The following is a 72,089-nucleotide window of genomic DNA, read 5'->3' as shown; positions in this document are numbered from 1 at the left end:
CGCCACAAAGATAACTTTTTGTTTCTATTTATGATTGCATGCATCAATGAGTAAACCTTCCCCCCTTACCAATCAAAATTCTGGGAGAATCACCTTTTTTATCTAAGTCATCCCACTAAGGATTTTCCTACCATATATATAGTAGTAATATTAAAAAAAATGGAGGGAAGGGGGGGGGGGGGGGGGGGTGGCAGATAAAGATAAAGCCTTACCTACATAAAAAAGAAGTCTTGAAATTGTTCGTTAATTTTAACTATCGGAATGTGCTCGTCATTTTCTTCAGGTGATTTTCCATTAAATTTTACTATCGGTATTATCAGGAGACCAAAAATGATTAGTTCCGGCAAAATATAAAGGATTTAATATGCACAAAATTAAGTATACTTATATCTTATTTGTGGCTTTCCATGTAAGAAGTTTTTCGTCAGATAATGGGTAAAATAAAGCGATCTGTTAAGTCCCGCAACGGGTGGAATGAGGAAATTGGATTTCTTTTGGTTTTGGTCAATCCTCATGACCTCTTAAGCTAAGTTTTTGGGTTGAGTTAGATTCAATGTCCATTTTTTAAACAATTTTATTGGTAATAAACAAATAAAAGTGATTTTACCGAGTCATTTTAGAATTCTAACCCTTTTAAATTACTTTATTCTAATTTAATAACTTGCACATATTAAATGAATTTTTGAAGAAAAATATAGTATTTGGACCAAGGTTATTGAGTTCGGCCGAACCCCATACATTGGTCTTTAGCTCCGCCTCTGGATGACGATCCAAAATATACTCCAAAGACACTAAATAGCAGCTCCGGTAGTTTGTGATTGGTATACTTCTCTCTAATTGATTAGAATTAGAAATTAATTCGATGGTCCAGTGTTTGGAACTTCGATCAGAAATTTAAATTTTAGGGACATGTAAATAACTACTCGACATTTGATGGCCCGAGATACCTCAGAGACATCGAACCAGGTTGTCCACAAGGTCGGAAATAATTAGGTACTTATATATATGTTAGAACTTCATAGGCCATGCCCAGGAAATGCTAATGAATGAGACAAATGTGGTTCAATTTTTTTTGGCTTTGATAGCTAGAGAACCTGTACCTTGAGATAATTAATTCGTGTTGTTGGAACTCAGCATATATCATGATTGTAATTAACTGCTTTCGACAGGAAATTTGGAATTGTGTTATGATCATGAAAAATAATGCTCCGTAGATAAATTTTTGGTATGTTTTCTTTTCCCAGAGGTGCTATTCTGTTCTTCATTATATGTGTACATTAACAACGTTTCATTCCCCTATTTATGTCAAGATTACGTGAAAAGTAGTTCATTGATTTAAGGATTTGCCTTTTGAGAGCTTCCATAATTTAGAAGAGAAAGAATCTCCGAATATTAAGCAGGATTAATGATGAGTTGTATAGCTGTTTCACATGGATTATCATTTATCTCTATGGTCTTCCAAAGAGTTACTAGTAAATTTCTGGAGCTACTGCATGTATACGGTAGAAACCGGATATGAGGCGAACCGGTGGAACGAGGAACCAGAGGAAGGAATGAGAATGTGAGGGATACTATTCGCCCTTGACCGGGGCAATGCTTGGGCCGGTGCTGGGCAAGGGCACCGACAGGTCTGCCTTCGACGTTGTCGTAGTGGCCAAGCCCGGTGACCCGAGCATCCAAGCCCGATGACCCGAGTATTCATGGCCGTTTGTCCGAGTAGCCGTTGGTCCGTGTGGCCGTTGCATGCGGGCCACGCGCCAGTAGCGTCCTGCCGCAGTCAAATACCTACCATGCGTGTTTCAGACGGCGCCGTCAGTCTAATCCCACCAAATCCGTGCAGAGCTGTCCTTGCTATTATTATTTTATTGTTTCCCATTGTATGAGACCCATGGAGGTGACACTATAAATAGGGCATATCTTCCTCCTTTGAGGGGGTTGGTTCCTTTTACTTTCCAAGAACACTTATAATAGAAGAATTCACATATCCAATCTCTCTCTCAATATTTGATTTGGCCAAGGCCGTTTGTTTCCATTATTATTGTGTTTCTTACATCAAGTGTTTCCCATTGCTATCGTAACAAATCGTCATCAGTAGCCGTTTCGTTAAAGAGCTTTCATATACACATTTTCTCTATCTAACATACATCAAGATCCAAGCACATATCCTATACCCGCATACAAATTTAATTGATTATCCGATTCCGGGGTAAACAGTTTGGCGCCCACCGTGGGGCTAGGATAATAGTGGTCTTTGGTCTTGATTTCTATTATATTCATCAAAATAAAAAACGTCCCTGTCCGTCTCTGCGAAAACGGACTAAATGGCTGACATCAAACAATCTGGTCATGTCAATAACACCGAGATTGTGGCGGAAAACGAAGGGAGCGGACTACGGGCATTGCTGAACCCCGCTGACCCGAACCCCGTCGATTCAAGGGAGGGACTCGACCGGCAAAATACTGTGGATCAAGAGAATGTCGCCCTACCGGCCACTGATCCTCTAAATACACACAATTTCGTTACACTGTCCCGGGATCGGGGCCGGAGAGAACCGGACTCGCCAAACGACGGTATTAACTTACGTTTGATTTTTGAAATGTTGCAGGAACAAAGAGCGGCAATCGCCGAGCAAGGAATAGCAATTGCCCGGCTGCAGAACGGAAAGGGTGAAGTAGGGCCGGAAAAGGAAAGGGGTGCTGCCGACAACGGAAGAAACGAGGCACGAATGGTCGAGAGCGACGGCTCTGGAGCTGGCTCCTCTACCGAGGTTCTAAAGATGCTCGAGACTTTGGCGAAACGGGTAGATTCAACCGAAAAGAGGGTCGAGACATACAATTCTCGGGTGGATCAGATACCGGGGGCTCCACCTTTGCTGAAGGGGCCGAATTCGAAAAGGTACATTCAAAGGCCTTTTCCACCGAGTGCGGCCCCGAAACTGATCCCGAAGAGGTTCAAAATGCCCGATATACAGAAGTATGACGGCACAACGGACCCGCACGAGCATGTGACCTCATATACCTGTGCCATAAAGGGTAATGATATGGAGGAAGATGAGATCGAGTCAGTGTTGCTGAAAAAATTTGGGGAAACTCTGTCGAAGGGAGCGTTGACGTGGTATGACCACCTACCCGAGCATTCGATCACTTTTTTCGAAATGCTCGTCGATGCCTTCGTAAAGGCACATGCCGGTGCCATCAAGGTGCAGGCCCGTAAGGCCGATATCTTCCAGATAACCCAAAGGGACGATGAGCTATTGCGGGAGTTCGTCAACCGGTTCCAGAGGGAACGGATGGAACTCCCCCTGGTGCCAGAAGAATGGGCCGCACAAGATTTCACAAAGGGGCTCAACATGCTAAGTTCAGCTGCTTCGGCCAAATTGAAAGAAAATTTGCTGGAATACGAGGCCGTGACATGGGCCGATGTCCACAATCGGTATGAGTCGAAGATTCGGGTGGAGGATGATCAGCTCGAGCTCTCTTCGGCAAAGTTAAAAGTGAATAGAGGTTTCGAGAAACCGAGGAAGGGTTACGAAACGAAGTCCGAATCATCAAAAGAAAGGTTTCAGCCATACTCCCACTCGGAGAGGCCAAATTTCAGGTCGGAAAAGTCAAGGGAAAGCCCGAGTCACTTCTCAGGTCGAGGTAGCAAGCGGATCGAGCGCCCGTCAAACAGCCGGGGGCTCTCGTTCAGGAGTGATGCCGGAAGTTCCGCCAGCAATAAAGGTCCACCGAAGATTTCGGAGTACAACTTCAACGTCAGTACTTCGGATCTTGTCTCGGCCATCGGCCGCGTCCCAGATGTGCGATGGCCGAAACCACTAAGGTCAGATCCGGGACAACGGGATCCGAACATGGTGTGTGAATATCACGGAACCCATGGTCACAAAACTGAGGATTGCCGCCAGTTGAGAGAGGAGGTAGCCCGGTTATTGAAAAACGGCCACCTCCGAGATCTATTGAGCGAGCGAGCCAAAAATCACTACAAGGAAAGGGAAGCTCATCGGAGGGTCGAACCGGTTGAACACCAGCATACAATCAACATGATAGTTGGGGGTATCGACGTCCCTCGGGGGCCGATAATGAAACGGACCAAGGTCTCTATTGTTCGTGAAAAACGCATCCGAGACCATTCAACCGGGGGCTCTATTTCCTTCGATGACGAAGATGCGGAAGACATCATTCAACCGCACAATGATGCACTGGTAATTTATATACTCATCTTTAAAACTAAGGTTAAACGTATTTTGGGTTACCCAGGTAGCTCGGCCAACATCATCCGATGGAGAGTGGTCGAACAGCTAGGGCTGCTAGATCGGATCGTATCGGTGGCTCGGGTACTCAGTGGGTTCAATATGGCCAGCGAGACTACGAAGGGAGAGATCTCGTTGCCCGTGAACGCGGATGGAACCATTCAAAAAACGGTGTTCTATGTGATCGAGGGCGACATGAAGTATAATGCGTTATTAGGCAGACCTTGGATACATAACATGAGGGCAGTTCCTTCAACACTGCATCAGTTGCTGAAGTTCCCCACCCCGGAGGGGGTGAAGACCATCCGAGGTGAGCAGCCCGCGGCAAAGGAAATGTTCGCAGTAGAGGAGGCGGCGCTCCGGCCCAAGGAGCCGGCTCAGGAAAAGAAGGGTGTAACCGGTGGGGAGGTCCCCAAATAGCAACCAAAGTATACCGGGCCAGATCCAGTGCATGAAGAAGATGACTTCGGGATACCCAGATCCTTTGTCATGCCGGATGACTCGGACGCGACCAAATCTACCGTAGAGGAGCTGGAGCAGATCATCCTGTTCGAGTTCTTACCGGACAGAAAGGTATACCTGGGCACGGGTCTTACCCCGGAGCTCAGGCGCAAATTAATTGAGTTTCTTCGAGCTAACGACGATTGCTTTGCATGGTCGCATATAGATATGACAGGTATATCACCAGAAATAGCATCACACAAACTCAGCTTGGACAGGAAGTTTCCCCCAGTGAAGCAAAAAAGAAGGCCCATGGCGGAACCAAAACACGCCTTCGTAAAAGACGAGGTAACAAAGCTTTTAAAAATAAGTTCCATCCGGGAGGTGAAATACCCGGATTGGCTTGCTAACGTGGTGGTGGTGCCCAAAAAAGGTAACAAATTTCGAATGTGTGTCGATTATAAGGATTTAAACAAGGCATGCCCGAAGGATTCATTTCCATTGCCTCACATCGATAGAACGATCGATGCGACGGCCGGACATGAAATGTTAAGTTTTCTCGATGCTTACTCCGGGTACAACCAAATCCGGATGCACCCGGAGGATCAAGAGAAAACGTCCTTCATCACCCGTTATGGGACTTACTGTTATAACGTCATGCCTTTCGGACTAAAAAATGCCGGTGCAACTTACCAACGCCTAGTTAATGGAATGTTCGAAGAACAAATAGGGAAAACAATGGAAGTTTATGTTGACGATATGGTTGTTAAGTCCCTGGAAACAGAGGACTATTTGAAGCATTTGTAGGAAACCTTCGATTTACTCCGCTGATACAACATGAAACTCAACCCGGAGAAATGTACCTTCGGCGTAAGGTCTGGTAAATTTCTGGGGTTCATGGTGTCAAACCGGGGAATTGAAATCAACCCAGACAAGATCAAGGCCATCGAGGACATCGAGGTCGTGAACAACATAAAGGGGGTACAGAAGCTCACCAGGAGGATAGCAGCGCTGAGTCGCTTCATATCGAGGTCCTCGGACAAGAGTCATCGTTTCTTTTCTTTGCTCAGAAAGAAGAACGACTTCATTTGGACACCGGAGTGCCAAGAAGCCCGACGAGAGTTGAAGAGGTACTTGTCTAGCCCTCCGTTGCTGCACACACCAAAGGCCGATGAGCCACTTTTCCTCTACCTAGCTGTCTCCGAAATGGCGGTAAGTGGCGTTTTGGTCCGAGAAGAATCAGGTACGCAATTCCCTATCTATTATGTAAGTAGAACTTTGGGGGATGCAGAGACCCGTTACCCCATTTGGAAAAGTTGGCATTAGCACTGGTAAGCGCTTCCAGAAAGCTCAAACCTTATTTCCAATGCCACCCCATATGTGTAGTGACCACTTACCCTTTAAATAACATCATGCTTAAACCTGAGTTGCCAGGTAGATTAACAAAATGGGCTGTAGAGATTAGCGGTTACGATATCGAGTATAAACCTCGAACGGCCATCAAATCCCAAATCTTGGCCGATTTTGTAGCAGACTTTACCCCAGTTATGGTCCCCGAGGTCGAAAAGGAACTTTTGCTGACTTCGGGAAAGACCACGAGCATTTGGTCTCTACACACAGACGGGGCCTCGAACCTTAGAGGTTCCGGACTAGGGACCATCCTTAGGACCCCGGCCGGGGATGTCATTCGACAATCCGTTAAAACTGCTAAACTGACTAACAATGAAGCCGAGTATGAGGCTATGATTGCAGGTTTGGAATTGGCTCGAAGCATGGGGGCCGAGATAATCGAGGCAAAGTGCGATTCGCTTTTGGTCGCAAACCTGGTGAACGGCGTGTTCGAAGTAAAGGATGAACGGATGCAGAGGTACCTCGAAAAAACCCAAGTGGTGCTTCATCAGTTTAAAGAATGGACCTTGTATCACATACCGAGGGAGCAGAACAGTGAGGCCGACGCATTGGCAAATTTGGGATCCTCGATCGAGGGGGAGGAAATTGACCCCGGGGCAACGGTGCACTTATCAAACACGGCCATAGAAAGCGGACACGGTGAAATATACACAATGGGCTTAACTTGGGATTGGCGCAATAAGTACATCGACTACTTGCGTGACGGAAAGCTCCCGAATGACCCGAAGGAATCACGGTCACTACGGACCAAGGCCGCCCGTTTTTGCTTAGTGGACGACCAATTGTATCGACACTCTTTCCTCGGCCCCCTAGCTAAGTGTTTGGGCCCCGGAGAAACGGAATACGTGATGAGAGAGGTACACGAAGGAACCTATGGCAACCACTCCGGTGCGGAAGCTCTGGTTCGAAAAATCATCAGGGTCGGTTATTACTGGAATCGGATGGACGAAGACGCTAAAAGTTTTGTCTGAAAATGCGACGGATGTCATAAGCATGCTCCGATGATTCACCAGCCCGGGGAGTTGCTGCATTCGGTGATCTCACCTTGGCCTTTCATGAAGTGGGGAATGGACATTGTGGGTCCGTTACCTCAGGCACCAGGTAAGGCCCGTTTCATTTTGTTTATGACTGACTATTTTTCTAAATGGGTTGAAACACAGGCCTTCGAAAAGATAAGAGAGAAGGAAGTAATCGACTTCATATGGGATCACATCATCTGCCGTTTCGGCATCCCCTCCGAGATAACGTGTGATAATGGTCCTCAGTTCGTGGGTGGCAAGGTCAACAATTTCCTCGAGGGATTGAAGATCAAGAAAATCGTGTCAACCCCATATCACCCATGCGCGAACGGACAGGCAGAATCCACGAACAAAACGATAATCCAAAATCTGAGGAAAAGACTTGAAGCATCGAAGCACCATTGGAGGGAGATATTGCCAGAGGTGTTGTGGGCTTACAGAACCACATCCAGATCGAGCACGGGGGAAACCCCGTTCTCATTGGTTTACGGAGCCGAAACCCTTATCCCCGTGGAAGTCGGTGAACCGACCCTCCGCTTCAGGTATACCACCGGAGAGTCAAACGGGGAGGCCATGGCCGTGAAGCTTGACCTCGCAGATGAACTACGCGAAAGCGCGTCGGTCCGCATAGCGGCCCAAAAACAGAGGATGGAAAGATACTACAACCGAAGAGCCAACTTTCTACATTTCCAAGTTGGGGATTTAGTGCTTCGGAAAGTTACCTTGCACACCAAGAACCCCAACGAGGGAAAGCTGGGTCCGAACTGGGAAGGTCCGTACAAGGTAACCGGTATAACGGGCAAAGGATCGTATTAATTGGAGTCCATGGGCGGGCAGCATCTGCGTAATAACTGGAACGTGGCCCATCTAAAGAGATACTACTGCTAAGGTATGGTCTCCCCGTATCCTCTTATTAACTTTTCTCTTTTGCAGGAAGTCAAAAGCGGGACAAAATTAGAACCTAGATCTGAAAACACGTGTTGCACTCTTTTCCTTAGTACGGTTTTGTCCCAAAATGGGTTTTCCGACAAGGTTTTTAATGAGGCAACGAGTACAACGTGTTACTTAACAAATATGAAGGGCGAGTACCCGGATACCCGGTGTCGCATCCTCCGATTGGGGACATAATAGCACTCACCTGACCTCAGAGATCGAATAAGTGCTAGGGGAGTACAATGCCACACCGAAGATGACCCCGATTAAAGCAGACGGAGAAGCTCAACATTTGCTACGGCAAAACTAAGGGCCGGCCACCGGCCATATCCTCCGATGTAAGGACCAAATGATCATAATGAATCGTGTCCCATTTAGCATTTTGCTACGGCAAAACTAAGGCCCGACCACCGGCCATCGCCTCCGATGTAAGGACCAAACGATCATAACGAATCGTGTCCCATTTTACATTTGCTACGGCTACGGAAGAAAAGGATAAAATTCTCATATGTACAAACATTTTGCAAACACAAAGTTATCAAAAATTGGGATGACAACTTTCTGTTAAATACACTTTGCCCAGTTGATAACCACAATATTTCGATACTGTCTCATTCGCATACCGTACACCGGGTACCATGGTCGAAATTTGGCAAAGGCAACGAGATCACAATGATCCAAGCCAAAATTTGATAAGCCACCGGCCCTAAAATATCGGATAAGACCTACGGGCACGATGGATTAATGACTACCAGTCGAATTGTCCTAAAACGGACCAACGATCATGGCAAAAATAATAGCAAACATCCAAAAATGAAGAAACAAGGAAAAGACATTCTTTATATATATATACAAGAGATGCTCTTTACATCAAAAACCAAAATCCTACAAAGGCAAAAAACAAAAACAAAGGATGAAGCACAGGCCCTATGCTATCCGGCATGGCTAGAGGAGGATGAGTGTTCGGACTCGGTCCGCTCGGATTCGTCTAACTCGGACCCAAGGGCCCGGTTAGCCTCCTCCTCCATCTTTTTTGCTTCAAGTATCAGGGCCGGAAGATCCGAAAGGCCGTGCTCAACTTGCTCGAGGGTGATTCGCCGAGACTTCCACTTCTCATACTCGGCGAAAATAGCAGTATGAGCCTCGGCCGCCTCAACACTTCTCCAGGTTTCTTCCAAGTCGGCCTCAGCCTTGGCCAGTTTTGCTTCCAGATCAGCCCGGTTCTCCTCAAGGACACTTATCCTACCATTGGCTGCCTCTAGCTCGGCCTTAAGGTCGTCATTGGCAATAACCGCCCCCTCGAGCTCAGCTCTTAAACCTTCACATATCCGAGACCGCTCCTCGACTTTTTCCTCGGACACCCTCTTGCGCTCGTTGAGCAAAGCAACCTCGGACTCTAGCTGCCGGTTCCTCTCGGCCAAGCCCGTAGCATCAGCCTTCACTGAGTCCAGTTCCCCCCGGAGTTGGGAAACCGTGGTCTCGAGCTCATCCAGCCTCAAGGAAAACTGGGTTTTATCCTGGCTAAGGCCGATTTTGTCAGCCTCAAGGCTCTGGTTATAATCGGTCATAGCAGCCAGTTCACTCTTCAAACAACGGTTTTCGCCCTTAGCCGCATCAAGCTCAGGCCGAAGGTTGGCCAGCACGGCCGCCCGGTTCAACTCTCCCTCTTTCTCCCGAAGAAGATGTTGGTATTTCTCCATTTCTCGGCCCTGGGCGTCCAGTTGCCCTCGAAGATCGTCTATCTCGTGTTGGGCACGGATGAAAGCTTCATTGACCAGAACCATACTCTGCAGGTGAAACAAGTCAGAAGGCTTAGGCGAAGTAAGGATAAAATCCACATATAAACTATACAAGGATGACATAAGAGCTTACCCAGTTACTTGCATGCATACCCTCGTTAATGAGGCACTGCCATGTGACCCCGGTCATTTTGCGCCTGTCCGAGTCAGAAATAAGGGGTCGCAAATAGCTCGCTACGCCCACCGGACGCGATAGAAAGCTGCAGTCCTCGGGGACGGTGACTACGGCCGATCTGGTTTTCCTTGGTTCCACGCTCGGGATCGGGAAGATATTTACCAAGTTGTCCCTGGCGCCCGATTCGGAGATCCGGTTGGCCGGCCTCGTGGCTCGAGGAATAGGGAGATGACCAAAGCCTGTTGCTTCGCCGGTAGCGGGGGGGGGGGGGGGGGGGGGGGTGCTCGAGAACATATAGTCAAAATCATCCACCCGCAGAACCGGAGTAGATGAACTTGGAGCAGCCTCAATATTTTTGGTAAAGGCCGGGGGCTCCGCAGTTGCGGCATGCTCATGCTCGGGAGACGGCTTCACTCTCCGGTACTGGACCAGTCCTTTTGTCGGCTTCAGTAGCAGCCGCTTCCCCGGATCTTCTCCTGTGCAGGGGAGCGTCTTCCGAAGAAGTTTCACCTAAAATGTCAACAAAGTCAATCGACTGAAGAGGAGCCGGTGAAAGTATTTCTTCCGCACCCGAACGTGGAGCTGGAACCAAGAGACCTTCGCCGACAGAAGGAAGAGGTGAAGCAGAGACTGTCTCCTCCGGTATGGGAGCCACGGAGGGAACTGAGGCCACTCTCCGAACAATAATGTCGGGCTCCGTCTCTTCCTTTGAAGACCGAGCAATGCTTCTTGCCTTCTTCCTTTTTGGCGTCTGCCCCTTTTCGGAAGGCCGTTTCCTTTTTGCAGCATCGGCAAGAACCCGCCGTGTCAAAATCGGACACCGGTGCAGAGGGAGCGGTCCCCGATTCCGGTCTAGGGGCCACCGAACCCTTGGGCAAACCTGAAAAGCAAAGACAATAGCAAGGGTTGAGAGGGAAAAAAGCCATGAACAGTGGGAAATACAATGAGCATGAAGGGAAACAAAATGTTACCATGATTTTGGGCGATCCACCGGCCGCGTGACAGGTGGGCCCATGTCCGATCGTCGTAAGGATACAGGTCGAGAAGTACAGTGACCCAGTCATTCAAATTTTGAATGACCAGAGGAACGTACCCATTGGCTGACAAAAATAAGGAAGAAACAGTGAGAAAGCGGGATCGAAATTTAACGAAACAACGCTAAGTCAACTATTCGAGACTTCAAACTTACGCTTGTTATTCCACTTCTCCGGGAAAGGCATATGATCGGCTGGGATAATGTCCTCGGTTTTCACCCTGACGTATCGCTCCAACCATCCCCGGTCTCTGTCTTCATCCATTTTTGAGAAGAATGGATTTCGGTTGCGCTTAGCCAGTTTCATTACGCCACCCCGGAATAGCCTCGGGGAGTATAGGTGTATCAGGTGGGCTAGTGTGAACTCCTTCTCGGCATTTTTGGCTAACAAACGGAGACACGCTACGACCCTCCAAACATTTGGGCCGATCTGAGCCAATGTAACACCGTAAGTCCGGCACATGTCGAGGATGACCGGATCCACCGGAGGGTCGAGTTTGAGCGTCAAGGGGTATGTGTAAACGTATAGAAACCCTTCACGGTGGTCAGTAACAGATTCATCTGGTCCAGGGGCGAAAACCCGAACTGGACGGGTGTCCCACCCGCAATCGGCCCGGACTGTATCGAACTTCTCCTCGGTAATAGATGAGGGATATCGCCTCACGTCGAATCCTCTGTCCGAAACGGAGGAAGGCTTTTCGACCTCAAGGTCTTTATTGAAGTTGAATTTAGCCGGTATGACATCCGAAGCCGTGGGCTCGAATTTAGCGGGAGACGCAGTCTCGGCCCCCGGGGACGACACCGGTGGAGCATCGTGGGAAGTGGATTCAGACATCTTGGAAATAGGAAAGAAAGAAGGTCCGAGAGAGGAATTTAAGAAAAACGAAGGAACTGGTGGTTCGAGGAGGAGTGAAGTATAAAACAACAACACTCGAGCAGAGAATATTCGGCAGCAGTGGTGACCAAGTCGGTTCTTTTGCACGCACTATGAAATAATGAATCAATAAGCAGATCAAGTTTGAAGTTAATTGAGTATGGTACAAATGGGAAAAACGCAGAAATGAAGTGAAGTTGGAGACGATGCAGAGCGTGAAAATGGTAAAATGAAGGGGTGAAGGGCTTTATATAGGCATGGGAGAGGAACGGTTACCGAGGACGACCAATCAGACGGCGCCACGTATCCCCATCATTAATACGAAGCGACTCGAAACGACGTGAAAAAGGCGGTTGACAGAAGTGGACCACCAGGGGCGAGACACGTGGCCGATAAAAAGGGATGCGTTACGCAACCGTTCCCGCCAAAATACGAAGATAATGCCGGGATGACAGAACCACCGGTTTGGGAGTTTAACCACTCCCCGTTACTCCGAAAGATCGGAGATCCGGGAAGTGTGGGGGCTATCTGTATACGGTAGAAACCGGATATGAGGAGAACCGGTGGAACGAGGAACTAGAGGAAGGAATGAGAATGTGAGGGATACTATTCGCCCTTGACCGGGGCAATGCTTGGGCTGGTGCTGGGCAAGGGCACCGACAGGTCTGCCTTCGACATTGTCGTAGTGGCCAAGCCCGGTGACCCGAGCATCCAAGCCCGATGACCCGAGCATTCATGACCGGTTGTCCGAGTAGCCGTTGGTCCGTGTGGCCGTTGCATGCGGGCCACGCGCCAGTAGCGTCCTGCCGCAGTCAAATACCTACCATGCGTGTGTCAGATGGCGCCGTCAGTCTAATCCCACCAAATCCGTGCAGAGCTGTCCTCGCTATTATTATTTTATTGTTTCCCATTGTATGAGACCCATGGAGATGACACTATAAATCGGGCATATCTTCCTCCTTTGAGGGGGTTGGTTCCTTTTACTTTCCAAGAACACTTATAATAGAAGAATTCACATATCCAATCTCTCTCTCAATATTTGATTCGGCCAAGGCCGTTTGTTTCTATTATTATTGTGTTTCTTACATCAAGTGTTTCCCATTGCTATCGTAACAAATCGTCATCAATAGCCGTTTCGTTAAAGAGCTTTCACATACACATTTTCTCTATCTAACATACATCAAGATCCAAGCACATATCCTATACCCGCATACAAATTTAATTGATTATCCGATTCCGGGGTAAACACTGCAGTTGGCTCATTTATCGGTCATTCAGTCTCTAGTTTGTTCTCTCTCGTTAAAAAATTCCTTTCTCTCTGATAGAAAACAGTGAAGAGTTTTAGGATAATTAAATTGTTGAATAGTTCTAATTTTCCCTTCCAAAAAAATCATACAAAATTAAGACTGGTTAAAAGAGTTAATTAACCACTAATCCAACTTTTAAGAGTTTCTTTATATTTTCATTTGGTGTCCGCCTGTCCGGTATTTGTTTTAGTGCTTGATTAATTTGAATTCACAATGCGTGAGATTCATCTAAGGGAAGAAACATTCTCTATCAAGATTTTTTTAATTGCTTATAATCCGAAAAAACAGTACTAATAAAGAAATTTTATCCATACCACCGAAACCCTGTATGAGTTGCTCCAAAGCAGGGGCGGAGCTATAGCCCACCAAGGGTGTTCAGACGAACACCCTTCGCCGGAAAATTATACTGTAACTATAGGTGAAACACTGTATTATATCATGATATATAGTGTTCTGAACACCCTTGAATCAACTAGAGAAGTTGGTTCAGTGGTAAAGGCTGTTCAAAAGCTCTTGGAGGGCCTAAGTTACATCTCTGTTTGAATTTTCTTTTTTACTTTTTAATTAATCTTATTTCAAGTAAACAAATCTTAAAAGTCATTTTTGAACTAAATATAGTATAGTTTGATTTAAAAAATCTGGTGCACCCATTTATTCTTTTTAAAGAAAATTTACTTGGCTAAGTTTGAACACCCTTAACAAAATTTCTGGCTCCGCCACTGCTCCAAAGTCATTAACGTAATAGAGGAACAGCCCGTGTTTCAAGATTGTTAGAAGGGCCCACCACTTCGTATCATTGGACATACATTCCAACCAAGATGGGACCACCCGTCTAAACACATGATTCGAACATATTATGACCAAAATACAATGGGCAATTCGCCATTTTTTTGGGGTGGTATTTAAATTTTGCCCTTCATATTTGTGGTCTTTAAATTTTGTCCTTCGGCTAAAACCCATAGGTTTAGGGTTCGAACCCCCGCTCAGTCAAAAATTTTTAAAAAAATTGTAAAGCAGAGTTTAAATTTCGCTATGCCCCCTCCGGCAGACTTTGCCTTGAAGCATATATACGTATTTTTTTTTTAACTTTTCAAGGTAAACTTTTAGTAATGCCTTAACTAAAAGTGTGCCCCATAAAACATAACTAAAAGTATGCCCCATAAGGCGTAAGTTTTCCTTAAGGCATAACTAAAAGTTTATCTTATAAGGCAAAGTTTAAATTTTGCTATGCCCCCTCCGGCAGACTTTTAGTTGTGTTTAACTAGAAGTCTGCCGGAGGGGGCAGACTTTTAGTTGTGTTTAACTAAAAGTCTGCCCCCTCCGGCAGACTTTGCCTTGAAGCATATATATATATTTACTTTTCAAGGTAAACTTTTAGTTATGCCTTAACTAAAAAGTGTACCCAAAGACATAACTAAAAGTATGTCCATAAGGCGGAACTTTTCCATAAGGCATAATTTAAACTTTGCCTTATAAGGCAAAGTCTATGCCTTAAGAAAAGTTCTTTCTTTATGGGGCATAATTTTGTTATGCCTTAACTAAAATTCTGCCCCATAAGGCATAACTAAATTATGTCTTAGGAAAAATTCTGCCTTATGGGGCAGACTTTTAGTTATGCCGGATCCGGTATAACTTTAGCTTTTCCTTAAAGATTGTATGCTGGATCCGACATACACTCCCCAGTCCTGCCTGGCGAAATTATTTTTTTATTTTATGCCTGAGCGGGGATTCGAACCCAGAACTTCATGTATTCGCCCACCTTTCCAAGCAAAGGGCAAAATTTAAAGACCACCCCAAAAGAAGGGCAATCCGCGCAAAAAAATGAAATACAATCAGATGAATGCAGTCTGGAAAGCAACGGGTCGACACTTAATTATTAATTATCTTAAAAAGAAAGGACTACTATTTGCGCCATTTATGTGGACCTTTGGACGAGTGTATTATTATTATTATTATTATTATTATTATTTTAGCGTATTAGGTTGGCTGGCATAATATAAAAACAAGCTTTTAAATTTAGTCTCAGTTGGCAAGTATGCTCTCAATTTTGAGTGTGCACAAGTAGACACCTCAACTTGTCTCCACTTTATCAGTTGAACACTCTAACTTATAAAATGATCATTTAGACACTTTCAAAATTTATGTATCACGTCAGTGCCACGTCAGCAGTTGTCTTTATATGTTCAACTTCATACAAGTTGAGGTGTCTACTTGTGCACATTCAAAATTGAAGGACTTACTTATAAGTTGAGGTCAAGTTTAAGGGCTTGTTTATGTATTATGCCTATTAAGTTATGTATACACTCCATATTCCTGTTTTAACTCAAAAAATTTGAGTTCTTCCTTCCAATGTCTAGCTTATCAATGGGTTGGAATTCTTTGCTCATGTCTTCAATTCAGCAGCTTTTCTTTACACCATTTGAGACTTGCTCTTTTTATTATTTCTTTTAATACTTTAATTTATTTACACTAACAGTGGAAGATAAAAGTTTATGCTCCTTGAAGGAAAATTTAAGAATGCAATTTTTGCAAGGTTTTTCATATTTATTTCACTAGTTGTACATGTAATAACATGTCATAAATGCAAGTTATATTGTACAAATTCATAATCTATATCGGACTTAAGTTACAAAAAGAATACTCCACTGACTAATGTAGCAAAGCCCTTTCACTTTTCTTGGCGTCTTCTACAGAACTTCATCTAGAGAATAGTTCTTTTTCTTTTTTGATATTGGAGAGAAGGAATCAGTTTTGACATGGACTTGGGTTGATCCACGTTAGAGATTGCATGAAAATCACAAACTCACTTGTTTTCTTGTCTTTTGATGGATCTTTCTTTTTCCAGTAAGCAATTTGATTAAGGTAATGGAACATTTATTGTCTTCTCTTTTGTTCTTATGCTTCAATTCGTTCAATGCTTTAGACGGGCTAGAAATTAATGACAATATATGAGCTGATTCACTTTCATATGAAAGGCCGTCTCCAAGTGATTGATTCTGAGGATTTGTACTTAGATTATACAAAAACACAGACAAATGACAAGGAGAAAAGAAGAGCAAAACAAAATAAAAAAGAGTGGTAAAAATAAGCTAATTTTGCATTAAGATTTACAGAAAAATGGCAATGTAATGGTAAACACATTTTCCAGGAGAAATAGAAACGTCAATTTCTTTCATCTACCTGACATAGGACTCACACTACAACGAGATGAGCTTAAGTACATGAGAAATCATACTAAAATAAATACATCTCAAATACGAAATACTGAATTGTGACAACATATCTTAAACTTGAAAGTAGGTGCCTATGGACAACTAACTATTTACATGGATGCCAATAACTCTCAATCCCTTCGTCTGATGAATTGTTGAAAAGCATAAGTCTCATCATTGAGCGACCTGTAAATACATAGAATGGCAATTAGAACCCCCAATTAATAGACTAATGTTTCTGCCCAATTGTGAAGTGAAAAATAAATCTCCATCTCTCCATTCTGTACGGATGAAGTGCTAACGAGTAAGTAGTAACAAGTTATCTAGAGTATCAAACTGATGTATACTTCCCAAAATGTCTCCTCAGCAGCTCAAAAGGCCAAAGCATGTATTCAAATCCAGCAAACCACATTAACAGACATGATACAGAAATTGCCATCTTTATATCACTAAGTACAGGAACTTTTAGCTACAAGTATTTACACGCTTTCCCCAGATTATATGAGTTGCTTTTTGTATTGAATGTTCTAAGATGTTTAGCATTATCTTCGCTAATATGATATCATTCTAAACATCTATCATAGGTTTCAAAAGTTCAAGTTTCACCTCTTCTCCATCAAACTAACCTTTTAACTATCGCTACTAATTAGTACGTGATCAAGATTCAAGACAACATCTTAAACTCTATGCTATCCAAATGACTTTTCATATATTGGGATTAAGGGAGTTAGTTAAAAACCAGCCATCACATAGACCCTGAATTTTGATTTACTAGATCAAGGCATCATTTGCAATAAAAAATCCCTTTCTCTTTTTTGAAAAGCAGAAGCATAGGCTCATTTTGCAGCAAAAAATCTGGCTGACAGCTGATGCTACCATCTAGCATAAGTGCAACAAAAAACATCTTGAATGTTATGACTGAGATTTTGCTCATTGCACAGAGGGATAGCTTTACCATTGCAGGTTGTTGTTCACTAAAGGAATGGTGGAAAATTGTCAAGTCAGGATCATCCTTGTGCTTGTCCCAAGCGGCTTTGAACTGCGAGCCCTTGGATCTTGACAGTGAGGGGAAAATATATTAAGAAAGTGAAGAACTCAATAAACAGAGAGAAACTACAACAAAAAATATCACATGCATGAGGAGAAAACAAAGGTTGTAATAGCATGGACAGGGTCACTGAGCATGATATTTACTGTTGGATCAAAATTATAGTCTGAAGAACAAGTTTTCTGATTTCTTCACGTGCAATTTTCAGCGCTGCCTCCTTGTATAGACTAACAAGTTCATCCACCAACCTGCATCACACCAACAGATACAATTTAAAGAAGCAAGACAAGAGCGTGTAGGAAGGTGGTAGACGATTTGGCTAATTATCGAGTTAGGTTTTGATGGATGAAACTGGGGCAATTTTGTTGGGTTTTTTGCTGAAGAAATTGAGTATGGAATGAAGGATATGACAGCAGTAGGCCCTCTGTCGACCTTCAATGGTCTTATGCAAGGAAGACCACCGGATGGCGAGGGCTCTTATCTGCGCCATGCAAGCAGCGAACAAAGGTTGGAGAATTAAAGTCAAAAGGAGGAGAGAAGCGGTGGCTATTTGATGGCCCAGTTAAACGACGAATATAACCCTGGTTCTGAATTTCATACCATAAAACTATAACATGTCGAAACCAGCTTTTCTATAATATAGAACTAGGTGGAGCTAGCCCATGCTCAGCACGGGCCCAACAACTATTAGTCATTTTTAACAATTTTATTGCATAAACGTTTAAGTACAGATTACACTACCTCGAGCAGAGATTTATAACTTCTCCCAAGATTGAGTAGCATTAGTTTTATAGGCCCCTTCTACCCTCCTCGACCTTCATACCTTCCTATCTAGGGTCATGTCCTTAGTAAGCTGAAGATGTGTCGTATCCTTTCTAATCCCCTCCCCCCCGCGCCGGTTCTTCTTCGACCCACCTCTACCTATAAGATTTTCTATTTCTTTCAATTTTTAAAGGCGAATGAAAAAATACACTATTTGGATTTACTTACAACTTTTCGCGTACTCCGTTCTTCATATTCAAAGCAGATATATCATATAAGTAAAATTCAGGGTGAATCCTAGATTTCCTTGTCCATACATAAATTACCTTTCAATGTGTGGCGAATTCCTTATCCATGTCAACTTTACAACTGATTTGACCCGTTCAAGAACCTGAAATAAAAATGTAAGTATCAAATGTGCTGCTAGCGGTGATCTTCGAACACAACGTCTTGTATAAAAAAGTTTGAAACGCAAAAGAAGCTTAACTCTTATACTATAATTTAACGAGAAGTCTGTTACGCCACTAAATTATACTTAATCAGACTACAGAAACTGAAACTAGTGGAAAAAGAAATTCAGCAAAATTGTTCAGGACACAAAGAGGTCGCAAGGCTTAAAAGAATTCTATCAGCTCTTACCAGTAGAATAGTTATGTCGTCATCTGCATGCATCCACTGGAAGAAAAGGGGAAAAAGTCGCCTGAAATGAGCTAGCAGTATAAGACCAAGACCGTTGAACAGTGGCTCAATATGCTGTAGCCATGCAATACGTCGCTCCTTGTTTCTTGGTTGCCTTTCCAAGTGACTCAACATCTCATTCAACAATTTTTCATACCTGTGTCACCATATTTCCGATAGGTAAATACATACATACTTGAAGCATGAAACACTAGAAATGCTAACGTTCAAAGGGCACGTGACATGTTAGTGCATAAAGGTACAGATACCTATTTTAAAGCATATGACAGTGTCAAACTTCAAAGGACTATCATAATAAATTGGGGAATTGCTACATCACAAGCCTCTAAACAAAGAAGAAATTTCTATTCAGATATCAGTTGGCTAAAAAGAACAGCAATTATAATAACGAAAAAGCAACTTGAAACTCTGACTTCCAAATTAATTATTAAAACAAAAAAAAAAAAAAAAAAAAAACTTGTAAACCTGACAATAATGGCCTCTTCCCTAGAGTTAACTTCAACAAAAAAAACAGAGGTAATCTTATCAAAAAAAGAAAATAATCAAACTTTCACTTAATCCTTGTTCTAGCCAAAACATTGAGAGTATCCAACTGTTTGTTGGGGGCACAATAATTTTGATAGGACACCTCTTTCTGCATTCCCAGCCAGACATCATCTTTTGAGGATTACTGTTAAGAATTAGGCCACCAAGGTAAATATCAAACCTTATTTAAAAAAAAAAAAAAGGAATTAGGCCATGAAGCACCCAAGGGTGTGGCCTAGTAGTCAATGAAGTGGGTTGAGCATCATGAGGTCTCAGGTTCAATTCCCTCCCATCTGTTCTAATCTTGGTGGACAAAGTTACCTAGTACCTGTTGCTAGTGGGGGGTGGCAGGTATCCCGTGGAATTAGTCGAGGTGCGCGCGCAAGCTGGCCCGGACACCACGGTTATAAAAAAATAAAAATAAAAGAATTAGGCCACAAAGTACAAGTTGAATAACACATATATGAATATGCTTCCGTGTGAATCAACAGTAAAACAAGAATCACGTTTCCGCATTCCCTGATACCATTTCCCAGTAAATTTATGAATAGAATACCATTTTAATCATGCGTACATGTTGGAAAAATCTATCGAAGATTCAATATATACAAATAGAGGACACTGACACTCTACCATATGCTTCGAGGATTACTTTTCTGGGTGAAGGTCACCATAAGTACAGACATTTGAACCACATGCTCCCATATCCCATCATCGGAAGCAATATTTTGGCAGCACGCATCAAGAATTACATCTTCATACCAACCAATCTCAGCAGCATTGACATTTTCCGCCAGATGTATTAAGCTAACCATGCCCTGTCCCTGAAGTAAGAGACGAGATTTTATTAACAACCAAATGAAAGCAAAAATATTAATCTTAGTTATGAGATGCAAACGTGTAGCAGAGAAGTTCCACTTGCTTGTAACAATATGAATACCATTTTAAGCTTGAAGACGGATTACATGATGCTCCAAAATACAACTAAGAAGGTAAGAGAGGTGCTCTATCAACATTATTGCAATGAGAATCTCTAATAGAGTACCTACGAACAAGCTACAGAAAAGAAACTGAATACCTGATTCATTTGATGTTCTTTTTGTTCAGTTGCTATAGAGGTCAAAAATAAGCCAAATCTTAAGAGGCGCATAAAAGTTTAAAAGTACACTAGTTAGCTAATAGAGTCCATCCCCTGTAACAGTTCACAATGAATTTCACCACAACATATATCTCGAGGAAAAGACAATGATATTGAAATGCAAAATCTCCAATTAGAATATCTTATCATCCAATTATTTTACACTATTTAGAGGGTTTAACTATTTAAGTTATATAGGGATATCTGATTAAAACAGCAACAAATTTCTAGCAATCATAGAAAGAAGAAGGCACCTTTACTTCAGAGGACCAGTGATCAAGAGCTGTTAGGGCACATGGAATCACCAAAGGACACACTTTTCCTAGGTGAGGATAATCCACCTACAAATGACAAATATAGAACATGAGTAGAATTCGAACCACAAACTGAAAAAGTAAATAAATAATTATATAAAGAAATCCTCAAGTACCAATTAAGACCTGAGAAATGAGCCATCTAAACTGATAAGCAGCCAGAACGGCGTATGCTAAAGGAACTCTAGCGCTTGCAGCTGATATCTCATGACCATCAATTGATTTATCAATCGTGCTCTCGTTAATTCTGTCTTTTAGCAAAGGCAACACTTGAGGGAATAAGTGTATGGCCAACATTTTCTCATTTGGAAGATCCACATCCGGCTCGCCAATTTCGATCAACTCATGATTCCCACCAACAACCTTGGTAGCATAAGCTTTAGATAGTTCTCTGAAGGCAGAGGCAGCAGTTACAGATAGCGAATTGGGAACCCAAATGAGTTGATTGTAGGTGGATCCCGAGGCAGACGCCAATGCAGCACAACATAAGCTAAAATCCCTTATTTCGATTTCTGAGTCGGAAAGAAGAGACTGTAGCATGGATTTGATAGAGACATTGGAACCCTCTGGAGGCGTATAAGCTGCCTTGGAGAGTGATTCTCTTATTGGCTTTGATAATCTATTAAACAAGTCAATCAAATTATTCACAAAAGGCAGACTCAGTATTACAACAAGACAGAAAGAATGGTCTTACCGAAGCAGGTCCTCATTGAGAGACTTCGACATCCTTCGTGCAGTTTACCTCTTGTCTCTGCTAATTCCTAGGACCAAATAGAAAGAATCAAATATCAATCAATTGCAATTGAACATTATGAATTTCAATAGAAGAAAAATAATTTTGTTTTGCCTCCCTTACACACTAAATATTCCCATAACACAAATACCTTTTGCTATCAGCTAATTCACCCACTGATCAAATACATAAATTTAAATACATATTCACATAAAGTATATTGCAGTAACCACAGACAGGAATGTTTACCCGATCAAAAAAAAAAAAAAAAAAGTAACCACACAGGAAAAGAGCAACAGGAGGAGGAGACAGGAAATGATTCCAACTAACAATGCCATGACATTTGTTTGTACGAACGTGTTGCAGATTGAACAAACTGAGCTTATATAAACACCAATAAATCTACTGCCATTTAGGATGAAAGACATCATAAATATTTCAAGAACTTACAGCTTATGGCCAATGCAAGCAAGGGGGGATCTAGGAGGGTTCTCGGGAAAAAATTATACGATACATATAAGGTAATTTTTTTTATATACATATATAGATTTTGAATACCCTGAACACAAGACTAGAGGTTGGCTCAATGGTTAAGGGAGTTCAAAATTTACCTTCAGGTTCCAAGTTCAACATATACTGTTGTTAGGCTTCATCCGAGAAGAAACCTTTAGGGGTCGTTTGGTATGATGGATAAGGAAAAATAGTCCTGGGATAAAATATTAGTACCACCTTATCCTTGTTTGGTTACTAATCCTGTGATAAGTTATCCCAGAATCAAAAATAGTATCAGGACAAGTTATTCCTCGCGGAGGGTGGAATAATATTCTCAGGATAAAATAATAAAAATGACAAAAATAGCCCTGATATCCCTCAAACCCTTTTTCTACTAAATAAGGTGGAGGGTATTTTTTTAAACAAACAGCTTTTCTTAAAAATTATGCAACGCATATTACTTTAATACAACAAACCAAACAATCAATACAAAATAATATCAGGATAACTAATCCCAACATAACTAATTCCAGTACAACTAATCTCAACATAACTAATCTCAGCATAACTTGTCTTCGAACCAAACGACCCCTTAGTGAACAACGAAGACTTAACAAAAACTACTTGGGCTTCCCCTGCTTCACCATGACCAATATCAGGAAACAAGACAAAAATTTCACAGTAAGGTGCGGTTTTTTTCACTAAACAAAATCACGTATTTGACACATAAGTAGTCGAGCATATCTTGTTGTAGAGTAAAAGGGTAAATGATTATGACATTCAAAATTCAACTACCACTGCTATTATCGTAAAGTATTGGGTGCACTCGTACCTATAAGAAACATCCACCATTTATGCTGAAATTACAAACCTAATAATTACTAATTGAAATAGAAATTAATGCATAATCAGAATGAAATGAGGTGATTTAAAGCAAAAACAAACCTAGGTAAAGAATTTCACTTTATTATACCCACCAGATCAATGCATGAAGGGTTCTTGGAAAATAGAGGGAAAAATTGAACTAATTGCAGCCAAATATCAGGCAATCCTGGTGCAGCAGTTTGGTAAGCTGGGCTTTCGAAATTGGGCTTTATTCTCAAGAATGGCCCCATCTTGGGGTGGTCTTTAATTTTTGGCCCTCAAATCGCTGGTTTTTAATTTTGATCCTTCGACAATTTAAGTAATAAAAAAGTAGCAGAAAATATATCTGAATTGAAAAAAAAAAGAAAAAGGAATAGGCCTACCCTTATTTATGAACTAATTTTGCAAGAGATAAGTTTATAGAAAATTTGTTTTGTCCGGCATAATTTATGTAGGAATTAAATTTTTCGGCATAAGTTGTCTAGTGTCGAGCGAATTAGTTACTATACAATTTATGCCAGGTAATTTTATTCCTACAGAACTTATGTTGGACAAGGGAAGGTTCTCTCATGCCTTGCAAAGGATTTTTTTTTTTTTAAGAAAACAGCGAATTCATCGTCTCTGCTGGGGAGCGAACCCAGAATCTATGGTTTCGTTGACCAGCACATAAGAGTACTTTGACTCACAAATTTTCATTAAATGAGAAGTAAAGGCAAAAATTAAAGACGAGCGATTTGAGATGCAAAAATTAAAGACCAACGATTTGAGGGACAAAAATTACTGCATATGGAGGACACTCCGTACGTACTCTTTCCATTTCATGTTATGGGAGTATAAGATATTGATGGAACATGAGTTCAAAATACGAACTAAAGCCAAATTATGGGTCGTCTTAAAATGAAAAAGAAATTCATATAAATTAAGATTCATGAACGTAAAAAGTTAATGAACCACTTATCCAACTTTTAAGAGCCTTTTTTGTTTTCATTCGGTATCTAGTAGAAGTATATGATTTGTACTCCCATTTATTTAGTTCGCGATACCTGAAATTCATTAAAGGAGAAAACACTTTTTATTAAAAAAAAAAAATTCCTATTGCTCAAACTTAAGAACTCTCATCCACAACAAAGAGATTTTATCTATCCGCAATTATTTTTAAGAGTTGCTCCAATGTCATAGGAACAGCCCATGCTTCATGATTGGTAGAAGGGCCCACCAGCTCGTACCATTGCCAAACAAAGAAGTGGACCACCTGTGCAAACACATGATTCGAACATCAATCTCAGGAATTATGATGGCCAAAATACGAAGAGATGAATGTGGGGTCGAAAGCAACGTGTCGGCACTTAATTAATTGTCTTAGAAGAAAAGATTACAATTTGCCCCATTTATGTGGACTTTTGGAATTTGGCTGAGTATTAAGTTATGTAAGTACTGGATATTCCTGTTTTAACTATTCAGGGAAATATCTTTGTTCGTATGTCTAGCTTATCAATGAGTTGGGATTCTTTGTTATGTCTTAATTCAGCAGCTTTTGCAGCTTTTCTTTACACCATTTGAGACTTGCTCTTTTTATTATTTCTTTTAATACTTCAATATATATACACTAATGCTGGAAAGGTAAATCTTATGCTACTTGAAGGAAAATTATAAGAATGCATTTTTTCCAAGATTTTTTATATTTATCTCACTAGTTGTTCAACGTAACCACATGCCATAAATGTAAATTATATTGTAAAAGTTCACAATCTATATTGTACTTAAGTTACAAGAAGAGTACTCCACTAAATAATATTACAAAGTCGTTATCACTTTTCTTCACTTCTTCTACAGAAGTTCACAAAAGAGAATAAATTTTTCTTTTTCTGACATTGGAGAGAAGGAATTATTGTTTTTCAAGAGAAGTGAGAACTTCCTTTATATTTTTTAACATGGATTTGGGTTGATCCACATTGGAGACCCCATTCCTTTCTTCCATTTAATCACCTAAAACATAACTAAGCATATATTTACTGTAACCATTGCAATTGTTCATAATAAGTGAAATTAGTAACATAAAAGATAAGGTACAGTGAACTTGTTATAACCTTACACTTTGAATGGACAGTGTATATATGATCTTATCCCTATCTTAATTTGTTATATGATAGCTAGAAAGAACTCTAAATTTGGCAGCTGATTATCACATTTAAATTTTTTATCATTTTGACAAAACTTCAAGTTCCTCGAAATTGTCTATTTTTTTTTCCCCAGTATATTGCAAATTGTTCGAAATTGAGGTCAATCCTTGCAACATGAGGGGAAAAGATCTTCGATGTATTGTTTGTCTGAATCGTGAGACTTTTTGGGCCACCGCCTGAATGACGTATACATACATATGAATAGGGTATATTTACAAAATATAATGATATTTTTCAGTTTACAAAACATAACAATAGATTTCTTACAAAACATATAAAAAAAATTTCACTCAAGGCTTGGAAAATTCGTTCAAATATCTGTGTATGAAAACTGTATGAAATGTATATATTTCGCTCAAGGCTTAAAAATTTCGCGCAAAATTTTGTGTATGAAAACTGTATGAACTATATATATGTCGCTCAATACATGACTTTCGCTCACATTTGTCATGTCTGAAAATTGTATAATATTGGTATGAAATGTGTATATCTTTCTCAAGGCTTAGAATTTTGGTCATAATTTTTTGTATAAAAACTGTATAAAATCGGCATGATATATGTATATAATTGTATACATGTCGTATAAAGTTCATGTTAGGTTGTAGGAAATTTAATACAACTATAACAATATTATATACACCTTTCATACAATATTCATACAAATTTAATACAACTGCAACAACATACAAAACTTAAAAAACAAATTTCATACGAACTCAACATACAATTATGATACAACTTTAATACAATTTTGAATCTCACTTCGAAATTTGAAGAGAAACCAAATTTCATCAAATGGACAATCAGATCCGCTAATTTTTCTAATTTTTCTTTGATTTGAATCCGCATAGTGTGATAAATATAAACCATACTATGATACATAACTAATACTCCGAACGGCCACGTTATAGGGATCTGCCATGATTGACTTTGACTTCATAAACCTACCCAACTAGGAAATTAAGAAGAAAAGAGAACCTAATGTTTTGAGTAGTCACAAAATGATGATTTGATTTAATGATTCAGAATAATTGCCACAACATTATTTGAGATAACAGATAGTTTCTGATTCGTGAAATTTCCCCATCTGATAGTTAAATTTTCGAGTAGTTGTGTTGTCCAGCCAGTGAACACCCCTGTTGCTGGCACCACTTTCCACAATAGAACGAGGCTTTTCCCCTATTTCTGTACCACATGTCCATCCCTGTAATCACTGTGAAACACGTCCCCAAAACACCCAAGAACCCCATCAACACAATAGATCTGAAGCAAAGGTTGAGTAGAATGGGGAGAAGGGGAAGGTAAGGGTGGGCGGCTAGGAAAAAAAGAAGGGAAAATGACCTAATAATACTATTTAAAACTACATATTACAAAATATAAAGATACTTTTCTTTATTTACAAAATATAACAATTTAATTACAAAACATATTAGACCTGAAAAAATTAAAAGTCCACCCTTCCCCCTTTTTCCTATCCTCTGTTTTATATTGTTCAGATCCGTCCCACCCTTCCCCTTCTCCCTGTTCTATATTTCCTTTGAAACTCCACAGCCCCACTCTTCCCTTTCCCTCCCCCTTCTCCCTGTTCTATATTTCCTCCCAAACTCCACAGCCAACACCCTTCCCTTCCCTTTTTTTTTTTTTTTTTCCGTTCTCTGTTTCTATTATACAATTAAATATCATCAACCAAATCAAAAGTCTTTAATAAAAATGGAGGGATTGGTGTTTTTTTCAGATCTGCATTTTTTCAAAATTCTGTGTTCTTCAAAGATGCCGCCGGAGCATGGTTTGAACTGGCTAATGTATTAATCTCTAGTTCTCCAATTGGTGCGAAACGGCAAAACAAGGGAAATTTGTATGAAATTTTAAGCCCTACGCGAGATTTGAAGCGTGTTTTTTTTTTTCAAATTTTGAAGCGAGATTCAAATTTGTATTTAAGTTGTATGATAATTGTATACCGAGTTTGTATGAAAATTGTATATTGAGTTTCCTATGTCGGTGTTGTTATTGTTGTTGTATCAAATTTGTACGAAAACTATATTACAATGTTACTGTAGTTGTTTTCAATTTTTAAAAAGCTAACATGAACTTATACAAATTTACATAGTTATATACAAATTTCATATCCTTTTTATACAGTTTCCATATACGAAAAATGTGAGAATTCTGAGCCTTGAACATGATATACATATTTGATACAGTTTTTATACACGAAATTTTGAGGCGAAATTTTTAAGTTTTGAGCGAGATATACGCATTTCATATAGTTTCCATACACAATTTTGAGCAAAAATTTTCGTATATGTTTTGTAAAAAATTTATCGTTATGTTTTGTAAACTGAAAAATATTGTCATATTTCATAAATATACCCTATTCATACGTATATATACGTCAATCTCCCAAAAAAAAAAGGGAAGGGTGAACTTTTAATTTTTTCAGATCTGGTATGATTTGTAATTAAGCTCAATAAGAAAAAATATTCTTATGTTTTGTAATATAGTACCATTTTCCCTTTTGTAAATGATGTGGCCCCAGAAATACGTACATATGAATTATTTGTTTTGAAATACCATTAAGAATTGCTAGTACTTTTAAACGAGATGTTGACGTTTCCAATATTAATTAATATACCAAATTTCAAAGGGACCAGCTATTTTAACCTTCTTTATCTAGTGCCGAATCGATGACCTATTCTAAGCGAGAGGAGTTTTTTGAATTTGGAGCTAAAAGATGGCGTTTCTAATTTTTTTAATCTCAGGTGGCATGCATGCCATCTAAGCATTTATATGAGATGACATGTAATATATATGTAATATTACGGTGAGAGGAAGAGATACTTTTGGCCAGCGTAACTTTTTCAGATAATGAACATAATATTAGTGATTTTATTGTTATAAAAACATATATAAAAGTAACTTTACTAAATTAGTTAATTCGCATAACTTGGATAAATTAAGTAATCAACTCTATTTATATAGCAAACAGAACGTACAAAACTAACATAACATAGCTAACCCTATGTTAATACCATAAGATTCCATTCAAACTAGCTAATAGTTTGCACATAGCCTCCTGAATACTGATCATGTTTTGCAAGAAAGCGTGTTTCTTTATTATTTGATTCTAGACTCTAGAGTTAGATTTATCATATGGTGGCTCATGTGGAAGAGGCCCATATGGGCACATCCAATAAAATATGGATGAGTGATCTCTCTTATATATATTTGGATAATCCTCTCATCATGAGCTAATTTTTAAAGTGTGAGTTAGTCCTAAAATTTATTTTAACAGCTCAACTAATAATTATTATTTTAGAAAATTATAATTTTTTGTTTTCTAACAGAAAAATCACTCAACTAATGATAATTATCTCAGAAAGTGACTTTTGTTTGTTTTGTAACATAAAAGTCACTCAATTATTGTTATTTCACCTACACTCAACCAATTCAGGTGATATTTTCATATTGTTGACATGATCTTTTTAAGTCAAACTTTTAAGAAATAAAAAGCTATCCATTTTAATTAACCATTAATTTGACCTGCTCCACTGGTCCAATCCGCTTAAATCAAATGGGTCGAGTATATGGTAGACAGGAGAGGAATCAATATATATATATATAATAAAATGGATCTCCTGCACTATATATTCGACAATTTAATTTAAGCAGACCCGGCCGATGGAGCGGGGCAATTTAATGGATAATTAAAATAGATAGCTTTTTATTTTTTAAAAGTTTGGCTTAGATCTTTTTTCACTTTAACGATATCTACTAGAAATATCACTGAAGTGATTGAGTTGTGAAATGACAATAGTTGAATGACTTTTCTAAGAAACAAAGAAAAGTGACCTTATGAGATGATTACCATTAGTTGAATGACTTTTTTGTTATCAAAAAAAAAAAGTGTCTTTCTTAGATAATAACTATTAGTTGTGTGATCATTGATATGACTCATTATTTTCTCACTATTTTCATTGTGATATATAACTGTTGTCAAATGATTTTATCTAATTAAGCCGTTAATTCGAGGACCACAAGCATTAATTTGTTAGTAGACGAAAATAAATTAATTTTGAATAGATTTAAATTAAATATTTTAGCATTAGATAATAAGCGGAGTAAATAATCGACATGGACCACAGGCATTAATTACCATTCTTGTGATAAAATCTCCTGGGCCGTACTATTTAATTAGCGACAAGAATATTTACTTATGCTAATTAAACTTCAGTCTGACAACTTTACATGAGATGATGAGAAACACAAAAAGTAAAAAACAAGGCAAGAGTTTACAAATTAAAGCTCGTTTAAGCAAATTGTTTTGAATTCCAAAATGATGTTTAATTACTATAGCTTTTCATATTAACTTGATACGGTCAAGCAGACATTCCCACAATATATTCAAAGTGGCAAGACCAAATTTGTCTTATTAAAGCTGATGAACTTCTTAAAACTTTCTATGTCAAATTAAAGTAAACTGAGTGTAAGTTTCACGTTGCATCAATGTGATAGGGTAGCAATTATTTCCTGTATTTTCTTTTAAACTTTATGACATCCTAAAGTTAATTATTCCATCAATCTCGCTAGTATATGTTAATTAAGTAATGTTTCAAAAAATTTAAAACAATGAATTTTATTAAATGAATCTAGAAAATGAAATTTGATGAGAAATTAATTTTAGATTCATTTTTATTTGTTAAATTCTGTATTGGATTTATTAATTGTAGATTCATTTTTATATGCTAAATTTTTTATTGGATTTATTAATTTTATTCATGATATCCTTATTAAATTCGTTTTTGGTATTAACAAATACATTTTGATAGCTCAATTTCATGAATTTATTCATAAATTTTATTTAATGATATTTTAAGCTTTTCAAGTATACTTAGCCTATCAATGAAGCTGCTTTCTTTGGAAAAAAAAAATCAATTGAAAAAAACATTTGCCAAACACATTAATCAAAAGATAATGTTATTATTATTATTATTTTGTTTCCTCGTGGAATAGGCTCAACTACTATCTTTAAGAATATAATAAGCATATGTAGGTTACCTCTAAACCAAACAAGTTTCGTATTTACTTTCTAAGAATAATACTATTATAATTATCAACAGCCAATTGTTGAATTTAACTTTTCTAAAGGGAAAAAAAGAAAAGAAAAGAGGGATCCAAGAAAGTATGATGCTCACAAGAAACTTTGGGAAATATATTGTTCTTCCAATATACGGTACTTTGCCAGTTACTAACTTACTATATGACGTATTCCTCAAATCCATTCTGGTCTTCAGCTTCAGCAACAGAGCCTCCTTCGTATAAACTGTAAACTAACTTTTGCCATTTATCTAATTTAATTTACCAATTTTACAAGAGCATGCCCAAGCTGCATTCATCATTGCATGATTCCAACTTCCAAGCATTTTTTTTAAATTTTTTATAATCATAATGTTTGGGCTAGTTTACACGCACCTCAAATAATTTTACAGGATATATGCTATCCCCAGTGGCGGACCCATGTACAATTTTTGGGTGCTCCAGCACTCATTAAATTCAGTCACGGAGTGTATAGCTGTATAAAAAATATAAAGGAAACAGATATAAATAGTTAATAGAGCACCCCGAACTCAAAATTTCTGGATCCAGCACCCCCGAACTCAAAATCCTGGATCCGCCACTGGCTATCTCCTACCCGCGCAGATATCATGTAACTCTGCCAGCGAATGGCCACCATGTGGATTAAACCGATTAAAAGAATCACCTAAGCACTAAGTTCAGTTATTTTATTTGTGTTTGTAGTATTTTTGTCTCCACTATATGAACCTTCTTTAGTTCTTATGTTCGATTGATTTTGTTTTATTATGTCTTTGAAATTCTATAATCTATATCTATATCTATACTATATTAAAAGCACGAAGGGTCTTAGAAATGTTGATTGAACTTTTTATCCTTCATTAAAAGACCCTATAATAAATAAAATTGTCACTTGCTGTTTTCCTAATATTTGGAAATTCAAAATAAATAGAAATTTTTGTTATTAAGTCTTTCCTTATTTCAACTAGGTAAGAAGTCCTAATATTTCACACTTCTAAATCAATTATACAATATTACCTTATATAGTTATTTACTTAAACAATGTAGTAAATAAAAGTCTCATTCTTAAAGTACAATTCTATTTAAGAAGTAATATTTTCGATCATATTACGGACAATTAGTTTTAGGTCTACCACTAAACATGCATTTCATTTCTACTTCTTTCCTTTGTCTTTTTCTTTGTTTTGATTCTAAATGTTTTCTTTCATTGAACATGATATTCCTTTCTGTCTTTCTTTATTTCTTTTAATTAATAATTTATGTTGTAGTTCCTGTAGAAGTCACGAGATTTTCAAAATTTTAATGATTTGTTTTTAATTGCTCTAATTGTGTAAGTACATAGCTAAAAATCTATAATTGGCAATGGGTTCTCATATATTTCTTGTGTGTGTGTGTGTTTTAAGTTGAAATTCTTTTATCGGAAAATTGGGAAGAAACATGCGATGTTGTCGTCTAATGATCTGGACCAGATGGTAGTCAATTGATATGTGCCGATAAAATCAAAGGTTATATATCATCTCTTTCCTTATTTTCTTTGTTTAAACAAAACTTTATCCAAGTGAACTTCACATGTATCATCACGACAAATCTGAGGGCGAGGTATGTTGTCGGCAAGTGAACTTCATATGTATCACGATAAATCTGAGGGTGAGGTATGTTGTCGGCAAGTGAACTTCATATGTATCATGACAAATCTGAGGGCGAGGTATGTAGTCGATTGTACAAATATTAAATATTAATAATATTAACGAAAATAATAGTTTCGCTAATTGTTGAATGAATATACAAGAGTGCATATTTAGTCGAACCTAATAAGTTTCGAATTAAGAAAACCACTACAAAAAAGAAGACATTTGGCAACAAATTTTTTTTTGTTGCCATAGATAGGTTATTATTGCTTTTGGCAATAACATTTTTTTTTGTTGTTGCATAAACTTTTCCCAACAGCTGTTATTACAATGACGTGCAACAATTTTTTTTTTTTAGTTGCCAAAAGTACTCTTTGCAACAATAATCAATACTATATGGCAACAAAATTAAATTTTTGACAACAAAAAAAAGTTCATTTTTAAAAGATTCATCATATATGCCAACAATAAAACTAAGTTGTTGCCAAATATTGACTTATGCCAACTATATTATTTTTGTTGCCAAAAGTGCTATTGCAATTTCTATACTTTTTTGTAGTGAACATTGATTTCTCCCTTAAATATAGTTTTTTGACCTTAGTTGATTTTTCCCTTAAACAATATATTTTCTGTAGGTAAATTTACCTTCACAAAATAATTTTGGAGATGATAAACTGCGGTATTAGTATTCGGATTGATTTGTGATAATATAATACAAATAATTAAATAATAAGAAATATACAAAAGTGCTTCCGTGAATCCCTTTTGTTTTCCGGAACAAATACGTATTCTAATGGTTAAATGAATATACAAGACTACATATATAGTATAACCTAGTAATTTTTGAATTAAGAAAACGTTGATCTCTCCCTTAAATAGAATTTTTTTTTAATCTTAGTTGATTTTTCCCTTAAACAATGTATTTTATCGACTTTTCTGTAGGTAAATTTACCTTCACAAAATAATTTTGGAGATGATAAACTGTTGTATTAGTATTCAGATTGATTTGTGATAATAGAATACAAATAATTAAATAATAAGAAATATACAAAAGTGCTTCCGTGAATCCCTTTTGTTTTCCGAAACAAATACGTATTATTTGTTGGGTATGAAGTTGTTAAGCAAATAAGCTTTTGCTCCTTGATTTATATTTTTATTTTTGTTAGAATAAAGGGTATTCTAAATTATAAACTTCTTGAGTTTTAAAAATACTGCTTTTGTTTAGTGCTGAAATTTATCCTTTAGTGTAGGGATCCTTTTCCAATATTCAGGAATTTAATCAATAATTATAATTTTACCTAATATAAATGATTTCTTATTTGATAATATAAGATAAATTTAATTCATTCCATTTACTTTTGAATATAAGCTATTTTACATCTACTTTGTATTATTTTTAAAATCATTTCCTACTTAAATAATATTTTTCTTCATCGATTTGTTATCTAATATTTGAGAACTACACTCAACAATTAAGATAAATAACAAAAATAATATTACCACTAATATATAAATTTTATTATTGTTTTCAATTTCATTTAGATTTGGGGATTTGAAGAAGCTTTGAAGACTTGAAGAAGTCCATGTATATTCATTTTTCATTTGTATAGTTTGTTAAAGTTTGGTTTAGAACAATACTAAGTCATTGTTGTGTTGAAGTTAAATATTAAAAATGAAGGATATTCATTTAAATTTATCATAATTTTTTTTCAATACGTTTGTGTTTTTCATAACAATTAGTAAAGCATATGGTTAAAAAATTCTTGATGTTGGGCTATACTTGATGCAACATGTTTTCTAACTTGGACAAGTATATGTTAAATTTTCAAGAGAAACATCAATATCAAATGATATAAATGCTGATCATGAGAGAGCAGCCGAAGTAACATAAAACACCTAGTTATTTTTAAATTTCATGCTTTTTAACATTATTCTAACACCAACTGGATGAATGTAATAACATTATTTAGTGATTTAAATGAATGTTGCATATATTTTAACGTCCATCGCTATTTTGTATAATTTGTTCTATTGTATAGAATTTTTAGTTTATTGGCACATGCAACGCAATACGCTGTATCTAGTATTAGTAAAAATGACATGATTAAATTAATAATAGGAGTTTGTAAATATTTACCGTAGAAGAGCCCTCTTTGAATTTGTTAAAATTAGGTTTAATTCGTCGAGATTTAGCAAATTAGTTAGAAATTTCCCACGCCACTAAATTTGACTTTCATGATGTTCATTCAGAAATAATAATTTCCATTTGAATGTATTTTGACTTAAGGACAACCAGAAAGAAGCATGGAAAACATTTTTGTTGACTTAAATTAAGATAAATTTTATCTTAAGTTCTACATATATCTATATAGACTTTTTATAACTTTTGGACTATTGAACCAAAGTTAGGGTTGATTGTCCTAATTCTTCAATTTCAAAAGAAGATATAAAAGAGCCATGTTACTACTTAGTAGTATTTGTTTACATCAACAACATAATGACCGTTTGAAAGGAGCGAGGAACAGAACAACAACACATGTTATGTTCATTAGGACCGAGTCGCGATTTAAATTTTATATACATTCTAGGATAGTGATAACATATGTTAGTAATTGTGTTCTAAATTTATTTTTTATATATACTAATGGATTCATATTATAGATATGGGTTTTGAACTAGATCTAACGAGTTCGATTGAATCCATGTGTAACCTTTTAGCTCGGCCACTAACGTGGAACACAAATATATATGTGAACAAGCTTACCAATCAAGAACAGAACCTTATAAATTTGCGAAATATATAGAGAGAAAGATGGTTATGATCTATTTGCCTAGTAAATTATTTGCAGATCGATGTTATTGTTATTTGTTATGATTCAAGTTACACAGCGATTTTGTTTCAATCAAGAAAAATGTGAAGGAGAAAAAACAGAAAACAATAGGACATTTTAATCTTTTTAAGCTTCCATTCATTTCAGGAAGAAAATGGAACACGTAGAATAAATGTTGATGCAATATGCACGGGATATAACAATCGTTAATAAAATAGTTAAGTGTTAGCGAGTAACTAATAACAAATAATTATATTCATAAATTACTCTTTTAATGATGAATTATACTATGGTGAGTTGTTTGTTAATCTATTAACTTGTTCAAAGGAAATGATGCTACAGTTGATTAAAAATAGCCAATACACGTTCTTTTCACGCGCAGACCATTCTATAACTATATTCTTCAACACTTGATGCTTATCAGTTGCTTTTCCCAAACCACCATTTATATGCTTAGGATAACATCACATCAGTACGAAATTCTATATTTAGTGCAGATTGACCAGATTACAATTTACACGTACATGTATGTTTGAAGGTCGCGGAGGACTTGAGGAATTGGTAGCCTAATTTTTCTTAACTCGTATGCTTTCATAGTTTTGTTGTGGAGATCATTTCTATATCCAAAAATTGTAATTGTAAACCTACTAAAAGTTCTCATAAATAGAAGTTGTACGCATGAGTATTCACATTTTTTTAAGGTTTCTTATTATGATGTCAGAGTCAGACCCATTTTAAATCTTGATTTATTTGCTGTTGGACCCAGCTCATATCATATTGCTCACACTTTAGTTGGCAGGCTTAGGCGTGCAGGGGTGTTGAGTTCCCAATCGTCTCTTTAGGGATTGCATGGTCACTTTATATGCTCTTATGAAGGAAAAATATTTTACTATAAACTGAAAGCTCTCTACAGATTTCGTTTTTCCTTCATCTTATATAATTAGACCTTTATGAACTAGCTAGGCCAAAGTCCATTTGTTATCCTTGGTTTTCTAGTCTCGTGTATTTTTTTTATTCACAATTTTTTAGATGGCACTACTTGATACTTATTGCAGTATAATTACCATATATTAGTTAGTTTCCTTGTTTCACTAATTACCATATATTAGTTAGTTTCCTTGTTTCACTAGGATCTTAGTTTCCTTGTTTCACTAGGGTTCAAGATTGTATCCTATATATATTCTCTCTTGGTGAATGAATGGAACAAGTCAAGATTGTATAATTTCTACATGGTATCAGGCCACACGTTTTTTTTCTTCTCTTCATCGTAAATTTCCATGGCCGGTGACGCCGTACCTCCTCCACTACCACCCAAAATTGAGTCTAATTCTCCCTATTTTCTCGGTCCTCAAGACCGACCCGGGGACTATATCACGCCTACTCGTTTCAAGGACGCATCAAATAACGCTGCCGTCGGTCAGCACTTTACTTCCGATCAATGGAAGGCTATTACGGGATTTTTTTGGTAATGCTACAATTCCCGAAAATCGCTTGAATGGTAAGTTTGATGTTTTTTCTTGGATTATTGACACTGGTGCTACTCATCATGCTACCAGTGAGAAATCTTGGTTGTTTGATGTCCATACTGTTGATTGTCCTATTGGTTTGCCAAATGATGAAAAGGTGCTTGCTTCTTTGGAAGGTTTTGTTCGACTGTCAGATAAAATCACCTTACATCATGTCCTTTATGTGCCTTATTTACGTTGCAACTTACTCTCCGTCCCCCAACTTACAGATAATTTACATACTATTGTCTCTTTTAATTCTTATATGTGTGCTATTCATGACCCACTGAATGAGCTGATTGGAACGGGAGTTAGGAGGGACAGACTATACTATTTTAGCAAACCGGATGGACTATACTATTTTAGCAAACCGGACGTGGTGCAACATGTGTCTACTGTCGTGGCAACGTCCACATTGGAATTGTGGCATCGACGATTGGGCCATCCTTCCAAGAGAGTAGTTAAGTTGCTTCCTCATGTCAGTAGTGATAAGAATAGTTTAGTAAAGGATTGTGAAGTGTGTTTACGTGCTAAGCATCCTAGAGACAAATTTCCTTCAAGTGATAATAATGCATCTAGAATATTTGAGAAAATACATTGTGATTTGTGGGGCCCATATCGCCATGTTTCGTCGCGTGGAGCTCGTTATTTTTTAACAATTGTTGATGATTTTTCCCGAGCTGTTTGGATTTACTTGTTGGTTGATAAAACAGAAGTGTTTCCGATGTTTATGGCTTTTGTTGCTATGGTTGATCGACAATTTAATCAAACAATTAAAGTTGTACAAAGTGATAATGGTACAGAATTTAATTGTTTGATCGATTATTTTTCCACCACTGGTATTTTGTTTCAAAACTCTTGTGTGGGTACTCCGCAACAGAATGGGAAGGTAGAGGGGAAGCATAAACATGTGTTGAATGTTGCGAGGGCTCTGAGATTTCAGGCCAATTTGCCTATTTTTTTCCGGGGTGAATGTGTTCTTGCTGCATCTCATCTCATAAATCGTACCCCCACACCCAAATTGGAAAATAAAACACCTTTTGAAATTTTATTCAATAAACTCCTTCTTTTGATGATATTCGTACTTTTGGGTGTTTGTGCTTTGCTCATAATCAAAAAACTCAGGGTGACAAATTTGCTAGTCGAAGCAGAAAGTGTTTGTTTGTGGGATATCCATTTGGTAAGAAGGGGTGGAGGTTGTTTGATCTTGATACGAAGGAATTTTTTGTCTCTCGTGATGTAAAGTTTGTGGAGGATGTGTTTCCTTTTGCTTGTCCGGAAGATGTTAATATTTCGTCTATTTTTTTTTATGAGGGTGCTGAAATTGATCATGATTTTATGGTGTACGGGGATGAATTAGGGGGCGAAGTTGATAGTTCGGAGGCTGCCGAGCAGCAGCCGCAAACCACTGCCCAACCAGCGCCTGCTGGCAGCCAGGCCGAGCTGCAGCCAGCGGCAACTGTCCAGCCCGCTGGGAACCCAGCGCCAGCTGGCAGCGAGGTTGAGCGGCTGCCAACAGCCACTGCACAGCCCGCTGGGAACCCAGCGCCCGCTGGCAGCGAGGGGGGGCAGCAACACCATACCCCAGTCACGAATGTGGAAGGTGGCTTGGGGCGTGGTTTTCGGGAGAAATTTCCCTCTGTTGTGCTTCGTGATTATGTGACACACTCAGTTTTTGCTAATAGTCCATCCCGTACAACTCTTGTTAACAATCAATCCTCAGGTACTCCCTATCCTTTGGCACACTATATTAATTGTGACAATTTTTCTGTAAATTATCGTAAGTTTCTTGCAGCTATTATTTCGGGTAAGGATCCTAAGACCTTAAAAGAAGCCATGAAACACGAAGGTTGGAGACATTCAATGAAAGAAGAGATACGTGCATTGGAAGACAATGGTACGTGGACTTTGGAACATCTTCCTCCGGATAAGAAAGCACTTGGTAATCAGTGGGTGTACAAGACCAAGTTTTTGTCAAATGGAGATGTGGAATGGTTCAAATCGCGCTTGGTTGTGTTGGGAAATCATCAACAAGCGGGGATTGACTACAATGAAACTTTTGCTCCGGTCGCCAAGATGACTACTGTTCGAGCCTTCTTAGCTATTGCAGCATCCAAAAATTGGGAACTTCACCAAATGGATGTTCATAATGCCTTTTTACATGGTGACCTTGATGAGGAGGTGTATATGAAGCTCCCTCCCGGGTTTGAAAGTCCAGATCCTACGTTGGTGTGTCGTTTGCGCAATCGTTGTATGGGTTGAAACAGGCCCCTAGATGTTGGTTTGCAAAATTGGTGACTGCTTTGAAAGGGTACGGTTTCCTTCAATCTTATTCTGATTATTCTCTTTTTACATTTACTAGAGGGAATATTCAGATTAATATCTTGGTTTATGTTGATGATCTTATTATTTCTGGGAATGATTCCGCTGCACTTGCAACTTTCAAAGCCTATTTGAGTGATTGTTTCAAAATGAAAGACCTTGGGTCTCTCAAATATTTTTTGGGTATTGAAGTAGCTCGTAGTTCATCAGGGTTGTTTTTGTGTCAACGCAAGTATACTCTTGATATTATCTCTGAAGCAGGATTGTTAGGTGCAAAGCCAAGTGGGTTCCCTATTGAGCAAAATCATAAACTTGGCCTTGCAAATGGAGATTTGTTGTCGGATCCGGAGGTCTACCGTAGATTAGTCGGGCGTTTGATTTATTTGGGGGTCACTCGACCGGACTTGGCATATTCTGTTCATATTTTGTCTCAATTCATGCAAGAACCCCGGATTGAACATTGGGAAGCGGCCTTACGAGTGGTCCGTTATTTGAAAGGCACACCAGGACAGGGTATTTTGTTACGTGCCGACAGTGAGTTGACTTTGCAAGGATGGTGTGATTCTGATTTGGCGGCTTGTCCGCTTACTCGTCGTTCGTTGACAGGTTGGCTAGTATTTCTAGGTCAATCTCCCATCTCTTGGAAGACAAAGAAGCAACACACAGTTTCTAGATCTTCTGCAGAGGCTGAATATAGGTCCATGGCTGCGGTCACTTGTGAGTTGAAGTGGCTGAGAGGTCTGTTGTTGAGTTTAGGTATACAACATCCCAAGGCGATCAAATTGTTTTGTGATAGTCAATCCGCTTTGCACATCGCAAAAAATCCGGTTTTCCATGAACGAACAAAGCACATTGAGGTAGATTGTCACTTTGTTCGTGATGCAATTAATGAAGGTTTGATTTCTCCGTCACACGTTTCAACATCTTCACAATTGACAGACATTTTTACCAAAGCTCTCGGCAAAACTCAGTTTGACTTCTTGCTTTCCAAGTTGGACATTTTTTATTCCCATGCTCCAACTTGAGGGGGGGGGGGGGGGGTATTGCGGTATAATTACCATATATTAGTTAGTTTCCTTGTTTCACTAATTACCATATATTAGTTAGTTTCCTTGTTTCACTAGGATCTTAGTTTCCTTGTTTCACTAGGGTTCAAGGTTGTATCCTATATATATTCTCTCTTGATGAATGAATGGAACAAGTCAAGATTGTATAGTTTCTACAATACTCCTATATAATAATTTCCTCTATCTGGGACCTTATACACTATTGTCCCTTTCTTATTATGGTACTATGAAATTAAATAATTAAGGCTTGGCCTTTCGTTATTCTTATAAAACAAAAGGAAAAAAAAAAATACATATTGGGATTGATGTATAAAACAAAAGGAAACAAAATACATATTGGGAGTTCAATCATACAACTTAAAAGTCGATTATGAAGTTGGTCGAGGTGTGATATGTCCTTTAGAGAAAGTGACCGCCAGATTGATAGGTATCCACCGGAATAAATGCAACCTACATAATTAGATGGTATCCACCAGGCAGCATCTACCTGAGAACAATATGCAACCCTAATCTTATGCCATATATTTAGTTTCAAATTCTACTCGAGAATTATTATATATATGCTCTAAGTTTGTCTATTAAGATGCTACAGAAGCTTCTTTCATTTTATTGAACCCAAAATTGGAAGCAACAAAAAGGACCCATTAAATTGGCGAGAGAGGAGTTTTTGAGAAGCAACAAATTCTTATATTTACTCGGCATTTACACAAAATTATAGTATCAATTTACCATAATCAGGTGATATAATAAAAGTGAGAACACGTATTTTTTAACCATAGTTTGGTGAGAAAAGTCCATATACAAATACATTTTTTTCATTATGCGCTCACTTGGTTACATTTAGAAAACTTAAATTAGACTAGGTGAGCGCATAATGCGGCTTTAATAACAATTTCACTTCAAATATGGTATTATCTTTTGGTATTAGTTATGGGTAGGAGACACAACCTAATTAATCCCCAACTAAAAGGAGGAGCTTAATTTTTGATAAAAATTAGCTAGTATTAATTGGAATAAAAATGTCCAAATTAAACGGAAAGAATAGATAATGAATCAAAAAAAAAATTGTCACCTAATTATTTGGGATTGAGACACACTATTGTATAGTCATTCTTATATATGTTAGTTTGATACATATTTCTAATCCTTTGAGGCAACTTGGTGAATTCGTCAATGCTATATGAAGTTAGTGGGTGTAAATTTTGGCCGCACAAGATGAAAAGGTCCCACACAACATATGGCCCTAGACTTATAGATGGTAACCAAATGCAGCAAAGTGTATCATGAGGTTTGCCCTACCCTTTACCATAAATTAATTGAGTAATGGGTGATGGTAAATAGGACATCACATGGGAGTCTTGTTCCTAACTTCCTATGAGTCATACAACTTCAAGACGGGAAAAAACTTCTAATAATTCAAGAGGGAGAAGTAGTTTTAGATATGGACAGACCTTGTTTTTTCCTTTTTTTTATTTAACCATTCGGTACTTGAAGTTTACCAGACCTGACTAATCAGGAATTCCACTAAGTGACCTATTAAGAGGTAAAACATTCACTATCCAAGGTTTTCCGTTCTTAGCAGTCAAACTCGAGACCACTAATTAAGAGTAGGGAGATATATCAGTATATCTCAATCATCTCACACTTATGTTGCTCGAATTTTTCAAAATTGTTGTCGGATCCTCGTATAATGTATTACTGTTGGAGGATTTGATAGGAACTCGGCGGCAGCTTTGAAGAGTCTGAAAAATAGTTAATAGTCTCACACTAGGATCGGAGATCAAATGCGAAGGTAGAGTAGAAGGTGCAGGTTCGGTAGAGCATAATAACTTTAGTTACAAACATGGATTGACTAAAAAGGTTCATTTAACATGTACAAATTATTAATTTAGAACCCAACACTTAAATGATTAAAATTCAAAATTCATAGGCTTCAAATTCTGGATCATTATTTCATTGCCCTTTAGGAGCTAATTTTTTTCATTTTATTTCGAGATTGATGTTTGATTATAAAATTTCCCAAGTTGGATTCCAAATTTGGAAATGGGCATCAAACCTGTTTCCAGCTCTATCTTCATAAATTTTAATTAAAGTGCTCTTTTCTCTCTATTACGGAAAAATATAATCAAACACAACTCAATCTTCAACTCAACTTCATAAATATCAAATAAAGTGGAAATACATAATTGGAATTGAATCTATGGCCAAACACCTATAGTTACTTCCATTTATTTGTAAAAAATCAGGGAGGAGAGTGTGAATTGGAGTAATGTAAATTTTCCTAAACACTGCTGAGGTCAGAATTCACTGGAAAGAAATCTTGAACAGGCTACAGCTGCAAATATGAAAGAAAAAGAAATTACATAAAAGGTTTACTCATTTTGGATTTCTCTACTCTATTTAAACTGAGGGTTGACTGCACTTACAACAAACTTATTCAATTTCCATTAATTGTCACTTTTTAAAAGACACTCTCATTGTCCCTTTTTCCCATACTTTAAGAAAACGGACATAGTTAAATGGAGTTTGATCAAAGTATACACCTAAAGTTTTACACCCTCTTTTGCTGAGTGCTAGTACTTTCCTTCAATACCACTTACCTACACTACAGCAAAAAATAAAATAAAATTTGTAGTTTAGTGTATAGACATACACGCAAAAAGTAGTATTTTAGTTGGACGGTCCAATTTTTTCCTATCTATAACTACCCTTCTGCTTGGTTAACTCACTTCCATTTTCTGCAACCTCTCCTGTTCAAAGCTATACCAAATAGCAATAGATTTGAAGAAGAAAAACAAATTCTAGGTAGATTTTCTTTACCTTATCCTTGCTTATATTTCCTGATCAAAACATCATATATAAAAAATAGTATCAAGAAGTAACTAGAAATTGTTTTGCTACTTTCGGATGCTACACAAAGAAATAATTTTTTTCTTAGACTATAGTTTTAATTTCCCCGATTGAGGGTATAATTTAGCTAACAGGATGGCGATATTTGTTTTGCTTTTTTCAGCTTTTAGATTACCTACAAGAAGATGATGTTTCCTAATAATCAAGAACTTGATGAGTCATCTTCTCAGCTAAGGAAATCAGGAGGTAGAGGAAAGATTGAAATTAAGAGGATCGAGAATACAACGAATCGACAAGTTACGTTCTGCAAACGTAGAAATGGGCTACTGAAAAAAGCTTATGAGCTTTCTGTGCTATGTGATGCTGAAGTTGCTCTTATTGTATTTTCCAGCCGTGGTCGCCTCTATGAATATGCTAATAACAGGTTTGTTTATTTTAGCTTATGGCTATATTTTCTGGGTTTTTTTTCTTTTTTTTTTTTAACAAGATCTGCATTTAAACCTAATAAAGAAGTGAAATTTTTTTCTTTGCTTGAAAGCAGATCTTTTTTGCTCTGTGTGTGTTTCAATCTGGTCACATTTTTTGTGCCTATGGAAACATCCGATAAAATTGAAACGATACAGAGAAGATTAGTACGACCTCTCTGCAAAGATGGCACCGGAATGGTCAATTTTTGTTTTAAAAAAATCTGGGCATATTTGTCGTTCTTCATTATTGATATACAAAGATTGAAGATCGATTGCCCGATGTCAGTCTAGATTTTCTGTGTGGATATTTTTGACATAAGGTGAGAATATATGGTGTTTAGTTAAAAGATTGAGTTTCTTCCATCACAAAGGTTCACTTGTCTAATTATTAATTTGCTTTATTTTTTTGTTCCCTTTCCTTAATGAGCTTTAGAACACAGCCCTTTCTTTTTTTGTTTCTTCCTAATTGCTTCTTTTATTTTGTAGATAGATCTGTTGAAACAGATAAAATTACAAGTAGGGTTAAGTGGTTAACAGAGATATGAGAAAGTTCACAGAAAATCTTAGCTTCCAATCTTCTCTAACTCTATTTTCTGGCATATTTGCCACTTAATCAGGATATAGCTATAATTCTGCTGATAGATTCGGTAGAACTTAGTAACTTTAGTTTAGATCTTGTAATTGTATTAAAAATCACATAATATGTCTAAATAATTTATTCATAATGAAATAAACTTTTTTTTTAAAATAAAAAATAAAGAACTTATAAACTCAAATTCTTTGCTCGGTTCACTTAATTTTTCAAGTGCATTTTTCTCTCTCTTCCCATTTTTTTCTGTTGTCTGTAAGCTGTCATGTTCTGATCTGTTTCCTTCAACTCCAATTGACGATTCCTTAATAACATGTCATTTCAGAGATCACAGAAGCAATAGCCTATCAACTTGCAGATTAGGGTTTCAGTTAAAAAAAGAAAATGAAAAAAGGGTTTCAGTTACACCAAAAAAGTACTTATCAAGTTCCCTTCTTTCAGCCAGTCAAAAGCTAAATTAGGGTTGTTTTTTGCAAGCGAGGCAATAGCAGTCTGCCTTTCTTTTTACCAGTATTTCCCTTTAGGATTTTACATTTATAGGTTTTAAATTCTAGAAAAATGACTTATTGGGTTTTGAATAAATTATTTTTATATAATAAGTGATTTTTTTTTATTACATAAGGGGGAAATCGGGAAGGGGATTACAATGTGAGGATTCGAACCCTCACCAAAAAAGTGAAAATTCAAGTAGTCAACCAACTGAGCTACTAGATCTCCACAATAAGTGAGTTTTTGAACACAAATACAAAGTTTGGGTCAAAGGTATTGGATTCTGCCAAACCTACAAGCCAACAGTAATTGATACAGAGTGTGAGGCATGAGTTCATCCGAATCCAGTAATATTGGCGGGAACCTTATATATGTGTTAAAATTACTAAAGAAGTACCAACAATTAATTTCAAACCATCCAGAGGCAGAGCCAAAATTAAATGAATTTGCTTTGTGGGTTCTGAAACATTTTTTTTTTTTGTTTACTGGGTTCTGAATAGATTATTTGTAAATATTAAATAATTTTTTTAACACAATAAAAGGTTTGAGCCAAAGTTAATGGGTTCTACCGAATGTAATTAACCACCACTGTGGCTTCACCTCTGAGTAATTCAAATGAGTTGTGTTAGAATTCCGAACTCGAACCATAAAATTTGAATCATAGGCCTGCCTCTACGGATCTACCTTTATATGGGCCATGCTAATAACTATCCTTCTATTTCTAGGGTTTCCACAATCTTGAAAGGGCCTTATACAGAAGTCATTCACTTCCAATTTCAGGATAGTCAAAACTTGGTACTCTGAGAGATCTTAGCAAATGGGTTTAATTTTGTTTCGTTGTACCCATTTATTATGTCAAAATTACCCTAAGGTAATTTCTTGAAATTGGACGTTGAAATATGGGGTTAGGGTTTGGTATGATTATGACCATAGACATCATATCATACGGAGTTAGACACGAATATTTGGTCACGTCAGATACGAATTTTCAGTTTTGAGCTAAGCAACAATATTTTGTCATATATTCCTTTTCTCATTTGGTTTTCTTTGATCATACTCACTTCTTTAAAAAGATCATTTTATCTCAAAATTAGGTAAAAGTTTTAGTACCTCCTTTTTAATTTATGTGACTTAGTTAAATGTGGTACGAAATTTAGGAAACGACACAATATTCGTGTTAGTTTTAAGACTTTTGAAACTTCTGGTTCCTAAACATATCATCACATTTATGTGATTACAAAATCTTTTCATTATGGATAAAATCAAAAGTTTGGAGTTACATTGTTTCCATTATAGAAATACGTCACTTTTTCCTGAAACGTGCTAATAATCTACTATAGTGTCACATAAATGGAGATAAGAAAATTCTATATGTATTAGGTACTATAAATATATAAAACCCTAGCTCCACCCGTGGTTCCTTCTACTTAGATCTCTCTTGAGTTCTAGCTTCAACTTTAATTCGACTTGAGTATGACGCTTATAAGCTAACCTAGTAGAAAATTTTACAATTACATTTATGAAGATCTATTCAAACTAAAGAGGGTAACTTACTGGCCTGGCTAGTTTCATCAGATTTTGCTATCTTTTTTTCACCTTTTGTTGGTGAATTTGAGTAGAGAAGGTACAGAAAAGAGAAAGAGTCACTGCAACTATTCCTCTGTTATGTCTTTCTTGCATAGGGAAGAGCGTGCAACCATAGGAATGGCTGCTGCCCTTTGAACTGACTGATGTATTCAAACACTTGACACAAGAGAACGAGTTCACTTATAGCATGTCAGCTGAAGCGGAATTGAAATTTTGAGTTTATGAATTATTTCATAAAAAGCAGCTTATTAGATTTTGAATAAATTATTTATACATATTAAGTGAATTTTTAAGCACAAATATAGAGTCTGGCCAAAGTAATTGGGTTCTAGCAAACCCGTACGCAAAACTATAGCTCGGCAAAAGCGAATTAAAGTTACAGGAACTCTATAGCTTTAACCTAGACTTTATATTTGTGTTAAGAAATCTACTTAATATGTATAAATAATCTATTCGACCTCTTATTGCCCTTCCTAGAAATTCATAGACGGATTTAGAATTTTGAGTTTATGAGTTCTGGATTTGAAAAAAGATTATTTATTGAGTTCTAGATAAAGTTTTATACATACTAAATGGATTTTTAAAAATCAATACATACTTTGTTGAACCCGTAAACAGGCGTGTAGCTCCATCCTTACTTAAAATCAGAACACATAAACTTAAAATTCTGGAATCGCTTTGACTAATAGCCTCACCCACACGCATAATAAGTTAATAACACAAGGAGAGTATAAAATACTGGAAGAGTCTGTAAGAACAAAAGCTAAGAAAGATAAAAAAAATTGGGATAGATGTTGGTGGAGAGATCTCGAGGTGGGTAAAAGGGTTAACTCGAGGGTATTATACTATGGGTAAAACGAAGAAAGATAGAGACATTCGAACCAATCATGTTGTGGGATCTTTTGCCAACGTGGCAAGAAACATCCAATCACCGCCTCGACGAAATTAAGGTTACAGGCTTACTGTAAAGTGCAGAACTTCACCTTAGAAGCTAACCTTAAACCAACGGATAATACTCGGAAACAAAAATGAGGGCTCGCAATTCTCAAAACCCCTCCGTCAATTTTCTTTGAACATTTCATTTGCCTTACAGACATTTTGACCTATTAATCTCGAGGCACACTACATTTCAAAATAAGTGGTATTTTTATTTTTTCATTTTGTCTCAAAATAAATGGTGTTTCACAAAATCAAGAAAGCATTACTCCCTCCGTCCCAATACATGTGATATACTGACTAATCACGGAAAATAAGTGCTTATTTTAAAAAAAGTGAGGTGTTTGGCCAAGCTTTTGGGAGAAAATAAGTGCTTTTGGGGAGTAACAGAAGCAGTTTTTCAGAAGCTAAAAAAAATAGTTTTTGTCCAAAAGCACTTTTTTGAAAAGTACTTTTGAGAAAAATACACATAGAAGCACTTTTTAAAAGCTTGGCCAAACATTAATTGCTGCTCAAAAGTATTTTTTAAATTAATTGGCCAAACACAAACTGCTTTTAGCCAAAAGTATTTTTTTGAAAAGTACTTTTGAAAAAAATACTTTTAAAAATAAGCTGTTTTTAGAAGTTTGGCCAAACAGGCTATAAGAAATAAAGAAAAGGAAGAAAGTATTCCTTTATTTTTTAAACTCCATAACTAGTCAGTACATCACATAAATTGGGGAGAGGGAGTAATTTTTTTTCTTTCAATTTTACTCTTATTTAAATAAATGTAGCTTCACATGACCAAGAAACCATTAAAGATCTACTTCTTGTTCAAGACATTTGATTAGAGGTAAGTAAAAAAACACTTTTTACTTTCTAGGAGTGTGTAATATTTTTTAAGGGGTGTGCCCACGCTAAAAGCAAGTATTTATTTTGAAACGGAAGAAGTAATTATTCTCTGTTTCATTCCAGGGTTGGGCATACATATCGAAAATCAAAAAATCGAACCGAACTTCAAGAAATCGAAACTGAAAGAACCGAACCGAACTAGTTTGATTCGGTGTTTGGTGTTCACCTTCAAAAAACTGAAACCGAAATAGCCGAACCGAACTTTGATGAAACCGAACCGAAGAACCGAAATTTATACATTACCCAAAAAATTAAAATAGTCCAGACCCATTAAGTTTAAGCCCCAAAAAATCCCAATTGTAATAAGCTCTCTTTTGCTTTTGTATTCCTAATTTTCCACTTCAGTTGAGAAAATCAATTATCCTTAACAACGAAAGGTGACTAGGATGTGTCTTTAGGATTAATGTATGTCATTTATGTGTTTTCTTAATTATTCTTACTGTATATATATAACACCTAATAATCCTATATTATGGTTATGATTTTCTGTTCTTGTGTATCCTGTTTGTTTGATTTTGATTTTAATTTGTTAGTTTTATGTTTTGTTACTTTTGAGAATATGAATTAGTGTAAATGGAATCGCTTCTAATATCACATCAAAAAAACCGAATTGAAAAAATCGAAACCGAACCGAACCAAACTTCAAAAAATCGAAACCGAAAGAACCAAACCGAACTAGTTGGGTTCGGTGTTTGTGTCCACCTTCAAAAAACCGAAACTGAAATAGCCAAACCGAAGTTTGATAAAATCGAATCGAAGAACCGAACGCCCACCCCTTTGTCATTCAACGTGCTCAATTTTGGCTGAGCATAAAATTTAAAATATAAAAAAAAAATGATTTAAAAAAAAAAAACTTAAATGTGTTTATAACATATTAAAAGTATCTTTTGTCTCTTAATTCTTAAATATGTGAAGTCATTCTTTTAGTTCTTTCTTTTAAAGAACAAATAAGTACCTCTTTGTATTTGTTATGTATGATAATCTAGTTAGTCTTGCTCAATGATAAGTGTAAGATCTTTCCTTTCTCATCCACTTTATTTGGTTTCCCCTCAGTGTGTGGGATCCACTTTGAAGTAAACTGCGCTTTGCCAAAGATCACTCCATTTTCATAGCTCAAAATCGAGACTTTCGTTAAAATTCTCTTCCACTTTTTAACCACTTCAAAATCACCTTGAGGCAATTCACAGCTTTGAGAGGTTTATACTTCAAAATGTTGATAGGCCGTATATTGCTTCTTAGCCACGTATAGAAAGATAATTATTGGAGTATATCATTTTGTCACAAGAATAAATATTCATACATACTTCTTTTGTAATTAAAGATGCCTTGCCTCCATGATGAATGAACATTCACATTCTAATATAGACATTTCCTAACTTATCATACAAAGAAAAATCACTTCATCAGAAATCTAAATCTAAGAGACGTGCTTGTAATTTGTCTAGTTGTAGAAGGCCTCTAATAATTTGTGGGAAGAATATCTTAATATCAAAATATTTTGGCGATTGAGAAGGCCTGTAATGATGCGCTTATGTTCTAGGTATCTAAATCTAAAGGAATGATAAGACATTTTGTTCAATCTTACGAGGCATCTCTTGTTGCGAAAGTTAAGATCATTAATGTTGACTCAATTATCAAGGAATAATTTTTCTCTAGTTTAAGTTATAGGATTTTTTTTATTTATTTCTAGGATTTAATATCCTGGTGATGTATATGAATCATGAATATGAATTGATAATGTGAAAAAGAATATATTTACACAATTAGGTTACTTAAATGATAATTGGTGGTAACCTTACTCAATAGCATAGATTTTTTTATTTTTTTTTAAATTAAAACATTTCCACTTTGGTGGTGTAGGGGTTAAGGCCTGAACCCCTAACCTGTATATATCAGCATCCAATAGGTAAATGGGACATAGTGCCTTACACAGAGAAGGGGGACCTAGTGCCTTACCCCACTATTAAAAAATTGACAAAAATCGACGAAGTTCGTCGATTTTTAGAGCAAAAAAAAACAGTACAAATTAAATCAATGTAAGTATTTGAACAAAGAACATGTGTAGTCTAGTAGTAGATCCCGTTAATGCCAAGGAACATAACCGGGTTCAATTTCAAGTTGCTACATTTCATTGTTTTATTTTGTCGGGTTTTTTTTTTTTTTTTTTTACATAACCGACGAAATCTGTTGGTTTTCGACAAGCGACATAACGTAAACCGACAGACGTGTTGCGTCGATTTTCCATCGGTTTTACTGACGCAGTCCTTCAATTTTGCTTGTTTTTAAGTAGTGCCTCGCCAAAAAATAGTTTGTAAGTTGGGCATGTCCAAATTGATATCTTAGAATAAATGATAAGTAACCTATTATAATAAACTAAATTGGATAAATGGTGTAAAAACTTATTGCACTATCACTTTGTTGGCGTATATAACTCGAATCCTTTGTGATATGTAGCCGGAAAATAAATGGTGTAAAAATTCATTGCACTATCACTTTGTTGGCGTATATAACTTGAATCTTTTGCGTATATGTAGCCGGCAAATATTTGCTTCCTTAGGAGATATATTGAGGTCTAGCTCTTGTCTGTATGATCATCGTCAATTCCTCTTATCTTTTGGATTTCAATTCCTCTTACTCATTCTTTCTGTGTTATTGTGAATACTCTCTCTCTCTACGACCAACTATTAAACCAAAATATTATGGCCACTATCTGGCCTTTATAACCAAAATATTATTCTATATGTTAGTGACTAACATAGAATAATGCAATTTTAATATTATTATTTTAATATTAAAATGCACTTTACACCAACATATAGTCTTGTTTTGATCCTTGATTTCTAATGAATCTCCGACCTGAAAGTAATTTTAGTCAAAATTTGAAGTAAATTTAGATCTGTTTTTTTTTTCCCCCTCAAAACTTTTAGACATGCGAAGTTCATTCATTTCCTGCTGGAGGTACGTTAATGGAAAAGGAAAATACGAGGCGATTTCTAACATAATAGACCAAAAGTATACCGGAAGAGAAATCTAAAAAAATCTCCAATAGGTTAGGGACAAATTTGAGTCTTCACCCTAGTTTTAATCAGTAAAACATTTAACAATTAATAGTTGAGAATTCTACTACTATTGATTTTTCCAATTTGGTTAGAATGCATTCTTAAAAAAAAATAAAAAAATCGGGCTTTAGTTATTTTGAGGAGAAGAGATAATTCGATTCAGATTAGACTATTCTTAAAATCCTTTGCCTGTCAATTCTAATTGTGTGTATGTGCAGTGTTAGGGAAACTATTGATAGGTACAAGAAACACCATGCTGATTCCACAAATACAGGATCTGTTTCTGAAGCTAACACTCAGGTACACTATGTTTATCCTCCTCTTCCTCCTTATTCTTTTGAGTCATGAAGAACAGTATAAACCAATATGTTTTGATGTATTAGCATAGTGTTTCCAATTTTTAGCTCTTTGATGTTGTAGACAGGGGCGGACCCACGTATTGACTACCGGGGGCTCGAGCACCCATTAACCCCGACGTAAATTATAGATATCTGTATAGAAACTGATTAAAAGTGGTTCATATTAAATCAATAGCACAGAGGGAACAGAATGTTGAATGGGTGCTTTGGTGGGGAGGCTGCCTTTAAGGTCGCATCTTTGGGAAGTGTGAGGGTTCGATCCAAGTGTGAAGGTTCGATCCTCAGTGACATAATTGTTTTGTATAACTCAGAGTAATCTTTAGTTGATAATTCCTGTTTTCCTCCTTCTTTCCCAATATGGTCTCTCCATGTTCTTCCTTTTCACTTTCTTTGTCACTTATACATTTAGTTTTTAATTTCCTTTTACATTTATGTAATTTCTTGTGACATAGAAAAAGACAATTTAGCTAAAAAAATCCTTCAAGTTAATCATTTTTTTTTTCAAAAAGTGAAGAGTTTTATTTATTTTTTAATGGTAATATTTATCGTAACTATCTCATTAGCCTTTTAAATTATCACGGTTAAATAGTTGTGTACTTACACTATGTGACTTGTAGTAACTTTATATTAAAAGAAGTGAGCACTCACGAATCGAAAATCCTGGATCCGCCACCGGTTGTAGAGCACCTTTTTACTAGTGTAAATAAAAATATCTTGCACTTTCCACTATGGAGAGAAAAAGGGTACAATAACGGCCTAGGCCTAACTATCAATATATTGGCTGTTTTGGCTTGATATCCTCCAGAGTTTAGACCACTTCAAGGCTTTTTGACTTCACAGTTTTGTTCCCTTAGAACTCGTAGGTTTGTCGAATGTAAGGCTCAAGACTCGAGCTGTAGAACCGGCTACTTGAGGTGCAAAAGGTGTTGGCGTCGCTTTTTAGTGGGGATAGAGGCCAAGGCCGGAAACTAGACCGTGTGGTGGGGTTGAGTCAAAATGAACAATACTTTGATAGTTGGGCCTGAGTCGTTACAGATGATATTAGAGTCGGTACCTATCCCAATACTATGATGGGGGGCAAACCTCAACGAACACGTTGTGTCCCTATGGGGGTGCGGTGGGGGTGAGTGTAACAGCCTACGGATAGCTAGTTCTTGAAATCGAAGGGGAATTCGCTGAACTCTCAACTGCTGAGGCGCCTTATTTAAACCCTAGGGGGGCCAAACCGTGAGGTCAAAAACCCTTAAGGTGGCCTAGAGGGGTCAGACTGAAACACAAAATACTTTAACCATTGGCCTGGACCGTTACACTTATATTTTGTTTTGGTAGGAATTGCACGATGAATATTGAGCTAACAAGTTGGAAGCCATGACAACTTTAGCTTGTTTCTTTATTGTTCATGTCCCTCTATTATTAAAACCTATCTTAGTCCAATATTATAGAAATTTAGTTTCTCATCCTCATATTTTCTATTGACATATAAAGTTCTGATAAAACTAAAAACTCCTAGCATAAGGTAAAACTAACATGACTAGTACTTAATCCCAACTTATTGATATCGATTATATCCACATCTTTTCTTTCATCAAAGGAAAATAAAAATGGAATGATATATCAAAAAGAAAGTTTTTGACATGCATCTGCCTTCGATCTTCCTTTTCAAATGAATAACATAATACTCTATAATTGATTAAATTGAGCAACGTTTATTCCTCAGTACTACCAGCAAGAAGCATCCAAATTGCGACGGCAAATCCGAGATATACAGACTTATAACAGGTCAGTCCAAAGAATTCTTCTCTAATACGAAGCATTACACACTGTCAGAAAATTGCTAATTTCCGATTGAAATTTTTGTTGGGATTTAACGGAACGTCCATTGAAAATTAGTGATTTTCTATAAAAGTTGTATTTAATCATGAGACTAATTATGATGCTTTTTTGTTTAGGCAAATAGTTGGAGAGGCTCTGAGCAGTTTAAGCCCGAGGGACCTCAAGAATCTGGAAGGGAAACTTGAAAAGGCCATTGGTAGAGTTCGTTCCAAAAAGGTAAATTTGATTTTGTTGGACGATTTCATTGTTTCCCTATTATTGTGAGGCAAAAACTGACATATGTTTATGATTTTCCAGAATGAATTGCTCTTCTCAGAAATAGAGCTCATGCAAAAGAGGGTAAACCACTGTTTCATGTGCTTTACGTACTACAGTAATTTACTCTTCTTTCTTTCTTGGGTAATCACCGTAAATTAATGACAAGGAGGATAGTGACTATATGGAGAGATTAAGGACATTAATTCTTCTTTTTCTCATTTTCAAAGAATGCCATTCTCCTTGTTGTTTCCTTTGCTTTGATTACTATATTATCTGTTGTTGCTACTGTTCTATTCTCCTTTATTTTTAGCATGCCTTCTTCACTGCTGTATTTCTTTTCTATACTTGATTTGGATATTCTATACCTGAGCCGAGGGTCTATCAGAAAGAACATCTCTTCCTTCACAGGTAGGGTTAAGGCTGCATACTCACCCTGACCCGAGTTGGACTAAATTTGCCACCTCTATTGTTGCAGGAGATTGAGCTGCAGAACGCCAACATGTATCTACGAGCAAAGGTCCTATTCTTTTCTTTATGCTTTTGAATATGTTGTTCTTAGGATATCTCCCTATTTATATGATACTAGCATTAATTAGTTAAGAGTCAAATATTGTTTCACTTCAAAATTAATCCCGGGATGATGATGCAGATAACAGAGGTAGAGAGAGCACAACAGCAAATGAACTTGATGCCTGGAGGATCTGATCAATACCATCATCAGCATCAGGCGCCTCAGCCAAATTATGAAGATGCTCGCAACTTCCTGCCTGTAAATTTGCTGGAACCTAATCCCCATTACTCTCGCCCCAACGACGACCAAACTCCTCTCCAGCTTGTGTAAGCCTCTCTTCCTGTTCTCATCTATTTAATTAGACTGTTGCAATTTATCAGACATAAGTTAGTTTTGTTCATAAGACGAGTTCAGGACATTTTAAGAAGTTATAGACAATGATGATAGTGCAATATGTTGCCTATTGGAGAGGAGTTTCAGTTGTACTGACTCGTAAACAACTGAGCAATACATGCAACTTCGTCTATGAGCAAAACTCATGGTCAACTGAGCAGGTTCATTGTACTGAAATGTCCCAAACACCTGCTTAATAGGCAAAACTAATTTATGTCCACAACTTATGCCCGACGGGCAACAAAGTTTATCTTTAAAAAAAAATTATAAAGCGGACCTAAAATTTCAAGACCTCCCCTTATGAAGGTCATTCTTGTAAATTAGCCATACAAGTGGGCTAGTGTTTATCAGTTCTCTAGCTAGGAAGTCGGATTGCATAATGGCTTCTAAAAGAGTTCTTATAAAAGTTTTCGGTTACTCTATCCATTGTCTTACTGTTTTGTTGTCAATGACCAAAAGTTTTATACTGTGTATCCTCATCTATATATGCTGTGCAGAGTTTTTCAAAATCTTAATGAAGGACAAGATACTTTGTCTAATCTAAGAAATACCTATAGCTAGAACTTACGGATTCGGTTCAAACCTTATATTTGTATTAAGAAATTTATGTAATATACACAAATAATCTACCCGGAATCCAGTAAAAAAAAAAAAAAAGTCGTGATCTAGAAACCATAAACTTAATATTCTGGACGACTAAGGTGGGAAGTTTTCTGATGTTCGCAAAATTTGAGAAGCTTGTATCTCTCAGCTTACTTGAAACAATGTGAATCAGTTTCCTACTACCCCCTGGGTGTTTGCATTAATCTCCAAAAAACTAGAACCAGTCACTTAAAGGAGGTGGATTAAACATCTTTGCCTCTAGATGCACAACTGCATTACAAAAATAAACATGCCATACAGGATGATATACAGCCTAAAGCAGTTAGTTATTTACTAGGCTTCTAATATGTGACAAGAGTCACCAAAAATTATGCTTCCTGTTCTTGAAACAATGTTGAAGTTGAGCACTTATTTCAATACTCACTAACTGATTATTTTTCCCTTTTTGTCCTGGCTGGTGTTATCTCTGCAGCTGATAATCTTGGAGGGCTCTACTATATCAGGTTTTCTGAATTTGCGTCAAGGGTCTTCCTCCATCTCTGGAAATGTGTACTCTAGTTTTAACCTATATATAGTGTTGTAAATCATGATCAGAATTTATTACCGCTGCTATATTAACTGTTTTTTTTTTTCAAGCAATATTCAGTCATCTGTTAAGTAATGAAATCATGTTCCATATTATGTTGCCTTATATACTCTTACAGGCTTCTATATAATAATGCTATTGAACTACGATAATCTTTAAATCCAGCTACTTTATTAATCTCTTCATCTTTATCGTAGAGGGAAGTAGTATTAAGAAGGATGTCAAAGATCTTTATATAATCTTTCAGAATGATGTAACTTGTCAAATTATATTAAGAAGGTTGTCAGGTTGTATGAACTAAATGAATTTCATATTCAATTATATAAATTTCTTTGCTACATACAGAACTGTGTGAACTAGATAACAGTAGGCAAAGATTTAAGTCTCAGCACTCGGCAAAAGTTTGATGTTGAAACATTTAAAGTTAAAAAAATCATTGACATACATACTAAAGCTTTTGAAAACTTTACAATGTGTGTTTGTTACTTTATAAAAGTAGTAGGAACATGTGAAGTAAGTAGTAGGAATATGTATAGTTGTATATTTTGAAATTCTTCAGAAATTCTTGAAGAACTTGTGAAATATCTTGACTAAGTATCTAGGGAACTTTGATATTTTCCAGTTAAATGGCCCAAGTGTGAATTAGCACACCCTCACAAGAGTGCAGTATATATGTTGTAAAACCTTGCCTTCATGATTCTTTTGCTTGGCTATACTGCAGCTCTAAGTCTCTTTACTCGGTGTTGCACTTCATTAAAGGGCTATACAAATGGCAGATATATAGTCAGGGAGTGTCATCCCCAAGAACAGAAAAAGTAGTATTCCATAACTCTCTAGGGCATTGATTTAGTTTATCCTACAAGAAGAACAGGAACTAAACTACATTCTGTAGGAAATTAGGAATAAGTTCCTCTAAACATACAAGATACTGAAAGGGAATAATCTCTATCAGATTGGACTTGACATTCCCTTTATGTTGGCTAGAAGCATTTCCTGTCTTGAGTTGTTGACGATTATCAGGATGGAAATGCTTGAGTTGTTGTTGATCATCTGCCTAGGATAATATTTCTCGTCTATCCACTTCAAGGATGTAGACGAAATTAAGCTACATATGATCTCAACATAGAGACGCAGAGTTTTCAAGGAGTAGAATTAACATTATTATTATAAATAATGTAACGTGGAAAAAGACTTTACAAATGCCTATATCTATAAACCTATTGCATCACGGAGGTTGTCAAACATCTAGCCTGAGGTAGTGTATGGCGCGCTAGGTTTGTCTATACAAGGACTACTGTGTGGTGTGATCGGAGGCTGAAGGCTGTACCTTCTTCCCTCCAACTTAGAATATATATATCAAGGCTAAATTCCGATACATTTCACGTTTAGGGTGAGACTTTGTCCCTTTAACCATTCAACCCACGATTCCACAATTGCTAATGAATTCATTTGAGAAATTTACATGGCGGCTCCACAAACTTCGTATCTCAGGGGCCCCAATCTCAAGCCATGGCTTGCCTGGTCCACTGAAATGTAGAACAGCTACGTCTTCCAGTACAGATTCTGCGACATCCATAATGGATCGATAACCTAAACCAGCAATGTGCCACGAAGGATCAATCTGGTGCACATGACCCTCAAAAGCAATTAGGGAAGGTGGTAGGGCTCCAGGATTCCACAATTCAAAACCAGAGTTAAGATTCTGCAAAATAGAATTACGAGCTCAATGTCATGACATCGTCAAACCACATGCTAAAGGTGCTTCTTAAACTAAATTAGGGGGAAAACCGGTAATTTTTTTTAGATTTGAGTTTTCCTCCCTTTTTTTCCTGAAGATAAAGCTAACCCCTCATCTCCGGAAATGAAAAACCTGTCTGAAAAGATTTAAGCTAGCAATCGGGTAATTTCACATGACCAACAGAAAATGCTCGAACTTGAAACATTCTGCAGCAGCAGCAGCTAGGCATAACGCACTTCCCCAGTATTGATGAGATCCTTCTAACTAATAGGCATTTAGAACTAATAACAAGGCAGTTTATAATTTTGATTTAATTAACTAACTATCGTTGAACAATACTTACAAGTTTAAGCCAGTAATGGTAAGTAGCAGTGATGTCAGTCTTCCTCCAAGCTTGAAGATCAAATACATTCATTCCATAAAGCCATCCACAACGATCATAATCCAACTTAGATGATATAACAGGACTCGTAAAATTAAAGTAATCCTTGTACTTTCTTCCAGGGCAACAGTCATCTCCACAGCCCGAGTCAAAAGCTGCACCAACAACTTTTCCCTTGAGATCCAATTCCCACAGAGATGATAAATCATGTTGTACTACAGTATCATCGTCCAAAAATACAATCTTGTTCAGATCTGGGAAAAGCTGTGAACCCATGAAATTATAATAAGAAAATCAATTATTCATTTAATGTCCATGCTGAAGTGCATCCTTTTGTCAAAGAAAACAATGTTAAATTATGTTATTACCTCGGGGATATAGATGCGCAGATGATTCAAAAGGGATGTACAGCTAGGACGTAGATACTGCAAATCTTTTTCATTTTCATACTCGTTCACAATATTTTGCCTCTTTATGCTGTCAATCTTGTGACTATATATCAACCGATGAATCTCTATCATCTCCTTAATCCCGATATTCACCTCATGTGACCAATCATACTGATGCAATCCTCTCACTTCAAGGACAGCCGAATTAATGTAGTTTACGGCAAACCATGCATGCATCGCAGTATATGTCTTCTTATCAGTAACTATATGAAACACCAATCTTTCTGGGATACTTGAGCTTTTAATGGTCGAGGAAACTACAACGGACGCAGCAAGTACATTGTCTGTTAAAAGAACTACATGATGGAAGGAAGGGTCAGTGAGGCGGGAAACATATTGGGGGGGAGGCAAGCGAGAACGTGCAGCAGCATTTTCAGCATATTCTTCCGCTAACTTGAGGGATAGGCAATGTATGCCATTTGGTACACCTTGAGAAGCTAAATGCCAGAAAATAGACTCACGGTGTCTAGCTGATTCTACCAACTGCCCCATCTTCATTATCTGAACAAAGGAAAGAAGTATATACTTAATCCAAAGTTGAAAACAATAAAATGTCAGTCCATTTAATTTGCCATGACTCTTACTCTATAGTCGAGAAATTTGCAAGGAGTTGAAAAAAAGAGGTCATGTATGTTACTTAATAAACTTTTTGTTATTTCTAAAATGTCACTTTAAAGTTCAGTATAGAGTAATTCTTGAAATGTACACCTGATATTGAAAACCAAAAATATGCAATCAAACTGTTGACGAGCATGCCATGTAGGGAATTTTGGAGACCCTCCCTCAGGTTGGACTATTATGGCTGATGATCATATGGTGTAGCTTTCCCTTGGTATTAGGTGTTAGAAATAAGTTTAGATACTGCTGCGCCAGAATAGAGAGTTTCTAACATCTTATAATCATTCAAATGGTATCAGAGAAGAGCCTAAACGTAATTTGGTTTCAGGTTGATAACAAATTCTTCTCTTTGATTCTGTCCATTAGTCATATCGATCAGTGCATAATGCTTGCAAGGAATCAGAGTGAGGACTCTCCCTGTTCATCAGAATTGATTCTATTCCTAGTTCAATATATTTTAGCCATTACCAAACACGCTCAGATAGCTTTGGGTCCAAACAGCCAGCAATCTTCTAGGAAGATACCTATTCCTTTACAGGTAAAGAAAGCTTTGGACTTCTCATTTCAAACTCACTTCAGTATATAGACTCAAGGTATCCTATTTATAGTACATTGATACGATGCTCTTACTTTGAAGGACAATGCAAAAGAAGCTATTAGAGGCTTAAAATATAAGTAAAAAGAAAAGGGCGCAGCCCGGTGCACAAAGCATCCCGCTTTAGCAGTGTCATAGAAGGGCCGCACCCCAAGGGAGTGTGATGTAGAAAGCTTTAAGTATAAGTAATTTGATTTAGTTTGGTTACTGTCGCAACATGTAGTTGAATCTGTGCAAATGATAAAATCTAATTTGGCTTTTCTTGGTTAGTGGAGTCGGATGAGGGCAACATTTTGACAGCCTGAAAATCCAAATGCTCCTTCCAGGAAGGAGGAAAGCAGTATCTATGTGAAGTTCCCATTTTCGGACATCAAGCAGAGTTTTGACAGATCTGAAAATCAAATCGGAATAGTTTCCTAGCTGAATCAAATTAACTTTTTAGAGTCATTAGACAAATAGAACTAGCTATTAGTAAAAAAAACAAATTGATACATAAAAGAAGATACACAGCTTCACCATTGAGTAACCGTAACTTTTTTTTATGGTGTTCAGGTCAGCTTGGACACTCTTTAACTATTCCACGGGGTTCTGTTATAGCAGTACCTCCCACCAGCACAAGTATTTGGTGACGCTTCCACCAAAACATAGGCAAATGGGAAGAAATCACCTATTGTACTAGAATTTGAACCTGAAACCAAATAATGCTCCCCCTATTTTATTGATCTCTAGGCAACACCCTTAGCCCCATAGCTTAGAGATTCTAATGTTAATCTTCTTTCAACTCTCAAAATATCCTGCTTACTATTCATTAGTCGCTTGATCAATAATAACTACTCCTATTAGTTAACTGAAAATTTACATTACTTTTAGAAACTCTGAATCAGACTTTTGTGTCCACTAATCTAATTGCTTAATGTAGTTGTCTTCAAAGTTCTAACTACTAATCATTTGCAATTATAGGATTGACTTCCCACATATATCATGGTAGGTAAGGGGAATTTCTGTTAACAGAGCTCCAACAAGTTGGACCACTACGCATGCCAAAACAAAAACACCCACCAATACTTGAGTAATGGAGCATCACAGCCAAGTCTGATTATTCATGTGACCAAGTGGCCTACTTGTGCAATTTTCTATTCAAGATTCTCCAACCACAGAGAAATAGATAAGATTGAAAAATTATTCTCAGCTAAATAGAAACTGAAACAAGAGTTAGGTATATGAAAATTTATGACTGCAGCTAATAAATACTCAAAAGAGGAAATGACACGCAAGAAAAGCAAATTAAATGATAAAGTGGAAAGCACAGTATAGTGAAGTAAAAGGGTTGCTTGTTACCATAGCTTTAGTTTTGAAAGCGAAAGCCTTGATGTCTTGTCCATTTGATGACATGTCCTTCACAAGATCATTAAATGAGGATGGTAAAGAAATTGAACTCTCTATTCCTACTATTCCATTGTCACCATCACTTGTTGCCTCTAGCAATGCCCGCATCAACTCTTCTCTGAGCTTTTTCACCGTATGGTCAAAAAGGGTTGAAAATTAGCATCAGAAATAGTAATGACAAAAAATGGGAATCATGTTGATCAAGACTCTCGAGTCTGGAAAAACTTTAACCCTGTCCTATATTTACACCGAATCACATAAATATATTGTACTTAAAGTGATAAAAATGTAATCCCTCTGTTTCGATTCATGTGATACTTTTCTTTTTAGTTTATTAAAAAAAGAATGTTATTTTTTTATATTTAGAAACAATTTAACTTTATAAGATGATTTACAGTCACACACGTATCTAAGTCTTATTAGATAACAAATCTCAAAAGTCTTCTTTTCTTTCTTAACTTCGTATCTAGTCAAATGGTGCCTCATAAATTGGGACAAAAGGAGTACTCCCTCCATCCCAAAAAGATTGTTCTCCTTTCTTTTTTAGTCTGTCCCAAATAGATTGACACCTTTCTATATTTAGAAACAATTTAACTTGGCTTAATACCTAGATAGCCCCTTAAACTTGACAGGTTTTGTAAGATAGACACTCAAACTTAGCTAGTGACCAGATAGACACTTGAACTTGATAGAAGTGTGTCTTTCAGACACCCGTGTACATAAAGCTAAGTGTGTGAAATACACTTGATTCTAAGGTGTTATGTGGACCAACTATTAAATGACACGTGTAATTTTTTTTTGACAAATATAACCAAAAAGTATTAGAAAAAAACTAAAGCATATATAGAAAAAATGCAATAAGGAAAAAAAAAAATAAACCCTCCTCCCACAATCCACTACCCAAGAAGTTCCCCCTTCCCCTCCCTTTCACCACCACCACCCTCTGCCCCAACCCCCCTTTTCCATCTTCTTTCTCAAGAAAACTCCAGCCCTCTCATTAACTCGTTCTCCATCTACCAACTTGAACTCCAGAAATAACTCAACTTGGTTATGATGAGTTAAAAGCTTTACTTAAAATTAGACCTCAACTTCAGTCCTCAGACCTTTTACTTCATTATGACTTCATCAATTGGGTACAATGTTTGGTTTTACAGTATGAAACTTGAAAATATTGGGAGATTTATTTGTATATTGTGTTTTCTTTCATAAAATTTGATAGCCTACTTGAATTTTATGTTTTTTTGCTGATATAGTAATAACCTAATTATGAAAAAGTAGTTGATCTTTGTAAAAATGGAGAACACACGCTAATGATCCAAGGAGAAGAATCTGATAATACTAACAGTTAAAGGAGGAGTAAGTTGAAACTATAGGACCCACACGGAATAATATTTTTATTTTGAAATGTAAAAAACCAATTACATACACGTTTTGAGGGAAAAAAGAATCACAATTTGGGTTCTCAAGCGCTACTATGTGCGTGCAAAACAATCAACTTGCCATGTCAACATGAGATGTATAAAAGATACACTTTTGCCAAATTTAAGTGTTTATCTGGTCACTAGCTAAGTTTGAGTGTCTATCTTAAAACCTGTCAAGTTTAAGGGGTTATCTAGGTATGAAGTCATTTAATTTTATGAGATAATTTACAGCCACACAAATATCTAAAGCTTATTTTGGAACACATATTTCAAAAATCTTCCTTTGTTTCTTAAACTTCGTGTCAAGTCAAACTAAGACAATCTTTTTGAGACGGAGCGAGTATTAATTAACCATTTTTGAGTAATAATAATGCATGTAAGAACAATATCATATATAGTCTAACTAGTCTATCATGGACAATAGCGATGTGGACATGCAACAGTAAGAAAGGCCAACCAATCTTGTAAATAATTAAGTCAAGTGGGCAACCTGTTGAAAGTCCTTTTTCCAAGAGCAATTTTGACTTATACGGAAGTAGGGTCTACCATTTTCTCTTACTATACTATGCTCTAGCATTACAGATCACAAGTGGGACTAGAAAATTGAGAATAAAAATGAAACAATATTACTTAGTCCTAGTCATAATGATATTACTACACATGAATAATGATGCGGCTTTACTAGTGACCAGGTGTACAAGTATCAACAAGTGGATGTCAATTTACCGACAATTCCTTTAAATGCAGTTATCCTTGTAACTAAGTATAGAATATACTTTTGAGTTGTACGTAATATTTAGTAGGTATGGGAAAGGGCCTAGTTTCATATTTACTCTTTTGCCTGAAATAACCGAGGCAACTACAAATCCTAGAACTGTATGGTTTTTCCCAGTCAGTTAGAATTTGCATGAATTAACAAAAGTGAAAGCAAGTTTAGTAGTGGCTGTTGTTATCACCGAGGATTATGATAGAATGGATATAATTTCGTCATTTTTAACCAAAGGTCTCGAATGTCAACTTTAGCTAGCAATTCGCCCTTTAATGAATTTTATGCGGCTCAAATTCAAATTGGTGAGATTGGATATCAGGTAGAAAACAAAAAAAAAAACAAAAAAAAAGTGTTCATTTGACACAACGTTCTTCTATATTTATCTAGTAATCCTTCTATTAAGCGACCTAATTTAAGTGGTAATCTAATTGAAACTCTATTAACTTTGAGTGTAACTACAATGAAAAATGAAGACAAAATTTTACTTTATGAAAATTGAATTTTTTTTGTCAATATGCATGAATAAAAAACCTATCTTTAGAAGTGTAGATACAATTTTTGGGCCATGTTACGTAACTCCCCCTATACCATTAAGACATGTAAAATGTGGCATTCTGGTCATATACGAGTCGAGAAATCAAAGTACTTTCTAGCAGGCGAACAATTTTGATCCGAATTCTGAAGGTGCTCCCACGTGGGCAGATTGCAAAATGGTAAAACTAGCACGTGATAATGGAGAACTCCCAGAAAAAGAAGAGGCGCCAAAAATTTAATAACCACAAGGATAATGTCAATGAGTAGACTATGTGTTAACTTGTCAGAAAGAGGAATATGATTTACCAGAGTCGAGTCACTCCCGCCGAAAATTCTCCATCCCAAACAACCTGTAATATAAAACAATTGCCAATAAAAAGATTAGAATTATTAACGAAAAAATTTAATGTGTCGTTTGATTTGAAGACAAGTTAGGCTCGATTAGTTATATCGGGAGCAATTACACTAGAATTATTTTTATTAACTATGTGGTTTGTTGTGTTAAAAATAACATGCATGCCATAATTTTTAAGAAAAAATTATTTATTTATAAGAATACCCTTTACCTTATTTAGTAGAAAAAGGCTTTGATGAACCTCAAATGGTAGTTTTGTCATTATCATTTTTTTTTATGACATGAGAATCCGCAGCCGCTACCCCTCGGGTGCGCACAGGGTAAACCCAGCTCCTGTGCAATAGCTCGCATTTGTCATTATCATTATTTTGTCGAGGAATAATTAATTTGGTACTATTATTCTACTATCTAATCGAAATAACTTATCTCTGGATTAATAACCAAACAAGATAAGGTAGTACCAAATTTTTATTCCGGGACTATATCCAGTATACCGAATGACCCTTAGAAGCAAAAAAAAAAAAAAAAAATACCCCTCCCTCACAAAATAAGTGTCACTTTAGCAAAAAAAATAATCTCAAAATAAGTGTTCACCTTGGGAATTAAAAACAAAAATTGACAAATATTTCTAATTATGACCTTAACATTTAAGAAGTAATCCTCTTTTAATGTTTAAAAATATCTAATAAGTAAAGATAGTTTAGTAAATTTCACATGATTTGTTAATGATGGTGATTTTTGCTAAGGTGAGGGACGGAGGAAGTATAAAATACAATGAGAAAAAGAGTTTACCTATAGAGGAAGAGCAAAAAGCGGCAGATTCGAGCATGATAAAGGTAATTCTGAAGAAGAGTAAGGATATAAGTAAAGCGAGAACCAAAACGGCCGGCAATAACAATGTCCGATGAGATATCCGGCGAGTCCGCGGCAGCAATCCCTTCCCTTTCATGCCAACTGGCAATCCTACGCCACCTCCGCGGTTCGATATAGTTAGTTTTTTAATCCCCGTCGCGGATATGTACAACTTCATCATCTAATCAATAACCAACTTCAGTTTCCGCTTCTTCTTCCAAACAAAAAATCTCATTTCTTCCACCAAAATATTAAGGCCTAGTATTAAAATTTAGCTTTAGGCCACTGAGCCGATCCCAGAAATAACTCAATATTATAGCCAATTTAATACTATAAGAAATGAATGCTTCCACCAATACACATCGCAAACGCAAACATACACACAGTTAGAGACAGCGAAAATCACGGATACAATCCAAGCTATGGAGAAATTTCAGATTGAACTCAATAAATCATTCATTAACAGCATCATAGCCAATTCAATATTAAAAGAAAAAAAATTACAAATATCAGTGATTGATCCGAGTAGTTATTCAAAAGCCACAAAAACGAAGAGCGTGAATTCCAAACTAGTTAGCTTGCGTTGGTCATAGATTTTGAAATTTTATATTCAAATATTTATTTGACTATAAAATTTGAGCAGATTTTGAAAATTTATCTTCAAAATATTTTCAAGTGAGCTCCTTTTTTAGAGAAATTCCACTTTAACTCACAAAACTTTAAATTTTTTCAACTAAAATACATATCCAAACACAATTTAAGTTCCAAAAATCACAACTTCAAAAACTCAAATTTTTAAGTTTCAACTTCAAAATCTACCAGCAAACGGGAGCTTATAATAAATCAATATAATACAGTTACATAGATCCTAATAAATCAATATATCTTACAGTTTCAATCAATACACAACAGAAATAGCATTGAAACAGAAAATTTACCTTGTACAGAATCTGATTGATAGCTCTTTGATCTTCAACAACTTAAATAATGAAGGTTCTATTTGCTATATTTAGTTTCACTGAAGATCACACACTTTGGCTTTGTAAAGAAAACGCATATGTTTTATGGAGATGAAAGTGGGGACAAAGCTGAAAAGCCAAAACTAAATAGCCGCGTTAAATGCTGGATGATAGATTTGGACTTCAGAGTCCTACATCTACAACAATTCTACTACGGACAAAAGATAAATTCTTTTTCATTCCTCTTTTACCCTTTAGTTGTTATACCAATTTATGGTTTTGCCCTTCACATCACCGACACATGGCGACGTTATAATTTTGTTTCCTCCTCAGACTTGTCGACAAATAATAACCTGACGTACGAGCTTTCTTTCAAAGCAACAGGAATCAAACCAATCAAATTTTGCCACGTATCCAGATGAATCACTGAATGATCCGAGAGGAATGAAATACTCCCCTCTCAAATTATCTGTTGCGGACTACAAGTAGTTATGTCAAATTATTTATGAAGTTCAAGACACAATTGGTTATTTTTCTTTCATTTTATTCTTAATGAAATCATGAATGAATTTCAAGAAACATATCAAAATATAGAAATATAACTAAAACTCTCCTTTAGACAATTTCAACAATTAAAATTAAAACTCAATATTTTATTCAAAAGAAAAGAAGGCTTCTCATTATATTCTTTGGACAAATTTAAAATCGCTATTTAAAATACGATATAATATTATAAAGGTAATGTGAAGATATGTTACTTCAAATTACTTTATGGTTTAAATAATGAAACTTTTTCGAGCAATTGAATAAAAATTTAAAAATAAAAGAGAATTTATTACAATAGTGAAAATTTGTCTCTCTCTTGCTCTCCAAACACTTCTCGGGTTAAGATAATATAAAAGTAAAGATTATATGTTCACGTTTGTAGTTGTAATGAGTTTTATTTTCTTAATGGCTTGGTCTTCTGTCTACCCTAATGAAACCATGAATGAATTTCAAGAAACATATCGAAATATAGAAATATAATTAACATTTTCATCTAGATAATTTCAACAATTAAAATTAAAACTCAATATTTTATACAAAAGAAAAGAAACTTCTCATTTTATTCTTTGGACAAATTTAAAATCACTATTTAGAATACGATATAATATTATAAAGATAATGTGAAGATATATTAATTTGAATTACTTTATAAAGTAAACTAAATAAAATAATTATTACTTTTAAAAAATTGAAAATTTTAAATAATGAAACTTTTTTGATCAATTGAATAAAAGTTTAAAAATAAAAGAGAATTTTATTACAAGAGTGAAAATCTCTCTCTCTCTCTCTCTCTCTCTCTCTCCCTCTCCCTCTCTCCCTCTCTCCCTCTCTTTCTCTCTCTAAACACTTCTCTGGTTAAGATAATATAAAAGTAAAGAATATGTATACGTTTGTAGTTGTAATAAGTTTTATTTTCTTAATGGCTTGGTCTTCAATGAATGAATTTCAACGAACATATCAAAATATAGAAATATAGTTAAACTTCTCATATAGATAATTTCAACAATTAAAAGTAAAGCTCAATGTTTTATACAAAAGAAAAGAAACTTCTCATTATATTCTTTGGACAAATTTAAAATCACTAGAATATGATATAATATTATTTTTGGTTTTGAATAAAACACTAAATATGAAAGTTAATTAAATCATACTGAAAATAAAATACAATAATTGAAATAAAGTGTCTAAGACGTCCATACTTTAGTTAGGTGGCACGCTAATAAAAGAATTTGTGATGATATAATTACACAAAGTAAGAGATAACGGCATAACGCAATAACGAAAACCAAGAACAAAAAGAAAAAGAATCACTCTAAAAATGTATAAACATAACACTTGCTACTTGAATTTGACATGAAAAAAATAAAATTAAAGGACAATATAGTAACATCGAGTGCAGTTAATCACCTAAATTGATTTTGAATGTCTTTTTTAGTGAATAGAAAGACAAAAGTTTTCAGGTGGCATATGATTAGTTTTTGAACATGAATTAAAATAATTTTTTTTTTCATATTTTAGTTGAGAGACAGCGAGTTTTAAAATGAAAAACTATATCACTTATCTTAACTAATTAACATGTAAAAATTATATCCCCTTTTTCAAATGTTTCATACTTTTATTATTTTTAAATATATCAGTTGGCTATTAATTTGAATTTGAATTTTAGATTTCAAATTAAGTTTTGCATTGTTTATAACGCTAAACGTTATTATATTTATAATTGTTTTTCATATTTCCTAAATTTATTAATTTACATATGCTAAACGGATGCGATAAAATTATTATTAGATTCAAATCAGAAATTTTCATAATTAATTTTCTTTAATGATGACCGCGCATCGCGCAGGTACGAATACTAGTTAGACAGAATTGAGTAGCAATTAGTAAGTTTAGATCTAATTCAATCAATAAATGATGTAACAAGTAGTCAACGTTATGCTTTACTTTAATTGAAACATTGAATTGCTTCAATTTAGCTAAGTATAAGATTGAGTAACAATTAGAAAAATTTGATTTAATTCAATCAATTAAAAAAAAAAATAGATGTAACAAGTAGTCAATACTATTGTTGTCTTTAATTGAAATATGAATTATCTCAATTAGTTAATTATTAAATTGAATTGAGTGACAATTAGCAAGTTCATATCTAATTCATTCAGTTTAAACAAAAATAGTGAATGTAACGAGTAGTTAACACTATGATAATGGTTAACTTTGATTGGAATATTTAATTATCTCAATTTAGGAAAGTACTAGATACAATTGAGTAACAATTAACAAGTTTTGATTTAAGTCAATTATTTTTTTAAAATATGAATGTAACAAGTAGTCAACACTATGGTTGACTTTAATTGCAATATTAAATTATCTCAATTTAGCTAAGCATTAGATAGGATTGAATAACAATTAGCAAGTTTTGATTTAATTCAAATTTTTTTAACAAAAGAATAGACGATGTAACCAGTAGTGTCTCTTTGTAGACATTCGATAAAATTGAAACGATACAAAGAGACGTAACAAATAGTCAACACTATGGTTGACTTTGATTGAAGTTGAATTATCTCAATTTAGCTAAGCATCAACCATTATTAAGTAAAAGTTTTCCCAAGTGTTGATTCAATTCAATCATTTTTTTTTAAATAAGTGGATATAACAAGTAGTCAACACTATGATTGACTTTAATTGAAATGTTGAATTATCTTACTTTTTCTAAGAGTTAGATAAATTTGAGTACCAATTAGTAAGTTTTGATTTAATTCCATCATTATTTTTAAAAAAGGATGTAACAAGCAGTCAACATTGTGGTTGACTCTAATTGAAATATTAAATTATCTCAAATTAGCTAAGTATTAGATACGATTGAGTAGCACTTATCGGCTTTTAATTTAATTCAATCAACTTTTTTAAAAAAAAAATGGATGTAACAAGTAGTTGACATTGTGATTGACTTTAATTAAAATATTGAATTATCTCAATTTGTTAAGCATTAGATAGGATTAGATCGAATAAATATTTTGTAAGTGCTGATTTAATTCAATCAATTTAAGAAAATAAAAAAATAGTGAATATAACAATTAGTCAACACCGAGTTGACTTTAATGGAAACATTGAATTATCTCAATTTAGCTAAGTATTAGATAGAATTGGATAACAATTAGCAAATTTCGATTTACTTCAATCAACTTTTTTTAAATAGCGGGTTTAACAAGTAGTCACACTATTGTTGACTTTGAATTAAATATTTATTCTAGCAAGAATTTAGATAAGTATTAGATATAATTGAGAAACAATTAGCAAGTTTTGATTTAATTCAATCAATTTAAAAAAATGACAAAAACTGGATGAAACAAGCAATCAACACTATGATTGACTGCAATTGAAATGTTGAATTACTTCAATTTAGCTAAATATTATATAAGATTGAGTAAATATTTTTACTATGTTTTGATTCAATTCAATCATTTTTTATATAAAATAAATGCAATTTCGAAAAAAAATTAGGCAGTTTTTGTATTTAATTTAGGACTTTTTTTCTATAGTTTAAAAGATATTTATAGTGTAGATTAACTTGTAGTTTGTATTGATAGACCGTATATATAGGTTGACCAAATAACTAAATTAGGTGTGTGTATAAATTATATAAAAATATTAGAGGGAAAAAATTGAAGTGAATCTTTATCCAAGATAAATTTATGGGTTCTAAGTGTTGGAAGAATGAAAAGCTTAAACATGTTATGTGTAATAATTGATTTGTCTTGGACGGAAAAAATTTGGAGAAAAATACCACCTATTGGAGCTAAATCTTCATTAAGGATAATTAGGACTTTTTAATAGAGTTGTGCCATTTTGGGTTGTGCCAAATAGCACCACCCTTAAAGAAAAACAAGAGCATGTTTATGGACCAGATCGAGCAGTGATTAATATTTGCTGAAAGAGGGAAAATACTAACTGGAATTTCAATTCCCTATAACAAATCGAAATCTGAGAATTTCATCCCATATGCTGTTTTAGATTGACCGACCACAGATATTTAGATTGACCGACCACAGATATTTTAAGCTTGTACATGTATTTCAACCTTAAATTAGTCCTGCTAATATATTCTTCTTGGGTGTTAGTATTAGTATACATTTCAGCATTAAACTCAGACACCCATGAGCAGATTTTGAAGAAATAACACTACAGTAGCTTCAACAAGGAAATTGATTTTTGTTTAGTAATTTTAGTTTTCCATATGAAGATAATAAGAAATGAGCTTAAATGATGAGGTGTGATTCAAATTGATGATCCCAACTTGTTTGGAATTAAAACATAATCATTTTTGTTATTTTAGTTTTCCAATTGAACCAACCTATATTTTATTGGCTAGGTTAGCGGATTAGTATATTTAAAAATTGATAATCGATAAGTTGAACCGTTAAGCATAAGTATCCAACCGAACCGTACGATAAGCACCCCTAATCTTAATGATCTCTTGCTCAACACTAACTAGTTAAAGCCTTTTTTTTTTTTTACTGTTTTGTTGATTATATTAAGTAAATTCACCAACATAATACAACTTGTGCTTTATACCAGTGTTTTAAAAGGTGTGGACATAAGGCAAGGCGTTTTACATATGACTTGGCGAGGCGTAAGCCCCGAGACATGAGGCATAACCATGGGTATTTAATTTAATTTTATAAATTAATAAAATAAATATATAAATAAAATATAAATTAAAATTATAAAAATAATTTAAAAATTAATAAAATAGTAGGAAAATGTATATATCTATTATTAACATGCTAACATGTGCACGAACCATTAAAAAAAGTTTGAAAAAGTGAATGATGTAAAGATGCATTACACCAATAACATGACCATGATATATATAATTAGAGTTGTAAAAATGACGCTCTATTCTAACAATTCAAAGAAAAAAATGACAATAATATGAAGTTATTGTTTTAAAACCAGAAACTACATAAAAAATTACTCATTATAATACAAATAGCCAGAATACAGTCTTCAAAACATTATCTAAAGTAGAGCGATATCCAAAGAAATTCTAAAACTAAAAACTATCTTGAAAAGAGAAATTAGAGAAGCTAAAAAGTCTTGAAGAAAATAAAGCATAAAGAATGAAGATGTAAGCATGAAAACATAATAATGGAGGACAAAACTCTTTGCTTTGTAGTTTGCACTTTGCATACAAAGGTCTAAGGTGAATATGTTACTCCGTGAACAACAAAGAGAAAATATTATGGAATTAGGATAAACAATTAAAAAAAAAAACTTTTGACTTTTTGAGTTTTTTAGCTTGAGAATTTACTATAAGTTACTTTTTGCATATTTAACTTTTAAAAAAAGACTTATTAAGCAATTCTGGCTCAAATTTGAAAAAATTCTCAGAGTTCGCGGCCCAAAATGATCGCCCCGAACGTTGGGGCTTACGCCTAGGCGAACGCCTGGAGGATTGGGGCTTATGCCCTACAATACTTACGCCCTGCTAATATGCTTCAATGCTTTTTTGGTATGCCTTGCCCCGGGGCTTGCTCAAAAAGTGTTTTAAAACACTATTTTATACTACCATGTTAGTTCTGGAAATGTAGCCTCGGGCTCGCCTAAAAAGACCTTTTAAAACATTGGTTGTTGGTTGTGGAAATATAATGAAGTCAAAAAAGCCACAATCAATGATCCTCTTTCAAGAATCTGGACCATATGGAAAAGAGCCTAGTTTACCTTTTTGCTAGGATGGAAACGAAGAGGGGCCGTACTGGATTTGCATTCCCATTGTACGACATGATTTAATTTTTCAATTGACAAAAAATGTCTTTTAAAACACTATTTTATACTACCATGTTAGTTCTGGAAATGTAGCTCAGGGCTCGCCTAAAAAACGTCTTTTAAAACATTGGTATAACGTTATACTTGTTAGTTGTGGAAATATAATGAAGTCAAAAAAGCCGCAATCAATGATCCTCTTTCAAGAATCTGGACCATATGGAAAAAAGCCTAGTTTGCCTTTTTGCTAGGATGGAAACGAAGAGGGACCGCACTGGATTTGCATTCCCATTGTACGACATGATTTAATTTTTCAATTGACTTAAGTGAAAAAGAAGTCTTAAGGAGTTGTTTTAAAAAAATGTAAAAATGTGTGTACTCCACTAGACTCACATGATTTGTATGGGGCAACTATATGCTAGTATTTATTATTCAAGGAGTCAAAAAGAGATGGGGGAAAATTGGTCCCAAAAGAAAAGGAGAAGGGATGTAAGTACTGCCTATGATTTAGTTTTTCTTCTCGAGTTGTGATGTACTAATAAAAATAGCAAGCCATGAAATTTGAGTCGTAACTCCTCAAATTTCGATCTCAAGAATATGATTCTTCTTTTCAGTGTGATTTTCCATCTCAGACCGTGATATTCACAATTGCGATTTTCACTCTCCAAAATGAGGCCTGCATTTACCCGTCTTGCATGCTTTAAAAATGTTATGTGCAT

The 72,089-nt window shown here is 36.0% G+C and overlaps 4 protein-coding genes and 1 pseudogene across 11 annotated transcripts; 2 read left to right on the top strand and 3 right to left on the bottom strand.

The window, feature by feature from the left end:
• Positions 1-8,918: 8,918 nt before the first annotated feature.
• On the bottom strand, positions 8,919-9,837 carry LOC132619411 (uncharacterized). The gene is made up of 2 exons (XM_060334325.1): positions 9,300-9,837; positions 8,919-8,938 (listed from the first exon to the last, which is right to left on the bottom strand). The coding sequence occupies exons 1-2, from the start codon at positions 9,835-9,837 to the stop codon at positions 8,919-8,921; spliced, it is 558 nt and encodes a 185-aa protein (XP_060190308.1).
• A 6,420-nt stretch (positions 9,838-16,257) lies between these two features.
• LOC132617686 (uncharacterized protein At2g39910) lies at positions 16,258-23,164 on the bottom strand. 4 transcript variants are annotated; one of them, XM_060332748.1, is made up of 10 exons: positions 23,082-23,164; positions 21,574-21,640; positions 21,006-21,498; positions 20,820-20,906; positions 20,061-20,251; positions 18,843-19,038; positions 18,530-18,594; positions 17,588-17,689; positions 17,349-17,448; positions 16,258-16,579 (listed from the first exon to the last, which is right to left on the bottom strand). In XM_060332748.1, exons 2-10 carry the CDS (start codon positions 21,603-21,605, stop codon positions 16,568-16,570), a joined length of 1,278 nt encoding a protein of 425 aa, XP_060188731.1. In that variant the 5' UTR covers positions 21,606-21,640; positions 23,082-23,164; the 3' UTR covers positions 16,258-16,567. The 4 variants fall into 4 exon arrangements, with proteins under 4 accessions (XP_060188731.1, XP_060188730.1, XP_060188732.1 ...); XM_060332747.1 differs by having other exon boundaries at positions 23,050-23,155; XM_060332749.1 differs by lacking the exon at positions 23,082-23,164 and adding an exon at positions 22,937-22,960.
• An 18,978-nt stretch (positions 23,165-42,142) lies between these two features.
• Positions 42,143-55,149, top strand: LOC132616817 (agamous-like MADS-box protein MADS1). The gene is made up of 9 exons (XM_060331501.1): positions 42,143-42,397; positions 42,606-42,866; positions 50,679-50,760; positions 52,537-52,598; positions 52,769-52,868; positions 52,950-52,991; positions 53,386-53,427; positions 53,560-53,747; positions 54,890-55,149. The coding sequence occupies exons 2-9, from the start codon at positions 42,628-42,630 to the stop codon at positions 54,891-54,893; spliced, it is 759 nt and encodes a 252-aa protein (XP_060187484.1). The 5' UTR covers positions 42,143-42,397; positions 42,606-42,627; the 3' UTR covers positions 54,894-55,149.
• Positions 43,027-43,119, top strand: LOC132620541 (U6 spliceosomal RNA; annotated as a pseudogene).
• Positions 55,150-56,139: 990 nt separating the features above from the next.
• LOC132616815 (probable galacturonosyltransferase 15) lies at positions 56,140-65,237 on the bottom strand. Of its 5 annotated transcripts, none has more exons than XM_060331497.1 (7): positions 65,041-65,237; positions 64,043-64,283; positions 63,202-63,245; positions 60,124-60,294; positions 57,492-58,073; positions 57,085-57,387; positions 56,140-56,705 (listed from the first exon to the last, which is right to left on the bottom strand). In XM_060331497.1, exons 2-7 carry the CDS (start codon positions 64,281-64,283, stop codon positions 56,418-56,420), a joined length of 1,629 nt encoding a protein of 542 aa, XP_060187480.1. In that variant the 5' UTR covers positions 65,041-65,237; the 3' UTR covers positions 56,140-56,417. The 5 variants fall into 5 exon arrangements, with proteins under 5 accessions (XP_060187480.1, XP_060187479.1, XP_060187482.1 ...); XM_060331496.1 differs by having other exon boundaries at positions 64,043-64,360; positions 65,041-65,236; XM_060331499.1 differs by lacking the exon at positions 65,041-65,237 and having other exon boundaries at positions 60,124-60,289; positions 64,043-64,138.
• Positions 65,238-72,089: the final 6,852 nt, after the last annotated feature.

Source organism: Lycium barbarum, chromosome 11 (genome assembly GCF_019175385.1).
Source record: "Lycium barbarum isolate Lr01 chromosome 11, ASM1917538v2, whole genome shotgun sequence".
NCBI lineage: Eukaryota > Viridiplantae > Streptophyta > Magnoliopsida > Solanales > Solanaceae > Lycium > Lycium barbarum.
Note: the sequence above shows the minus strand (reverse complement) of the source record. Positions and strands in the feature narration are given on the sequence as shown.

Coding starts and splice junctions, on each gene's coding strand:
- LOC132619411 (XM_060334325.1), bottom strand. CDS start 9,837: ATGGTTCTGGTCAATGAAGCTTTCATCCGTGCCCAACACGAGATAGAC. Junction 8,939..9,299: donor CGAGCTAGAGGCAGCCAATG/GTAGGATAAGTG, acceptor TTGCCTTTGTAG/GATTTTGGTTTTTGATGTAA.
- LOC132617686 (XM_060332748.1), bottom strand. CDS start 21,605: ATGTCGAAGTCTCTCAATGAGGACCTGCTTCG. Junction 20,907..21,005: donor TTAGATGGCTCATTTCTCAG/GTCTTAATTGGT, acceptor TGTCATTTGTAG/GTGGATTATCCTCACCTAGG. Junction 19,039..20,060: donor AGTAATCCTCGAAGCATATG/GTAGAGTGTCAG, acceptor ATGGTGACACAG/GTATGAAAAATTGTTGAATG.
- LOC132616817 (XM_060331501.1), top strand. CDS start 42,628: ATGATGTTTCCTAATAATCAAGAACTTGATGAGTCATCTTCTCAGCTA. Junction 52,599..52,768: donor GATATACAGACTTATAACAG/GTCAGTCCAAAG, acceptor TTTTTTGTTTAG/GCAAATAGTTGGAGAGGCTC. Junction 53,428..53,559: donor ACATGTATCTACGAGCAAAG/GTCCTATTCTTT, acceptor ATGATGATGCAG/ATAACAGAGGTAGAGAGAGC.
- LOC132616815 (XM_060331497.1), bottom strand. CDS start 64,283: ATGATGAAGTTGTACATATCCGCGACGGGGATTAAAAAACTAACTATA. Junction 63,246..64,042: donor TTTTTGCTCTTCCTCTATAG/GTAAACTCTTTT, acceptor TTTATATTACAG/GTTGTTTGGGATGGAGAATT. Junction 56,706..57,084: donor ACCATTACTGGCTTAAACTT/GTAAGTATTGTT, acceptor TCTATTTTGCAG/AATCTTAACTCTGGTTTTGA.